The sequence below is a fragment of the Seriola lalandi genome, unplaced genomic scaffold (genome assembly GCF_002814215.2).
Source record: "Seriola lalandi dorsalis isolate HSWRI2012SDOR001 ecotype SW California unplaced genomic scaffold, Sedor1 jcf7180002054487, whole genome shotgun sequence".
Lineage (NCBI taxonomy): Eukaryota > Metazoa > Chordata > Actinopteri > Carangiformes > Carangidae > Seriola > Seriola lalandi.
The window spans coordinates 1,089-73,177 of NW_019525040.1; the positions used below are offsets into that span (position 1 = coordinate 1,089).

The following is a 72,089-nucleotide window of genomic DNA, read 5'->3' on the forward strand; positions in this document are numbered from 1 at the left end:
TCATAGTATAGTATGGCATAAAATGTCAAAAAAACATCATAGTATATTATGGCATAAAAGGTCACAAAAACGTCATAGTATGGCAAGGAATACAACGACATAGTATATTAAGGCATAAAAATGTCAAACAATTTCATAGTTTAGTATGGCACAAAAATGCAAAAAAAACGTCATAGTATAGTGTGGCATAAAACGTCAAAAAAACATCATAGTACATTAAGGCATAAAAGGTCATAAAAATGACATATTATGACATTTTTATGACCTTTTATGCCTTAATGTACTATGATGTTTTTTTTGACGGAATAAAACGACGGAATAAAACGACATAGTATATTAAGGCATAAAAATGTAAAAAAAAAAATGTCATAGTTTAGTATGGCATCAAAATGCAAAAAAAATGTTATAGTATAGTATGGCATAAAACATCAAAAAAACATCATAGTATATTATGGCATAAAAGGTCATAAAAACGTCATAGTATGTCAAGGAATACAACGACATAGTATAGTAAGGCATAGAAAGTCATAGTATAGTAAGGCATAAAAAGTCATAGTATAGTAAGGCATAAAAAGTCATAAAAACGACATAGTATAGTAAGGCATAAAAAGTCATAGTATAGTAAGGTATAAAAAGTCATAGTATAGTAAGGCATAAAAAGGCCTAAAAACATCACACAATATGAAGGAATAAAAACGTCATAGTATAGTAAGGCATAAAAAGTCTTACTATAGTAAGGCATAAAAAGTCGTAATATAGTAAGGCATAAAAAGTCATAAAAATGTCATAGTATAGTAAGGCATAAAAAGTCATACTATAGTAAGGCATAAAAAGTCATCATATAGTAATGCATAAAAAGTCATAAAAACGTCATAGTATAATAAGGCATAAAAAGTCATACTATAGTAAGGTATAAAAAGTCATAGTATTGTAAGGCATAAAAACGTCATAAAAACATCTTAGTTTAGTAAGGCATAAAAAGTCATAAAAAACTCATAGTATAGTAAGGCATAAAAATGCCATAGTATAGTATAGGATAAAAAGTCATAAAAACGACATAGTATAGTAAGGCATAAAAATTCATAAAAAGTCATAGTATAGTAAGGCATAAAAAGTCATAGTATCGTAAGGCATAAAAAGTCATAGTATAGTAAGGCATAAAAAGTCTTACTATACTAAGGTATCAAACGTCATAGTATAGTACGGCATAAAAAGTCAAAAAAGTCATAGTATAATAAGGCATAAAAAGTTATACTATAGTAAGGTATAAAAAGTCATAGTATAGTAAGGCATAAAAAGTCATAAAAAACGACATACTGTAGCAAGGCATAAAAAGTCATAGTATAGTAAGGCATAAAAAGTCATAAAAACGTCATATTGTAGTAAGGCATAAAAAGTCACAGTATAGTAAGGCATAAAAGGTCATAGTATAGTAAGGCATAAAAAGTCAGAAAAAGCCATAGTATAGCAAGGAATAAAAACGACATTGTGTAGAAAGGCTTCAGAAATCTTAAAAACGTCATATTATAGTAAGGCATAAAAAATCCTAAAAACATAGTATAGTAAGGCATAAAAAGGCATAAAAACATCACACAATAGGAAGGAATAAAAACGTCATAGTACAGTCAGGTATAAAAAGTCATAAAAACGACATAAAAACGCCATCCTTTTCCAAAAGTGGTCATTTTTGGTTCAGACTGGTGGAAAGGAGTGTGCAAAATTGAAATCCACAAGGGTAGAATTGAGATCCACAAATAATTTTTTGCTTCACAAATTTTAAATTGATGTATGTGTGTAATTGAATGTATTCACTGATAATTTTTTCATTTGTGGAATCTGTTTGTGTACTTGCAAAGCCTTTTCATTTTTGCAAGAAACTTATTTGAATTTGAAAAATTAATTTTTTGTATTTGTGGAAGGTGTTTTCTATATTTACAGATTACAGATTTATGCACGGATTGTCGATCTGTTCACACAAATAACATTGAAACAAATGTACCTCCACAGTATAGGATGATGAAATGTTGTTTAAATATGGGATTACAGTACACATTGAGTGTTGCACCTGATTGCACATGTTGTTATGATGGAAGTACACTGTTGCCTTATAAAATGTTACGATGTGAAATGCTTAGATACTAAATACTAACAAAACAGGGGCCCACTTTCAAAACATTGCTATGTAGCAATACTAGTGGTTAAAAACTCTACAAGATGTATTTAAATACCTGCAAAGTCCTAGTACTTTATCATATTGACACTAAAATCATATTGAAACCAAATATTTCCATTAAGCCTTCCTGCATGTTGATTTGCAACTCTACTCCCAATGATAGCTATATTAAAGGGATGACAAATTTGTTGCGTCACAGAATATACTGCCCACCCATAATATGACGTATGTAGCAATATTCATTATATATTCTTCTCTCTCCTGCAGTTATGTTCTTCTTGCATTAAAGTAACATTATTTTGAAATCCTTTTGGGTGATAAGTGAAGCAAACTAGGACCTCCTTTAAAAAAAACAAAAGAAAACATGACAACCTGTAACAGCCAAGAAAATTTGTAATTTATTAATATAGTCCGAAAGAAGCTCCATAATTCATGGAAACATTTTTTTCCGGTGCATGTCCTTAACAATCACATTCTATGAGGAGAAAAAAGAACAACATTAAAAGCCACAACTTTGTATTTCAGTTACAGACATTTTTCCTTAATGTTTTTTTTTTTCAAAGTAAAGAGAAAGGCAAAGGCAAAGTACCCCGATTCCCCCACCCTCCCCTTAAAAAACAGACAGCCTTAAAAGTCATGGGCTTTTTTTTTTCAGTACAACCCACAGTGCTTTAGCAGAAGGATAAGCGCTCATTGGTTAAGGATTACACAGCATGATGACGCAATGTAAAGTTTTGCTAAAACATTAGATGATGATGACAATAAGGAGGTGGGGGAGAAAATAGAGTGGAGGAAATTTGAGCAAGAGACAAAACAAGAACAACCCTACATCAAACCCTGAACCCCAGAGTCTGAGTCGACAAACGCCTGCAGTACAGCTGCAGGGTTTGGACTCTTCCCTCCCGCTTGTGCATAGATCATGATCCTTTAAAAACCAGCTTTGTTCCTCCACTTCAACCTGCCTCTGAAAACCATCTGTTACATGAAGACATCTCTCAACTATTGAATACCTGTCACAGGAACAGACATGTTAACAGACAGGAGAGATGATTAAAAATAAAGAAAAAAAAAAATTCTTGCACGATACTCCTGAACTACAGGATGGAAACTTAAACGTACAGTCAAAACATACAAATGTATTTTCTGTCTTTTTGACAATCATACCATTGATCATTGTTTAAATGTAAAGCAATTTCTACTTAGATTTCACATGTAAAGCACTCCACTTTTTTCAAAGTTGATTCTCAGTCTTATTTGGTAAATATGTAACTTGCTACAAACATTTTTTTTTTGTTGTTTTAAAGAAACAATGGTACTCTATATTCTGCTAAACTCATAACCTTCAGTGCTTTCTCGGAGTTTAATTGTTTTCAGTTCCTTTTTTTCACACAAACATTAAATCTATAAATGATGGAGTTGGTATCTGGAACCCTGGCCTTCCTGAGACAAAATCCACATCTTTTATGAGTGTGCAAGATAGTGAGCAAACTGCGTCGTTTACAGAAAACATAAAATCACAACTCAATACATACAGAGATAGTCTGTCCACACTGAAAGAGAAATTAAAACTTGAAGTATGACACAACACTGATCAATCCCAGAGTTCTGAAAGTAGCATAAATCTTCATTTTGCAAGATTTTCATGTCCATATTTGATGGAAATGAATGTTGATGAAATTTCTTTTTTTCTTTTCTTTTTTCTTTACAACATTCCTGTTATAAATTCCTATTTCCTTAAATTTCAGACAAATGAAATGCTTGTAAACGACAAGTGGCTTTTGCAAAACAAGAACAGAAAAGATAGGCACCTCTGAAATGAGTCTTGTAACAAACTCACCTCCCACACTTTATCCCTTTCCATTTCCACATGAAGTTAACATAGGGATTACTAGTCCTTCTACAGCTATCTATGGCCACAGTTCTTTGTTTTTTCTTTTTTTAACTTTGTATATATTTTTTTTTTTTACTTTTTTTAAACTTTTTTTAACTTTTTTTCTTGATTTTTTTGTATAATTGGAACAAAATGGTGCAATACTCAATGATAATCCTTGTATTGGATTATTCCACAATAAAAGCCACTATAAGGTAGATAACTTTTTACAGATAGAATGAAAAAAAATCCATTAAGTCCTTGAGTAAACATGTACACATGAATTGTCACCATCTCCCCTCCGTACTTAGACTCGTTTATCTACGATTAGCTGAGTGAGGGGTAGAAGACACTCAGTGCAACGTTAGAAGATAATAACAATGTCTATCAGAATAGTTTTTGATAGAACAAACAACAACAAATAAAAGATAAAAACACAAAATATAACATACTGAGTGGAACATAACAGCAGGCCATGTGCCCTGTACACACACAGTTTCTTGCGCACACATTCATACAAACATCTGACTTTCAAGCACACGTCTAAGATGACTTTTGCATTTTTTTTTCAGAGATTTTGTATTTGTAACTTAATGCAATAAATTTTTGATATTCTCTAAAAGCCCCTAAGTGTACCTGTCAGATGGAGAGAACAAGAACAAGAATTACTGACTTCACATTACGTTATTGGCGCTCCATGATTCAAGTATTTGTGTTCAATATTTTGTTTTGTTTTGATATGTTTGTGATTTTTTATCAACTGGGTAAAATATGCATTACACCAGATGATTCAGGTTGGGCTTTTAGACAGGCTAATTAACAAACAAATACACATATATACAGTACAAGCACTTCAAAGTACTGTATTATGTCATCAAAACCAGAACGTGCATATCCAAACTCCATAGAAGAAAGACGCAGCTTTCAATCAATCAAGTATCAGTTTATACCCGACCCGAATTCTTTCCTTCGTATCACTTATTTGCGGGGAAAATACATATTGCTCATTTTCAGTTGTATGAAACCAAGACCTATCAAACAAAAAATGAAAAGTTTCAGAGGTTACGATCCAAGAAGTCTGAAGAGGTGATACCACACACCGTACTTGCAGTATATATATATATGTAGTGTATACATACAGTATATACTGTTATCTAGAACAGAGCTGTAGAGAGGAGAGCCTCTCGATGCTGGTGCAGCATGGGAAACCCCCTTCACTGTCAGGGTTCTCCAGTTAGTACAGGATGCTGGGAGGTCCTCGGCTATTGGGTCTGTCTGAGCTTGGATCAAGGCAGTTACAGAAACAGGCAATAGTGATTTTTGCTTGTGTGCTGCAGGACTGCAAGTCCTGAAAGGTAGCCTTTTCCCGTTTTCTTGTTTATTTATTTTTTTTAATTTTTAAACTTTTTTTTTTAATTTTTTTTTTTTCAAATGTTTTTAAGACTTTGTACCTCTTGAAATGCACCCCTCCCCTCTTGCTGATGCAGAGTGAGGGGAGTGAGGCTGATACAGTGGGCCCAAGCCATCTGGGTCTGTGGAAATGTACAGTTCAGTGGGCCTGCTTTGAGCAGGACACAAACATAAAAACGAGATAAATACAGCATCCACAAAAAGGCACCCCGGCCACCAGTCTACTCCTTTAGATGGTGGTAGTAGAGGCTGCTGACCGGAGACGTTTCAGCTAGAAGTGCAGAGCTTTAACATATTATAGATCTTTTTTTTTTCATTTAGATTTTTTAGCATTTTTAAGATTTTTATGTCAAACTTCATAAAAATGACGTTAAAATGCGATTTCATTTTTGGTTTTAAAAAAATATGTACCCGGGATTACCCATCAGCAACTGTGCACTGTAGCAAACTGGAACCCCCAACTGAGTAGATTTTCTCCTTAGCATGGGGCATTCCCCACAAAAGCATTAAAAAAAAAATCTCAGTCATTAAGGGTGTGATGCTGCCGCCCATTTGTTTGATCCCTCCTGTCCCCCGCTGCACCCTCCGCAAAGGTTATCAAAGCTCCTCCAAACAGGGAACAGAAGTGCTGTCTACAAAGACACAGTATGACACAGCAAATTTATATTGGCACATTACGTTGGCATCTTTTACATGCAATAATAGGCCCCCAAGCAGTAACTATAGGCCTTTTAAGAAAAGGATTGAATACAAGCCTTTTCCTTTCCAATTAGGATTAAGTTCGAGGTATGAGGTCTGTACATATTGTTGCGCAGATGGCCTTTTAATTTAAGACTTCACTCTCACAGTAAAAAGGACAGATACGGAGAGCTGCATCTTATACTTGGTATCATCAACTCCCCTACCCTGAGATCAAGCTGGACAGAAGTGTCTTCAGCGCAGAGAGAAAGGCCGACCTTTGATAAAGTGTTCGGACTTTAGTATATGACAGTGTTCTGGTGGCTTAGCCTGACTTTACAGAGACAGTGGCCATTATGAAGTGCTGACAGGAGCGCGCGGGGGAGAAGTGTTAGGGTTTGCCAAGCTCTGGGAGGAGTGCTCATTCCCAAGTCAGGTTTGGCGTGCTGTAAAGGGCCCCAGCCTCTAGTCTTTTGCATAGAAACAGATACGAGGGCCTGTTGGTGCCTGGTCAGGGGAGGGCTACTGGGTCTGGTTGAGGTGGAGGAGGAGAGGAGGTTATAGCGTAGCAGCTAGGCAAAGGGCAAGGGGGGACAGCCTGCAGGCAGGCGGAGCAGCTTGGAGCGACAAACACCCACACCCTATTTTTTTACACATCTCAAGATACTACCTGGAAGTACTACAGAATACTGTCAAACACAAAAGCATGATCAGTTAAAAACAAATAGACAATCAATAACGGTCTGTAGTATTGATCCTCGTTTTGCATTCAATACACAGGATGAACATACAGAGGCACCTCTGACCAAAGTGTTTCTGCATATGAACAGTGAAGGGCTAGTTCAGCAGCCAGTATTTTGTAGACCACTGCATTTAGACAAAAATTAACAATAGAACACACTGGAAAAAAATAAAGTCAAATGATCTTTCAAAAAAAAAAAAAAAAAAAAAAAAGTACACTGGCAAAAAATCCAGAAATATGACTATTACATCTTCCAGCTAAAGTGATCTTTGTGTCAAAGAACTGAGAGATGGGGGAGAGGGCAGGACGACAGTAGGGTCGAGTGGTGGCAGGCCCCCATTGGAGATGCCGTGTGTGGCAGAGAACCGTGATTGGCCAGTCTTGGAGGAGCCGCTTTCTTACCAGACTGAGGGAGGGTCAAGTGAAGCCCAGGAGGAAATGGCGCTTCCGCTTGACACCCAGAGGACCACAACAGAGAGGCACTCAGTGGACACTCACCCTCCCCACCCCACTCTGACTCACTCACTGACTCACTGACTGACTGACTGGCTGGCTGACTGGCTCACTGGCCAGCAGGTGTCAGAGACAGCTGACGTTGCAAGTCGAGTGCCTCCAAACAGAACAAGGCTAAACATTTGGAGTAACAGTGATATTCACTTTGATAAAGTTCAAAGAAGAAAAAAAAAATCATAGACTGCAGTTTTTTCCCCAAAGTCCAATGGTACATTTCAGTTTTGTTTCCCTTCATCCTGCTATCAGAGGAACAACGCCAGACACATTTCCAAGTAATAGATACAGTACATAAAAGAGCAGGATTTTTTTTGTTGTTTTCAATGTTTTTGCTGCTCCTTTTTTGATTTATTGGATTGCAGTTGAAGCGATTTGCTCTTCATAAGTGCTATGATAAAACCCTTTGAATTTATAAAAGTCTTAGTCTCTTCTGTTTGTACAGTACCAAACGCAAGGAACACTCGTAGGTCTACTGCATTAGGAGAAACCCCTCTTATTTGGTATTGTGCCAGATACCCAGAACCATCCGATCCCGCTGTGGATTCAGTCTCTGTTGGGTGTGGCTGTGGCACGCAGAGAGGAAGTGTGCATTGTTGTGTACCCAGTTTCACTCTTAGTACAGTTTGCTGCATGCACAGCTGCTTCTTCCTCTTCGCAGAGTTTTCCCAACAGTTTCAGGGGGACTGGCGGCCTGGAGGGAATCCAAGTTTTGAAAAGGGGGTAAGTTTTTTGAAGTTCCAAAGTCTTTTGCTGCAATCAGCAACAATCAAAAAAGAGAGAAAAGAAAAACAAAAAACAAAAGAGAAACCACCTCCGGTGGACATCGAGTATGGACGGAAGAAAGGTCTATGGTGTATATTGCACAATGAACTGTCTCATCAAGGTGAAATTGTATTCCCCACCCCCACCCCCCCACCCACCCAAAAACTGGCTGACCATAGAGACCACTGGGCTTCATAACAAATTGGACAATATAAAATTCAACAAAGCACCAGTAAGCGACTGGGTTCCAAGTTGAAGGTGACCAGAAGGATCTGGGCTTGCAGACGTCAATGATTAGGTGCCACCGGACATACATAGTCATGTATGGAAACGGAAACACGCAACGAGGTTCACAAATAATCTTCTCTCAGCTTATATGTTGTGATAGATATCAAAAATGCGCTCGGATCTAAACCTACAAAAAAAACAAAAACAAAAAAAAAACAAAACATTTAATAGCTGAGTCAATCCCTTTGAGAAGACAAAATAATTAAGCTGATGATTGGTAGGGCCAGTCACGTGGCCAGGCCTTCTTACTGCCAGTGACAGAGTTGGTCACCAGTCGTGTCCTGTACCACTTGCTGGCTCAGAGGTGAAACTGTGCAAGATTTCAGCTATTTCTTCAGTTACAAAACAAACTAAAAAAGGCGGCTTGGGAAGGACCTGGGCCAGAGAGCACTTAAGGCTAATATTAGTGCTGAGAAACAAATGTTAACATAACTAATAAAGGTCTTTAAACCACATCATTGGCCATGGACATGCTGGGAATGGTCGTTTTAAGTCTTATTTTGGGATGATTTTTTTCTTTTTTTGGAGGGAAAAGGAAAGTCTCAGATGGCAGCTTTGATTGCTTCTCCTAAAAACACTTCACACAGAATGTCATGTATACTTATGGAAAAACTAAAAACACTTAAAAGGTTTCTTTGTGTTGTGTCTCATTTCAGTTTGTTTTATATGATGCATTTCAAAAATACCAAAAGGAAAAAAAAAAAAAAAAACGTGCTTTTTTTTCCCAAAAAAGGTAAACCAAACCAAAATAAAAACTACAAAAGTAAAACAGAAGGACTGGAGTCTGCAGTCTGTGTGGTGGGGACCCCCTCCTTCTGAATCACAATTCACAGTTCAAAAAGGTTCAAATTGATACTGATTATCACCACATGATTTGCTTGGGTTTTGCTCCTGTTCATATTGAAAATTTTTTTTGTATGTTTTGTTATTATTTTGCCCACCCCACCCTCCACTGATGGTGGTGGTGGTGGGTTGGTTGGTTGGTTGGTTAGTGTATCGTGGCATCATCCTACATGGACTCCCCACTCAGCAGATCTCCAGGCAGAAGGGTGTTTATGGGGGTGGGGCTTCCGATCACACGGGCGTCCTCTCCGCCCGGTGGTCCCCACAGGCTAGAGTACTGGGGCACCCCGCCCCACAGCAGGTCGCCTCCGCTTGCCTTGCCTCCACCGCCGCTGTTGCTCCACTGGCCAATTGAGTGGGACTGCGCTGCCCCGCCCATCCGGTTTTGATTGGTTCCGGGGTTGGCCTGCCAGCTAGTGGTGTTTGCCCCTAGCGACTGACCTTGTGCAAAGAAGCGGTTCACCTCCTCCTCGCCGGCAAACTCTGCCAGGATGGTGGTGTTTCCAAGCACACACCTTACATAGGACAAAAGGGGATATCATTGACCTTACAATGAAAAGGAACTTGTAGTTTGTCAAGAGCTTGCTCATTCTGTTATGCTTTTTCATGCACTGCCTTAACAACATTTTGTGCAGCTAGTAATGAAAAGTAGGTCACATGTCTTGTATTTTGTTTCCATGACAACCAGTTGCTACCATGAGCAAAACAAAATTGGGGATAAATCTTAAGACTATTACAGATAAAGCACAGACAGTAAGCCCCCAGACTGGCTCTACTCTGGTATTTTGTCCCATTTCACTTTCATGATTACAATAATGACTGTTAAAATTAGAATATAGCCGACTGCAACATGACTCCCCAACCTACTCTTTCATGTGACTGCCCAAATACAAAATAACTTTGTCTGCACTCATCCAAAAGCTGCATTGTTCTCAGTATGGGAAAACCCCAGTAAGAACCCAGGAACTTTTTTTTCCTATTTTATTTCTCAGTTAAAGTTCCTTAATTTTAATAGGAAAAAGGAAGCCACATTTAAAAGCAAAAAGGTGGAAAAATGAATTTAATTCCAGCTTCCTAAGCTCATGCTGGCTGATGACAGAGATTTTGCTGAGGCTTACATGTGCAGAGACTTCTGGGCCTTGGCGGCCTCGTCCTTGGAGCTGTAGCGCACCACGGCGTTACCCTGGGTCAGGTTGAGGTGGAATGTGATCAGGGGGCCATGCTGCATGCACAGGGTCCGCAGAGTTGAACCATCAATCTGGAGCACAGAAGAAAACCAAAGTGCAAAATAATTGCAGTTACAATTAATATCTGAGTTTATTCATCTATTTTACATGATATTTTCAGTCACAATTTTAAATTCAACTTTCATTTTTGTCCTTTTTTGTTTTCTTTCTTTTTTGGAGTGGTTTGTTTGAGTATTCTTGCACTGACAATTCACTTTCCCACTTTATCTCACTTCAGTCATTTTACTTTCTCACCTTTGCAAACAAATAAACAACATGAATCTTTTCATATCACACAACTGAAAGCACAAGATCATGTTTGTTCTACTTGCATCCTACCCTAAAGCCATCAGATGAATCACTACTATCTTTGAATTCTGCATGTTTAATTGTTGCCTCTACTCATAATACAGTGTGGCTTCAATCCAGCTAAGGGTTAACATCACAGAGTACGCACTTGTGGGGTGAGATTCCTCAGCACCAGCCAGCTGCTGGTCCTGGTGGAGCTTTCAGTACTCCAGGTGGCTCCCTCTGTAAGAGAAATGAAGACACAATTATATATAATGTAAAAAAAAAAAAGTAAGATTTTCTGTGACTCTGTCAATACAGGCTATTGCCTTTATATTACAGTAATTTGGGTTAATGTTAAAATTAAAAAAAAGTTGGTCTAATATGCAAATGTATGATAGAGAGCCTTTCAAAGGCACAGATAGTAAAAAGAGAGTATCTGACAGATTTCAAGTGACAGTGGTCTCATAATGTAATTCCAAAAGGGAAACTGTGTATTCATCATGTAATTTTGTATCATGTAATCATGTAAAGTATGTGTGTCACGCTTTTTCAACATGGTGCAGGAGCGCAGGGGTTGATGACAGAGTTTAAAACAAAGGAAAACGTGACACACTCAACTGATTGTTATCTACTTCCATGCACGACTCTTGTCTGTGCTACTAAGAGTGCTCTTTCCTCTTTGACCTATATGAACGAAGACGTGTCATGTCAAAACAAGGTCACATGTATGATGTTTAAATGTGGCTTTTTGCTGAGCCGGTAAACCTCAAAATGTCAGTTTAGCAAGGTGTTTTCAGCCAGCACTTTGAAAGCGAGTACAGAGTCGCAGCTTTGAACTACACCACACCTATGCACTTATAGTCATGTCTGCGTTTGCTAGGTGTGAAATACATTATAGCAAGATATAGCAATAGTCTTCATTTACCACAGATGTTGTAAATAGCTTCAGCTATTTGAGAAAAATTCTTAGTTGCAACATGATATTTGTTTCTTAAAAAGTTAGTGGATTTATATTGTAAATATAATAAGATATATTAAAAGATATCTCGTCCATATAAAGAGAAACACCTCAAAATAAAACCTGAGACTCACAATTGTTGATAAACTTTGTAATATTTCCCAAGTATAGAATTAATTTGGACATACACAAGTAGATGCAAATTTTTTGTATCAATTTTTTTCCACTTTCTTTCAATATTATGCTTTGAACTGCAGGTTGATTGAATTGTCTGAAGGAATGGTGCATGAGTTTGTGACCAGTGTGTAGTAAGTCCCATTAAGTGCTTCTCATAAAAATGAGTGCTCACCAGAGGAGTAGGAGCCGCTCCAGCCTTGGGCCAGACCCAGTGAGTTACCGCCCCATGTGGAGGAGGGCTTGGTGTTGGTGAGGCCTGGTGGGGGCCGAGAAGGCGCCACAGAGTTGCGAGGTCCCTGGGGGACTTTCCACAGCTCATGGGACAGAGAGCCTTGGCTCTGGGAGATGGGCCCTTGGGACCAGGTGGACTTCATGTCAGACAGTTTACCTTTACAGAGAGAGGATGGGGAGATGGACAGTTGAGAGAATAAAGTTAAAGACAAAGATGTAGAGATAGAAGTAAAATGTAACAACATCTATGTTTAGAATTTGAAAATGTGGCACTCCATTAGGGGTAGCATTAAAAAAGTCTCTGATGCAAACAGCAATGCAAGCCACTAATTCCTTATTTTCCATACTTAATTTTCCCCAAAATTAGTCTGGCTAAAATTTAAAAATATGTTAAAACATACCAAAGTATTCTTCTCAATTTTGAAAATGTTGATGATTTATTTGAACTAAATCAGATAAAACTCATTGCACCCACCAGAAATATTTATGTTTCAATAGTGAAGCAACACAAACACACACACACAAACAAAACACAGGGTGTGTACTGATGTCATGACCGGCTTGGGTGAGGCTGGTATTTTTGTGGGTTGGATCAAAGAGGCACAGATGGCTCACATTTAGGTGAGGTTGCTGTCTCAGTATCAGTAAAGGCGTTGACTAAAGGCACTGAGGGAACAAGTTTAGGTGTGATTTGGAGTAAGAGAGGTCATGAAATAGGTCAAGGTTTAGGTAAGGTTTAGAATAAGTAAGGGGCCTAAGACAGTGTCTTGTGACTGTCTTAAGGCTATTAGGGCTCCCATTTGGGTGAGGAGGGATATAGCAGGTCCACATAGGGAGGCAAGATACTCTGGATGTGTACCTGAGCTGTCCCCATCACAGGATGACAGACTGAAAGAGCTAGAGTAGTCACTGACTGGCCAGTCACTGCTGGTTGGCGGCAGAGAGCCATTCTGAAGTGGTGGAGCTGGGGAAGTGGCTATATGAATGTAGAGTAACCGTGTTGTGGGCAGAAAGAAAAAGAAAACAAAAAACAAGTAACTTCATGTCAGCATCAGTACAAGCACAATACTGGGTCCTGTGGTGGAGTACAGATAGTAACATGGGTCAGCTTGTCTAAGTGAGTATTCATTTGCATCAGAGTCACTTTACACGGCATGTTTTGGTCAAGTGTTAGGGGTTGTCTTTTATTGATATTTATGGTTATGCTTCTGTTCATACCTCCATTTCTGTCCCGCAGCAGGTATCGATTGACATCGTGGATGTTGGTGTTGATGGTGGGACCGCTGGGAACGCTGCCAGGGGTCATGTTGGGGTCATTCTCAGGGTCGATGTTCTGAAGGCCCTTCCATGGCACACCTGGGCAGAACTCTAAGGGCAAAAAATAAAGTGCTGAATAACGTTTTTTTTTTTTTTTTTTAAACACAACAAGATCAAATCTTATAGAACTTTAAGATTGCCATCACATGGCTTCCAAACAGTTTAAACAAAAACAGAAAAAACCTCAAATAAACTTCCTCTTTTTTTTTTGCAGTTGCAAAAATCATTCATTGCTCTTTTACGGTCAACTTTCAGTGTACAATGCTGATTGCAACCCTCTCAGGTTTGACCATTACAAAAATAATTCTCCAAGTAGCAGCAACTATAAACCAGTATGACTCCTAAAAATGTGCAATATTCTTTATTTATATTTTCTCCTCACCTGGGGGCCAGTTAATGTTGGTCCCATTAGAGATCTTTTCACTGGGGCTCTTGCCCTGGCCCCAGCTGTCTGGGGGCACCAAGGGGCTGGTGGGGGACTCAGAGCTGGATATAAGATTGTAAGGGCTGTATGAGTCCTCCAGTTGGGGGGGCTTGCCAGGGGGGCCCAGGGTAGAGGCAGCAGATATGGCACCTACAAGACAAATAAGAGACTAAATTGAAATCACTATTAAATTAATTACATTTTAAATTAGATTAGATTCAATTAGATTGAATACAAAAATACTGTTAAATGCACAGATTATAGGAATTATATTGTATGCCAGACATTTTTTTTTTTTAATTACTTTTGTTCATAATATCAACTTTAATAAGTCATAACACAGGCAAACACTAAAAATACAGATTGAAGGCTTTTTCAGAGTTAAATGTCACTGGTGTGATGTCTACAATAAAATAAGATTACTGATACTCTGAATCTCTTTTAAGGCCATCAACACATGTTTCTATAGTGCATGGAAAGGAAAATTACTGAAAAAAGATAACTGTTAGATCCTAATCAAAGTGAATGTTTGCTGGCAGGATGTGTGGAGGAAAAAAAGGCGCATGTGTGATGATATCTTAAATGTTAAAATGGAAACTGTGGGGGTCAATAAGTTGGTGTCACTAAGCCATTTACTCAACTCACGACACAGTCCAAATGTGCCTTTTTTCTGGAGATTACATTTGAAAATTGTGTATTATAGGTCATATATACGTGGACTTAATATTTCCATGTACATGTTCCCTTTGAATGGTGCTGGCACTGACTATGCTACAAACGAAGCCTGTTACCTAAAGACTCCACCCATTAAGCCACCAAAGACTAGGCTGTCACAGTTTATCATGTATCTCTATGGTATTTGTGACCAAAGAGCTTGAAGAGTGCGAGTATGAGATTGAAAGACCTGTATGCTGCAGTTTGCCTTCTTTACTGTATTTTATTTACTGGTATTTAATTCTAATTCAAAGATGAACACACTTTTTTGGTTATTTTGTTTTGAAAAAAATAAATGTACTTTATTTAACCATGTTCAGAGGTGAAAAATACCATACATTTACTACTGCACAGAATGATCAGGGAGTGTAAAATGGAGGTTTGTGTGAGATCTGGGGTGTGTACCAGTCTACAAAATGTGGTGTCAGGGCATCCATTTGGATGAGGAGAGGTTTAGCAGGTTGTGAAACTGAAAAAGCACGAGCAGCCTCTAGCTGACCTGTCTCTGCTAGTGTAGAGCACTATGATACCTAAGGTGTTATTGGAGCTCAGAATCAGCTTGCAGTTAAGTGTACAGAGAAAAGGTTTCTGAGTGAAAACAAGCTAGTGTCATTTGTTGAAGTTCTCACCTGCAAACAAGCCAGAGAGGCTGAAATTAGTCAGGATGGGTGGGTGACATTATCAATTATGATTTTAAACAGGTTTTACAGTACTTGAGAAAATCACTGTTGTTATCATAAAACCTGTATTAAACTTAAGTAGTCGTTAGCTATGAAATCTCACTTTTGCACAATTTTTTTCTCTCAGTATAGAAAGGAACTATTGCATCAACTAAAAAGAGTGACATTTTTCTCTTATTTCTAAACCCTGATGAATTATAGCTGCTATTGTATAACTTCTTAGCTGCCTAACAGTTAACAATACAGCAAATGGGCTGGTGGACTGTATCAATTCATATGAAAACATCATATGTGAAATGTCCACAGTAAAGCTGGTTTCATTTTTAACCTTTTATCACTGTATGGATTGAATGAATGTGTGCATGCTTGTCTGTGTTTTTCTGAAACATACCATGCTTATTGAGGTTGTTCTCCATGTTTGAGGAGTTGCCAGAGTCCATGGAGTTGGAGTGTGTCCACTGGGACAGGCGGGATTGGGGCTGAGGGGGTTCCTTCAGGGACAGACCCCCAACCTCCATGCAGTTTACATTCATGTTTGGATTCAGTCCAGCTGCAAACACAAAATTAACTTCTAAATAAATGAAATAACGTCTTTTTTATTTTACTCATAATATGCAAGTTGGCAGTGGAAGATTTGTATCCATTAGCAAAAATCTAGTAAAAACAGCTCAAAATAAAGCAGGAAAATATCCACCTTTTAATTACATGAAAGAACTGTTCATTGATCCTTGTTTAGGAGATGAGGTGTTAATATGTTGTCAGAAGATAGAAAAAGTTCAATGTGAATCTGCAGTACTCAGAAAAATGGCTAGTTGAATTTTTCCCTTTTGTTGGAAACATTCATAAGTGCTTCACATAATTTATGACTTATGGGTGGCAACACGATACATTATGAGTACAGATGCATGCATGACAGGGTTGCTACCTAAAGAGCAGCAGAAGAAAATTGTTAGTCTCAACATGCAAGCTACATGTTGTCAAATTCACATTGTTTGAGCAAAAGTCACCATCAACCTGGTACTTTCCCTGTCCTAGACTCACAGAGAGGGTAGGTGCTGTAGGCGTTGGGCGAAGATGGCGGCTCTTTGGTGTGCAGTGCGTCGGCAAGGCCCGGAGCCTGGTGTGGGCCTGTGAAAGGGTCCAGGGTTGATTTGCCGGAGCCAGGGCCTCCGGCGAGGCCACCAGGGGGATGCAAACCAGTGGAGGAGGAAGAGGAGGAGGAATGAGAGGGAAGTTGCTGCTGCTTCATCAGCAGCGCCTGGTACAGCTGACGCTGGTGCTGCTGGATCTGCTGCTGCATGTTGGTGATTGTACGTGCAACCTGGAAGAAAAGAGAGGGGAAAAGAGAGGGACTGTCACAACAATGTATCACAAAAGAAAGTGTTGGACAATGAGGGTGCGGAAAACAGAAGATTAATCACATTATATGACGGCAATAGCAAGCTGGATGGAAAAAATAATGAGAGAGAGAGAGCAAGCGAAAGAAAGAGTGAGGAGGGAGGAAAAACAGCTGAGGTTAGAATGAAAGGGATGAGAAAATAAGAGGATGAAAAGGTATTAAACAAATGAAAATAGGTAGAGAAAAGAAGCAAAAACAGAAAACCAAGGAGAAAGGAGAGATGATATGGAAATAAAGATTATTAGGTTTATTAAAAGTTTTGAAAAATCATGGGAGGAACAAGCACTTTTTCAAAAAGCTCTTTCAACAGGCCTTATCTTAAAGACAGGCCACTAATATCTGTATAACAAAAAGAACAATCAAAAAAGGAGAACAAACTTGTTCTCCTTTCGTGAAAAGGAGAACAACGGACTGACTAATGTTGAATAGGAAGTGCCTGTGCAAATATTACTTTAAGTTTGAGCAACTTTTGTTTAACAATGTTTTCCCCTCTGTCATGTGAAACACCAAATATCTGTTGAGAAACAAGCTGCATCACAGTGTTTTCAGTCAGTGCTCACATGCGGTCACGCACATGAAATAAGTTACTTTTACGATCATAAGTTTTGTGGCTGCAATGATGCATTTGTTGACTCACTTGCTGCTCTTGTTGTCTAATGGGCCCGGAAACATTGCGCTGCGCCTGCATCATCTGCTGCTGGATTTGTAAACGCTGGTACGCCTGAATGAAGGGAACCCAAAGTACAAAACATTAATAAAAAACACATTAATAGAGGGAAAACTAAAACACTATGAGAGAGGGGTCACCTGTTTTGTGTGTTATTTTCACCAATTAAGCTCTACTTTCTCATGTGTTTTCACATGGACACATTTAAGTCTTCATTGGATATTTGTCACTCATTGCAAATGGCAAAATGACAAAAAGTCAGATATGTTTTGTTATTGTGGTTTCATCTCCTTTCCATTCAGATTAGAGCCAGGACCACTTTAAAAAGTTCATGACACACATTTTCTGCCAAAAGCCTCTAAGTAAATGATGGGCTACAAATTAAACAATTGGAAAGCAGGATGTTGACTTACCATTTGCAGTTGCTGAAGTTGGTACAACAGGGTCATTTGTTGAGGGTTTATTGGTGAGGTTAAAAGTGCAGGGTTCAGACCTATGTTTTTTGCTGCAAACTGCAAGAGCTGTGCTTGGACCTGGAGGGAATAGAAGAATGTGGAGGCAAAAATGGGAGATGACAAGTTAGTCACTGCAAATCACAACAACTGCACAAGAGCTGCTTCTGGCGAGGTAAAATTAGTCATTACTACATGTGTGCAAGGAGGTAAAGAGAAGCGAAAGGGACTGGCAGAGGAGGCTTGCACAGTCAAGAGGTTTTAACACTCCCAGTATTGTTACCAGACAATAACTTATAATGAGTTTTTATCTTCACAGTATATTTCTGCTCCTTTACTTCTACAATTATGAATTTTCATCAAAGATGTATGATACGCTGAAAAATCACTGTGATGTCGCACAAATTACAGCCACATTCAGGGGACAGTTTTAATAGAATAAGACAAGGAATGAGAAAAAATGCAGACTATGCACTAGTTGAGAAATCTGTATTTACAATTTTGGGTGTCAAATTGTGTTCCCTGGTCAGAGTCAACCAACTTTAACCTGGTCCAGTGTGTTATGAACCGATATAGCTCCATGTTACACATCCAATATGTCCATTATTATGTGTGTGTCTCTACCTGAGGGGAGAGAAACTGAGGCACTTGAGCACGTAGACTAGGCTGGGAGGAGCTGAGAGGTGGCACAGGTGGCTGAGGAGGCTGCTGCTGCATGGCCCGGGTTTGTGCTGCTCCACTACTGCCAAACATTCCACTGGGTATCTATAAGTAAGAGTCATAAAGGCACCATGAATCCTCTTCAACACATCCATAATTCACATTACTGAAGCTATTCTATGACATTTCTTAATTGAAGAGATGAGCTACCCAACTGGGAAGAAATGTGTGTATATGACCAATCCAGCAAACAGATAAGTAAGGTCAAGAGATAAGTCTTCAACTGTCATGTCTTCATGAGTTTGATGGATTCATTCAATACATGACTGAGTGCACTTGAATTAGATGAAAAAAATGTTTTAAGGTGCACTCAAAAGCCTGTTGGGTCAGTGATATTGCCAGCCCACATAGCAATGCCAAAAAACATTTTTCAAAGCATTTATCCTCAAGGTCTAACTTCACACTACACCTTGTGCACCAAAGAATGTACTGAATACCAAGTGAGAGCAACCAGGTATTTAGACCATGAAACTCTGACTATTTTCATTTTTCAAATAGCCCAAAACAATTAGCCAAGGGGTCTCCAACACATCGCTTGCAAGCTACTAGTGTCTTGCTCCTGTTTTAGAGTAGCTCGCCCAAAGGTTCAGAGAATATAGTATTTACAAACCATGGATTCACAGTACAAACATTAAGCAACACAACCTCACTCAGTAAAACTGCTCAAAATGCTATACAATCAAATACAGACATCCCACCCATATTCAACACTAGGTATTTTTTTGTTAAACAGTCGTCAGTCAAATGAGTTAGGCTGCTCTGAACTTTATTTATGTGCCGTCTTAGCATCTATTTTGGATAATGTTAAATTAAATGTTATAAATCCTCACTTATATGAACAGATGTAAACTAAACTTTTCCAAGCAGCAGGAAGTATGTTTTCATGGAATAAGTGAGTTACACTGTGGGTTGCATCATGAGCCCCCTTTTTTTAGCCTGCATTTGTTTACATTGTGGAAAACAAAGCATGCTGAATTGGCTATTATAAGTTCATGTTTGCTATGTACTATTGGATCATTGGATTTATTGACAACTATAACTGTATTATTCTGATACTAAAGAAACTGTTGAAACGTGATGATTCCCAGGCGTTCTGAAGTTACAAGGAGCTTATTTTTTCTCTTTAATTCTAGGAATATAGAATTGATGTTTATTTGCAATGGACATAATTGCATTCTTGGTAGTGTAGTAAGTCAAACTGAATGTAAAAATATGTGTTTTCATGTCTGCATGTTCAGGTTTGACAAAATTAAGACTGATTTTTGACATAAAAATTGATCCTCAAATTGACACCTGTGATGTCTGATGTGGGTTTAAGATTATTTCAAAACATGAGTTTTGGATATTGATATTTGATGACAAGTTGCATAAAAAAACAGCTTATTCAGCTGGTTTGGTTTGGAGAGCATTCTTTGGGTTTTTATATGAATAAATGTATCTAGTAATATAAAGACATGAGCGGCTCTTAGCCACTCTCAGTTTGTCAAAGTAGCTCTCAGAGGAAAAAAGGTTGGTGACCCCTGAATTAGCCTGTATAAGGTAGTTTTATCCACATTTTGTATTCCATGTTGCTGTTGCTTTCTATTCAGTGAAAACACCACAAAAAAGCCCGCTTACAGTGCCTTTGTTTGGGCTTCAAGGACATACTGGAGTTTTCTGGGCCATGGCTGCCTATGGGGGTGATATTTGATAGAGCTTAACTATCTGATTTCAATGGGCACTTCAGGCAAGGTCATACACACATAAGTGAGCAACAGAAAAGTAGAGATTTAGGAGCGCATGCCGGTAGAGAGATGTGTCTGAAACAAATTCAATTTATGTTATTGCCATCATCGCATGATATACACTTAAATCCTGCACAAAGCCATTCCATTTCAAAATGATGGTTATGAAGTTATGATGTGATAAACAGACTGTTGATAAAATTGGGTTTTGCACTGAATAAGGTTTTGCTCTCAGTATATTTTGTTATTAATAAAGCAGCTGTTCAAATGTACTCAAGTACTTTGTTTTTCACTGTACATTAATATGGAGGGAAAATGACAGCTGCAGGGTTAGCTTCTATATAGCATCAACTCCCACAGTCTGAACATTTTTAACTCAATATTAACAGAGTATTACAAGCTTCACCAAGGTAGGTTTTACTGCAGGTTTGTTATTTAAATTGTGTAACATTGTCAAGGGTTATATTTTTCAACTCAAGGTTCTGTGGCATTGTGTAGTGCAACTGTGTGTGCTCACTGTGTTACCTGTCTGTTGTTCAAGTTTTGCATGGCCAGCCCCGGGTTGCCCTGTCCCAGACCCTGCCCAGGAAGGCTACTGTTGGCCAGGGGGAGCTTCAGGCTGGGGGAAGGCAGAAACGGTGATGGGGGGGTGTCATCTGACAGAACACCATCCTGGACCAGAGAAAAATAAATAGTTAATGAGAGAATGAAGAGATAAGAAAATAAAGACATTCAAATACACATTCCAAACATAAATGATTAAGTATGTGAAGATGGATTTTATCCTAATATTGTACTGGTCTGATCAGATAGTGATATTAATAATAACTTTTTTTTAAACCTTTCTTTGTAACACACGTCAAAATGGTTACTGTAAATCTATTAAAAAACAGCAAATGCCCACAAAATGATCAGTTGCTAATTTTTTTTTTTACCTTGTCAAGAAAGTTGTTGCGGTCAGAGGGATCTTTGGAGAGTGCAGAGGGCCGACACACCAGGGGCTTGTTCATGCCGTTGCTGTAATCAGACATGCCCATGCCCCGCTTGTCCAGGTCCGTCTTCTTCTCCAACAGGGCGCCTGGGAACAGAAAGGAGAATGTTAAAAGTTTTTATGAAATCTAGACATGGAAATACACTGCATGACAAAACCAAATATCACAATCATTTTTTAGGCACTTCATCTAATAAGTGATATGTTTTGAATGCATTTTTTCTTCAAGAAATGGCTATATTACATTAATTAAATACAATGTATTTACTGAAAAATGTATGGTTTGGTATAATTCCCAATCAAAGAGGAGATGTAGCAACAGTGTTAAGTAATGAATTAATTAATTTGAAAAATATGAAAAAAAGGCTTATTTGTGCTGTTACACTGATTAAAACCATTTCATTTTGGCGTTTTGCAATATATATGCAAGACACACAGAAACATGTCGGTAAACTTACTCATGGCCTGGTCAAGGTTCATGTTGTTGCTTTTCAAAGCCTCCTCAGCAGGGTCTCTCTGTAAAACATGGATAACATGCGCTTGTCAGTGACCATGGTTTAATTGTAAGAAGGGTTATATTTATGGCCTGCTTGAGTAAAAACCTAAAAGAAAAGTCTAAAGAAAACTTATGAGTGATATATGTCAGTGTCAGAAAAGCTTTCCAAATATTTTCTAAATATACCGGAAAGCCCATGTCAGTGAGCTGTTTGATGAGACGGTTCATGATCCAGGCCTCATCTGGCTTGTTGCCCATCTTCCCCTGACAACACACAAGTGAAAATATCTTTAATTAATTTTACCAACAATTAAGTTCGTTCAAATGACAACAATTCCCAACATTATCATTTATCACTATGTTTATGACAAAATCAAGTATGTTCTCTGACCTTGCTTGGGATTTTCTTGGGTCCATTTCCCCAGGAGTTGCACGAAGAACTGCTCTCCTGGGAGGTGGGGCTGTTCCACATGTCCCCATCCTCAGTGTCCCATTGGCCAGTAGACATGCCTATCTCCTCTCCTCCATTTCCCCAGCCATCTTGCATAGGTTTGGGGCCTGAGAGAGAGACATTAAACACAGTGAGAATGTGAGATAACAATATTAATACATTCAGTGAACATATGTGTTTGTGTATCCTAAATGCACACTGAGAACACACAAGCCATTTCAGAGGATGAGCAGCAGGTAATTTTCAATCTGACCACTTGGTGCCACTGTTGCCATTTGACATTGTACCCCCCCCCCCAACATCTCCCTCAACCATTTCTAACATTTCAATCCAACAGCACAAATAACCAAGACCCACTGAGGCATGGAATTGCTTTAATCTTACCAACACACTAGCACTATCAAAGACCTTCAGAATTGGCACAAATAGTGCAGGTCTGAAGGAACTTCCTGTTTTTGTTCCCTTAACTGAAGTATGCTAGTGCACACACACTGGGAGTTATCGTCAATCAGTCTATTACAGAGGGTGTGGTACCACTGGACACAATCTGAATCACAGATGCCTATAATAACAATCATGCTGAGAGGCTGAAGCAGAAAAGCTACTTTTACTAGCACCAGCACATATAATAGCACAGTAATCTGTTCTGTATGGCTATTCTATGGTTTTATAGCGGCCAGAAGGGGTGTGTGCCCAGGAGTGTGATCAAAAACCGATGGCACTGAACATATTCCTTCATCTTGCTACAATTTGGCAATGCTGGGCCATGCTGCTTTTCTAATCATGCATCTCTGTGTCAGCAAATATTATTCATCTGTAGGTGTTACCTGGTTTGCAGGGTGCAGAACCTGGGGGTCCGTTGGCCCTGCCATAGGGTCCAGAGGGCTCGTGGCTGCTGTCTCCCCACCCTCCCACTCCCCCTGGTGGCTTGCCCCATGCAGAGGTGCCATTGTCCACAGTTGATGTTGGAGCAGCTGGCTCTCCCCAAGCAGGCTCTGACTTGGGCTGAACACTGGGAAGCTCTCCCCAACCTGGATGAAAGAAAATAAAAAAAATGATTCTTGGTGCAGTAAAATCTTAATCCACTTGCAAGTTTTATCTTCCAGTTACACATCATTCCCCTAAAGTCCTTCCTTGAGTACTAAACAATGGAAGGATGCTCCCAAGTACTGTTTGAATTCAAGAGATGTCTGAAAACTCTTTCGCTTCAGACAGCTACTGCAAAAACCACTGCAGAGCTGAAAACTAATGAAGTTTCATCTCCTTTTTTCTCACATCGTCTTTTCAGGCCATCACAATGAGTTGTAGTGACATATTAATAAGAGAGATTAACATTAAGCTTGTCAGTTGAGACAGTGTCTAGTTAGCTACATATAGAAGCCTTTCATAGCAGCCTCTTCCTGACAGCAGCAGGCCCCTGACCAGCTAGGTCTGGGTTGTCAGGTGTGTGTGTGTGTGTGAGAATGTGTAGGAGCTGGATATAAGCAGCGGCTCAGGACAGCCAGTGCAAGATCTTCCAATCCCCCTCTTCTCTCTTTATTTATACTGGTTTCAGTAGAGATGGCTATTGAAGTATAACTGCTCAGCACAAATGTGTCTTAAATCGGTCATGATGTTATTTGATAGGTGTAGTGCAAATGGCAAACTGCAGAGGGCAACAGTCTCATTCACAATCAAAAGGAGAGAGTTTGGCTATTAAAGCTTTGCTATGCTTATATGCATTGCTTTTGTCTTCACAAAGACTTATTTGAACTGGCTGCAGCCCTAACTTCAGCTTGCAGTACAAATATTATAATTATGCATGCATGACCATTACCAGGCCCTCAATACCTCTGAGACTATCTAGTCTATCTATCTACTTAATAATCACTGTGAGAGAAATCTTTTAATGAATAATCTTTAAAGATACTAACCATCGTTGCCAACAATGCAAAAAAATAAATGTCATTATTAATTCGGTCACTTTTTATTCCCTCTGGCTTACTCTATTAACAAAACATTTTTGAGTTCCAAAAATATTAGGTTTTAAGTGTATTTTTTTTTCTTTTTTTTTTTTTTTTCATTCATACATACTACATTTCTAAATAGACACGACATTTTCAGATTATCAAATATTATTTTAACATAGGAGCACAGCCTTGTATATTACCTGGGTTGGCGAGGGGGGATCTACCCTGGGGACCAGCACCTGGATGTGAGGCGGCATTGTTGGGTGACCCATTGTTGTTTCCATGGTGTTGCAGGTGAGTTGGGGGCTGGCCATGATGGGGATGGTGGTGCATGTGGTGACTGTGATGGTGATTGTTGTTCCCAGGGCCGACAGAGTGATTGTTGTTATTATTGGGCATAATCATTCCACCATTTTTACTAGGAGGTGGGCCGCTGTTGCCTGGGTTATTATTGGGATTGTTGCGATCCCACATGTTGACAGTCTTGTTGTAGGTGTTGGGATCACCCCAGGTGGATGTTCCATCGTCAATCTCCATCTTCCTGCGGATAGAGGGAGGGGAGGGTTCTTCCCAGCCAGTGGGCTCCATGCCCTGGTCCTGTTTGCTGACATTGCCCCAGCCAGAGGGGTTTTGTTTCACAGAACCAGGACCACCCCAAGAACCAATGCCACCACCTCCTCCACTGCCAGTGCTGCTGCTGCTGCTTTCCTGGGGCTTGGAAGAGCCCCAGCCTCCCTGCACTGGGCCATTGCCACGTGAGTTATCCCCCCAGCTGCTATTAGTCACAGCAGGAGCAGGCTTACCCCAGCCTCCTCCTCTATTTCCTCCTCTAGGGCTTTCCTTCCATCCACCATTTCCTGCATTTCCTCCTTCTCCTTCCCACATGCTGCTGGAGGACCCATTGTTCTTGACCTCTGCTTCTCCCCATTCCCCTGTGTTGGATCCATTGGAGCCCCCATTACTGTTACCCCAACCATGGGAGCTTTTGGGGCCTTCTCCCCAGTTATTAGGCTGTTTTTTTGTTAGGCCATCATCCCAACTGGGTGACTTGTCCTCAGAACCCCAAGATGGTGTGCCCCCATTCTTAGGACCATTGGTAGGCAAAGGCTCTCCCCAGCCACTGGTAGTACCATTTGGGGCTTTGCTGAGTGACTGTTGGGGTTCTCCCCATCCTGATCCAGTTTGGATTGGCTGAGGTGGAGGGGGTCCCCAGCCAGAGGGTGATGATCCTTCACTGTCACCCTTTCCTCCAGATGCAGACCTCTGACTGGAGCCAATGCTAGGGTTGATGGTACCTCCATTAGTGGATGAAGGTCCACCATTGGAACTGGAGCCTCCTATGGTGTCTGAGCTGCTGTTGCTCTTCCCATCATCAGAGTTGGCTTCTTCCATCTCCCATACAGTGTGCTGTCGGATGGGGGTCTGTCCCCAACCCGAGTTGCTCAGCACCCTAGGGTCCAGGTCCTGCCGGGGTAGCAGAGGGGCGAATTCCATGCTGGAAGACCTGTCTCTGTGGGATCGACCTTCACTGCTGTCCCCACTACCATCACTTGCTGGGGCTGTTCCAGGCTGCTGGCCCCATGAACTAAGTTGCTGCTCTTGGCCTGAACCTGAACTACCAGCATCTACTGAGTCCCAGCCTTTAGATCCATCTCCACCCCCAGAAGATTTTCCCCAGTCACCCCAACCACCACTTCCACTACTCCCTCCACCACTGCCTTGTCGGCCCCAGGCAGAAAGGCCTCCAGAAGGAGTTGAGTCCCAGCCTGAGTCCTTGGGGGAGTCAGCTGCCTTTGTTTCTCCACCACCCCATACAGAGCTGCCTGTTGTATCCCCATTGAGCTGGGATGATTCAGTGGGTGATTGGCCTCCCCAGCCAGTTAACCCATGGATAGGGCTCATAGGCTCCTGAGCTTGTTGCTGTTGCTTAGTGTGGTTTGGTCCATCAGTGTTAAGGTTAGCAGGTTCCATATTGAAGGACAAGCTTGTGTTGGTTGAAGGGTGTTGTTGATCATTTTCGTTAGCACTTATCATGCCAACCCAACCTCCCGCACCATTATCCGCACCTCCTAGGCTCCCATTTCCCATGTTCCCATTGCCATTAATACCTGGTGGGAGAGATGAGGAGTTGGACATCCCATTGGGACCAATACCACCACCTCCACCACCTTCATGGCCCAGAACAGGCCAGGCTGATGGGTTGGCATTGGGATTGAGGTTCAAGTTAAAATTGGGAGAGCCCCAGTTATTGGGCGCTCCAACTCGGCCACCATTGATACCATCTTGTTTCCCATCCAAGCCCCAACCTCTATTACCAGCTAGTGTGTTGGCTGACCCAGGTCCTGTCATCATGTTATTGTTAGCTTTAAGAGAGGGGTAGTGGGCCTGCTGGCCTGCGGCACCTGTGGCCATACTCAGAAAACTACAACTACTGGTGGTAGTGATAGCACTGGTGTCCTGGTTAAAGCTAGCTGAGCCCAAGGGGCATTCTGGTGCTGCAGGGTGGCTGTTGTCACTACTGCGGCTGATAGAGGGCCAAACTTCTGTGTCACTTCCGTCAATAATCACTTTGTCCCAACTGTTGGCACTGGAGAAGCTGTCAACTGGCAAAGAGGCTCCCCAATGAGAGGTCTCATACTGGGCACCAGGGCCACTCTGGAGGGATATGTCTAAAGAGAAAAAGGGAGGGGAACAGAGGAATACAACACAAAAGGTAGGTGGAGATGATGAGTAAGAAAGAAACAAAAGAGGATTTGAGTGACAGAAGATGCAGAAATAAAGAAAAGATTATCAGGAGTAGAGACAAAGGGTATAAAAAAGAAAAAAACAGGGTGGAATGGGGGTGGGGAGGGGGGAGGGGGAAGAAAAAAACACTTTAGGTTAGAATAGACTACATCATGTAATACAGCCCCTGTTAGTCCCATAGACCAATTTTATCTTCTTGGTTGGTTAATGCTAGCTATCAGACTTGGCAGGATGAGATGGTCACACTTGCACGTTCCACAATTCAACACATAATCAGAATGCACAGCCAAGCGTGCTACATGTCATATCAGCTATGGCATATCCATATATCCTTGCCCTGGTGCAGTCAGCCAAACAGAAACAGGGAGAGGGAACCCTTGCGTTCTTTCCTTTACCCATCCTTCTTTCCTTCTCTCTTTCGCCTTGACTTTTCATTTCCTTTTCCATTTCTCTTTCCAACTTGTTTCCTCTTCCCTCGCCAACTTGTTTTGCCCCTTACTTCCTTGTCACTCTAGCTACCCTCTACTATCATAACTACCTCCCGCCTCATCCCTCTCTCTCTGTTCACATCTCCTCTCTCTCTTTCTACCCCCACTTCTTTCCTCACCCTTTAATTTCTCCCTCTCCCCTCTGCTCTCCTCTAACACCCAGCAGTGAGAGGCCCATCCGTCTCCATCGTGGCTTCACTGGCTGGGGCTGTGAAGGGAAGCCCAAGTGGAACGCCGCTCATTTATTGGAATGAAACCAGGACGGCTTCCCATCCATCACTCCCTACGCTCCGCCGGGCCTACTCCTCCTTCAACTGCACTGCACTAAGAAACCACAAAACATTTCCTTCAAGCTTGTGTGAATATGTGTGTGTCTACTGGCTTCTCTCTGTCTGTGTGTGCAATAATTCCAGATGAGCTTTTAACACATTTTGAGATGCATGTAAATCTTGTTCTACTACTTACAGACTTTAAGCATGAGCTACAAATTTAGTACCAAGCTAGCAAAAATGGGGCTTTTCCAACAATTTTCTAATCAACATTGTATCACACAAAAGCAATTTCATTAGGCACAAGAGCATCCCATCAGAAGGGGATCTAATAATAGACTGAGTCAATACTGTAAAGGAGTAATCAATCAGTGGGAGGCAGCTAATCAATGATCTTATTAATTCTAGTGGGCAGGCAGGGAGGCTATCGATCCAGCATGCAAACATTCTAACCACTAGGCCAGCCTCATGTAATGGGCTATAAAACCAAGAGAACTACTGCCACGAATATCACCAGCATACAAGCCAACCAAACATGTGAAGGAAAAAAATCATCCAGTTACTTCTTGAGAAGAAAGGAAAATTAATGATTATTATGAAGTAGCCAAAATGTGTATATGAAAACTAGATATTTTCTGAGTTCGGTTGTTTTCCCAATTTACGGCAAAAGTGGAAGTGTCAGTGGTAAAACAGTAGATATGTCACTGCATGTACAGTACTATATATTCTAATACAACTTAATATTTTTATAAAAATATAAACACCCAATAAGTTTTCAAGGTGGCTACAACACATTAAATATAATCAAAGTGCAATTCCAGACCATCTACAGTACATCACAGACAGCCATTTTCAACGAGCATTAGAAGCCTAATAAACAACAGTAAATTCGTGGCTGGCTACCCTACTGAGCAGCTGCAGTAAGCGTGGCTCACTAACCTTTAATTATAAAGGCCCAGGCTGTGTTCGTAAAATATTTGCCTTGTTTGGTAATTAAGCTGCCGTAACTTCTATTACTCTGCCATTAGCTTCCATCAGAGTGTTTCAGTGATTTCAATAATAGCGAGAAGATATCCATCATGAGATAAAGACCCAGTGGTCAAAACAATCCAGTCAGATGAGGGAAAAGTCCATTTATTTGAGGTGTGTGGACACACACACAAATACTGACAGATATGTGGCTTTAAGACACTGTGCAACACGCCACAAAGTGGCTGTGAATACAATTTTCACCTCAACACACTTATCTACGCTCCCCAGGCAGCCTTATCGCACAGGGTTGTCAGACTGATGGCACACACACATAAACACCAACACTAGTCTGCAGTCAGTTTGCAATCAGTTGCACACATTAAAAAACTACTGCAACATCATATCAAAAAGGATCAGGGTCACGAATGTACCAGTACCAATTCTTTTTGATGAAAGTAAGGAGTTGTGTAAACTAAAAAACAAGCCAGATGTGAACCTTCAATTAGAAAGTCTTTAATTGGACATTTAGGAATAATTTTGGAGGACATTTAAAGGTCATGAAAGCCAACTCCAGTATATCTCTGTTTCCTGACCTACTGAACGGTGATATACATTGATGTTATATTTATATATCAGAAAGTAGATAATGCCAGAGAAGTCACCATAACCACTTGACTGTATTCATTGAACAGATGGGTAAGAGGTTCCAGTTTGATTACTTTCTCTTGTGTTTTGAAATGGGGGGTACGTGGGGGGGATGGTGTGGTGGTGGTGGTGGTGATGGTGGTGTTGGTGTGAAAGGAGAATGACCTGTCTACATTTGTCTTAGTTATAAAAACATTTTTTACATGCATATAAATTGAGGTGTTAATGTATCAAATATCCCTGATTGCAACATGAAGTTTAAGATCCACCACAGTTGAATGTGTAAAGTGTGTGTGTTTCATGAAAGGCGGATTTGGCAACTTTTCAGATCTACTGATTTGGCATATGACTGCTTGCCACCCAGTCAACACAACAATGACACAAAACACAAACAGCTTATCTTTTCAGTAACTAGTGCAAGCTTCCAGTGACTTGTAGGTGCTTTTTAAACACAGAGAGAAAAACATGACAGAATCATTAAAAGCCACTGATGTTTCTCCCTTTCTGCTTTGTTCCAATTCTGTCAGTGCTAGCAAAGAGGAGCGCCATTTTATCTGAGCTGAAACATAGCCAAGAAGCTCAGAGGCTGCAGCCCCAGGAAAAAATTTTTTGGTGACCCCTCACCCACCCGGCATATCTTCTTCCCTTTGTCTCAGTCTCAATTGCATATTTTGTTTCCTAAAAAGCATTAAAATAGGTTACATAATAAGTTAATCAAAGTCTGGAAAGCAACCATCTATTTTATATCTCTCAATTATGAACAAACTGAATTTCAAACAAAAAAGCCTACATAAAAAAAAAAACTGGAAAGAAAACAAAGTGTGTGTTGCCTGTGATAGAAAAGGGGTCAGTCAAAGAGAGAGAGAGAGTGAAAGAGAGAGAGAGACAGAGAGAGTGGAAAAATACCTGAGGAGAGGTGCACCCGCACCACTCTCAAGAGTGCTTACACAGATCCATGCAAGGATGAGAGACAGCACACATCCTCTTCGTATGTGTGTAGCAAGCTACCCAGTCAAACCACAAAATCTTCAATAAAGGCTAATACACTGCTGCTGCTGGGCAAGTGAGCTGTGTCTCAGACCCAGACTATATGTAGTGTGTGCAGCCATTTGTGTAATTGTGTGCAATGTAAATATCAAATGTTGGTATCTGCCTCAACAAAAATTAAACATCGCAAGCTCCACAAAAGGAGCATTCATCGCAGGACTATCGTATTGGATTTGATTATACTGTATAGGTGTTAATCCTATTGTGTCTTCCCTGGTAAATAAGTATGTGTGCAAGGACTAATGCAGAACAGACTCTCTTCCTTTTCGCATCAACATGCCTCGATTGTCCCCCTTTTCAACTCCCTCTACAGACATTCCAACAGAAAGGTCTTGCTGATTCTTGGCAAAGCACTGATTTTGTGTGTGTGTGTGTGTGTGTGTGTGTGTGTGTGTGTGTGTGTGTGTGTGTGTGTGTGCGTGCGTGTGTGTGGTGGGGGGGGCTGAACATGAAAAACAAAGAAAAGGGGACAATTATTTCCATCCACCGTTTGCAGTCATGTGTCAGTAATGCGTTGCTTCTTTCATTCGGGTTGCAATTAGGAGGGCAGTCTCTGATTATGCTTTGTGAATGAAAAGGGTCAAAAAGAAAAACAAAGGGGCCCCCGATGGCTCCTCACGCTTCCAACAGCGAGCAGAGCAGCCTTTTTGCGTGCATGCATGTGCAAACAGATTTCTACACAGAACCTGGACGACAACTAAATTATACCAAAAATTATTCTAACGATGAGTAAATCAGCAGTGCTTGTTCTGAAAAAGTTAAATTAAACAACAGCAACAACACATTGAAGCTGTGTGAAGCCAGCTTGAGTTGAAGCAGAAATAACCAAGAGATGAGCTGATAATGAAGCGAGCTGCCATCATAGAAATGGGCAGGTAGCCAAGAATTAAATACCTCCCCTCTCCTTTGAATGAAATGAAAGGCAGGGTGACAGAAAAAGAGGAGGAGAGGGTGGTAGGGAGAGATGGAGGAAAGTCTGGGGGGAGGGGCTGGCACTTGCAGTGACAAGGGGAAAGAAAGGGAGATGGTGAGAAAGAAACATGAACAGACCAAGAGCGATGGTGTGGCAATAAATTCTTTAGTTTGACTGCAAGACACAGACTAATCTTAGTTTTCTCAGAGCAAACTGTGGGGTGACATAATAACAGAACCAGAGCAGGAGGGGAAGTTTAGCAGTCTTTTGTCCCCAAACAGACCCTCTCCATCAGTCTTTAAGGGGAGCTTTACACCCACTTGCATCAAAGATGGCATGTACTTGTTTTTCCCGGAAGCAGGGAGAAAAAGAAAGAGGGAATGGTCACAGGAGGGTTTACAAAGCTCATCACTCATGTCTGTTTACCTCTGCTGAGGGAAGAGAGAAAATAGAAGAGCAAGACCATGGTGACTTCTCTGGTTTCCCTGACAGAACCTGGATTAATGAAGCCACTACGGGGTTCTCTCACTTGTGTGCGTATGTGTGTGTCACTGCCTGAGCACATGGGGTAATCTACACCGCCTTGGCTTCATTATAGCCAAGTAGTCTTGTGATTATATTATGATATGAAAACATACAAATTTAAGATCTAAGTGGTAGTTGTTTTTATATCTTAACGATACTATGTTTGTTAAACAGCATAGGTTCTGCCTCACTCAGCACTCAATTTCTTACTGAAAGCCTCCACACTTCGTATTTAACTTCAGATATGCTAAAATACCCAACCACTTTACCTGCACATCAAAAGAGCTCAAATGAAAGGGCCAAGTGTTTTAACAGCACCCAGCAGAGTGCCTTCTGGCGACATGCTCTGTCTGGGTGACCAGCAAACAGCTGTTGGGCTGCAGTTCCCACAGTCTTAAGAGCCCCCCACTCCAGCACCTGCTACTGGGGAGCCTGTCTGGACGGCTGCTGGCTGCTCTGGACTACTTAATGGTCCCCAGTCAGCTGGAGAGACGGGGATGGTGGGTGCAACAGAGGGAGGGAAAGGAGACAGGGGGTCTCTGTCTGGTGTTTGGGACAATGAAATGGGGTTGGTAGAGCAGAGGTTATGTGGGACTGGTGTGAATGTCCTTGAATCTACAGGGGCATGCCTTTCAGACCTTGGGGATGGGGTGGTGTGTGTGGATAGCCTGTTGGAATGCTACACATTAAATACACTTTGCACAAATTTAATATGGCCTCTAAATGAAGTCAAAGATTTCTGAGCCAAATGTATACAAAGTCAAAAGAAATGTATTTAACCACCTTAGGACATCCACCCAATAATACTGCAGTATTGCTGGCTTATAAACTAACCTGTATGTGTCTTTTGTGGGGGGAGGTGTTTTATGTGTGTGTGTGTGTGTGTGTGTGTGTGTGTGTGTGTGTGTGTGTGTGCGTGTGTGTGTGCATGTGTGCATACATTTCCCTATGAGCCAGCTGGCCGGCAAGTCAGATGCAGATCTGAGAGGACACATCTAGGTCAGTGTTATTACTGCTGCACAGGCACTATATCCATGTACATGTGCTTGTGTTTGCATGTGTACAAGCGCAAAAGTGTTTCAGTATCTGAATGAAGGAACCATCACATCATCACATCCCTTTGGGCCACAGTAAACACTCCAGTGAGGTCAGAAATGTGTCCTCAAAACAGAGTTCATCTCTTACAGTTACACTCAGAAGGACACTTTGTCTCTGTACTTGCAGGTAGTGAACGTAACATAATACAAGAACATAACATCTCACTGTGATTTAGATTTTTTAAAAATTGACAAATTTGTATTTAGAAAAAGCCATAAATGATTCTCCTACCCATGGAATTAAGCCATGTACTTTGTTTAGAGCTTACTTTCAGGTAAGGTCAGCTCAAAACACAAAGTTTTGAAAGTGTAGTCTGGCAAAAATAGTCAAAAAAGTCATGCATAAATAGGTTTGCTCTGTTGCTACTTCATTTCCATTTTAGATCCTCTATTGCGACAAACACAACTACTGCTGCTGGAACACAGATTTACAAGATACAATTGATGTATATTTGAGTTATTTCTCAAGGTCTTCTACTACAGAAGTTATAATATGAATAATAAATAAAGCAAGAGGGCTTAGGCCCTCAACTGCAGAGCAGTGACTTTAAGTATAAGGTCCACTCTCTAAAATTATGTATGCCAGAACCATTGCAACAACAGGGCCACTAGCTTGAGGCTATTAGCTGAGCAGACAGGAAAGAACAGGCTGTAGATGGGAGGCCCTTGGGACAAAATGAGAGAGGAAGGAGGTGGAAACTCAGCCAATGGTTACTCTGCCACAGGCTGTGTTGTACTGAGAGGCCCCTGGGAAAACCAGGGGCAAGGTAAAGGCCAAACAGGACAACAACTGCCCGACTAGGATAATAATAAGGACATTATAGGTTAATACACTCAACCAGGGACTCTTAACTTGTCTGGAGCCCATAGGAGAAACATATTCTTATAGATCTAAAGGCTTAGATATATTGCTTCTCTTGAGTGAGTAGAGCCCGGAGCCAAATTTGGATCTTGGCCCACAAATGAGGAAACTCTGCAGTGCACGTCATAGCAGAGAGTAGAAATATCATAATAGAAATTGGAAGTTTCAGTTTCTGAGCTAATATTTTTTTTTAAATGTGAGATAAAAGAAATGGCCTCAATTATCAATGTTTAAATACAGTTTGTGAAATAATGAAAGAAAGTAACTCGTAACATTTTTCACTGAATAATTAACTCCACGGACACATATTTTAAAAAGCCCCATAAAACTGTGTTAGTATATGGATTAATAAATGAGACACAACTTGCAAAAGACAGGCATCCACTGACAGGCTACACAGGCTTTTAGCTTTTGTTTGATGCTGCAACTGGCGGCACAGACCCTAGTATAAGAGCAGCAGCAACTAGACAGAGCATGCAAGGACCAGTTGCGTCTGTGATGCAGAAAGATGTAGTTTGCTGACTAGCTAGCCATGCACCACAGCTGCTGCAGATTTGTTTACTGAGTGCCTGGTGTTCTCCCAGCAAATGTTGAGTCAGTATTGAAAGGCAGCACAGAGCAGCAAAGGAGCATTGATAAAAAGAAAGAAAGAAAAAAGTGAGAGAAAAGATAAAAATGCGAGCAGATACTCGTGCTAACTCCTGCTCAAAGCCCTAAACATGAAAGTGGTACAGAGATATATACAGAGATATCCTCGTACCTAAGTCTTCAAAGTTAATGTGTCATGTCAGGAAGTGAGGTGGTGCAATCTTTGTGTCTATGTACAGCATAAGCAGATGGTTATGACTGCTTTACAGACAGAATAATAAATATAAAAACCATTAAGAAGAATCCAAGGATGTGTTTAGGAAATAATAATGAAAATCAAAAACTCTTGAGTGTGCATGTGAAAAAAAAACATCCAAAACTGATACAAATACAGCTATAGTAATGATATAAATATAACATGGCCATCAATATATTACTTGCATACAAATACACACAAGCCAATGCACAAAGAGCACCTTAAGGCAGGTTCAGTATTAGTGACCTTAGGGGCCACTGGTGAGTTCATTAAAATTCTACCACTGGCTACAGAGGTCTGAGTGAATGTGTGTGTGTGGCCTGTGAATCAAGGAAAAGCATGCAGAGGCTGAAACAACTGAACCATGTTTTTCTCACTTAGATTAGCACATCTAACAGGGTTTTCCTAGGCTTTGAAAGAATTTGGCGTTATTACTGCCAGTGTAATAAGCACCGGCATCCGAACTTGCATAATAGCAACAATAATAGCACAGACCTACTTTGGAAACAAGCATACATCTATCAGAATCCTTTCAGAAGGGGAGAGCAGAGGTAGCAGCAATTGAAAACAATTAAGAATTAAGCCTTCAGTTTTAATTCGGTCAGTCTATCCAGATAATTTAGGATCTGTATCTTGTCATTATTCTATGCTGATAAGAAGTTTAGGGGTGCTGTTATACTACAATGATGATAATCAACATAATTTATTGTGCATACAATGCAGTAAATTTATGTATCTATCCATCCATCATGTTACATTCATTTCACAAAATTTTGGAAAATCAAAGTGAGAATAACAGATAATGTTGAAGCAGAATGTTAGATATAAAGGATGATTTACAAAAGCTCAGAGTGAAATTTCACTAGAATTGCAGCCAAAATACAGCCAACATGCACTCAAGTGAAACATGAGAAGTGAAAAAAAAATCAAACTGAATGAAGTTTTAAGACAAAATAATTTGCACACAGCCACCATTCAAAAGGTCTAATGTAAAAAATGATCAGAAATCTATTTCAGGGAAATTTTTTTTTACTAAACTGACACAAACCTGGGTGGCGTTTGCCCGCAGCGGACGTGGCAGAGTTTGGGGTAGTGCTGCTGGTACTCGTAGAAGAAGAAGAGTAAGATGAGGAGGAGGAAGAGGAGGAGGAGAGGGTGAGAGCGCTGAGGGCTCCTGCAGGCAATGGCTGGCCTCTCTTCAGTAGCTGCTTGTGCTCCTGCTGGCGGAAGCGCGGGGGCACCTCTCTGGGCGGGTAGCGAGCACTGGCAGAGGACAACTGGCACTGCTGCTGAGGGGGAGTCTGAGTCGGGAGCTGGCTACTGGAGGAGGCGCGCTTGCCATTGCCAGAAGAAGAGGAGGAGGAGGAGGAGAGGGGCAGCGTGGGGCTGGCGGGGTGGAGGTGGTGGGGTGGGCCGGGACTGGGCTTAGTGGGAGCAGGCTCTGGCACTGGATGGATACAATACACAGGCACACAAGCATACACACACACACACACAAACACACACACACAAAAAGACACATGCAGGTTGCAAGGTATTAATGTCTGGGTTAACTCACTATTAGTAAATTACAATTGGCACTGCTGACATTGGACAACTGGTGACCAAAAATAGGAGTTGAAATTATTTTCTTGAGGCAGGTCCTGATGTTGAAATGTCTGTCAACCTCTATACAATGATGTTTTCCTAAACTTTAATCATGTTTCATCAGTTCCTTGGTAACCCAAATTATGTTTTTTCATATTACAACGTTACCATGAGAATTGATAGCAGAGTGTAGAGAATAGCCAGCCAATCAAGTCACATTCGAGCAGTCTGTGATGGAACAGGAGTACAATTAATGATATTACATAGCTATTGTTTTGTGTACTGTATTTTCTGTATAGTACTCATTTAATTGAATCTGTACTGTACTGTACTTTGGTGTGGACTATCCCTTTAAGTAAACTGCCTCATGCAGCCTGTTGTTGAACATATGTTACTGGCCTAGACGCACTCTATGAAAAGGTCATATTTTTTCTGCTGACTGAACACAGACACACAAAAACACACAAAGACACCTCCTTTCCTCTTCATTACGCTCCTTTCTCTCGCTCTTTCTTCACTGACTCTCACACTCAAACACACACACCTTTCTCTGCTGGTTTGGCCTCAGTCTGACCCTTCCCCTGTGGTTGCAGTGACCAGCCAGCCGTCTAATTGAGTGTTAGCCTGAAAGGTGTTATTATTAGCAGGACCTGGACAGCTAGCAACCAAACAGATTGGCCTGGGTAAAGTTTCCTCTCCAGGGTGCTGAAAGACTGAAGGGAAAGTGTCTGACCTATACATGGAATAATTCCTATTGAGAAATCTGAGGGGAGGGGGTGCGAGTCTGTGGCTGTCTGCACTGATGACTGCAAGTATCGGTAGAGAGGGAAACTCAAATAAGTCTGGTACAGCATTACTCTACTTGAGAGTTCCCTCAAATATAAATAATAGCTGCTTTCATACTGGCTGCCAACAGTAACCTAAAGAGCTGCTTCGAATTACAGTTCCTTGGTCCATTGGTAAATACATGATGAATAGTTGATGATGTTGTTTTCTATAATCCCTTGATAAATTCGATATGATTCTAAACAACAGCTGAGACCACGTTCACTCGAGGGAGGGTAAAGAGAGAGAGACAGAAAGCTTTTTAAAAGAGGAAAATAAATGGGATAGAAATAATTTGTTAATTAACGCCTCAGTCTGTCCAGTATGAGAGTCAGAACTACATCTATGGCAGTCCTATACTGCAGTGCTGGCAATCAACCACAAAGTGACACGCACACACAGGCCAACACTGCCACACAGGAGGTTAAAGTAAATTCAGAGTGCAGAGGTATTCACTTTGCCTGCCAAGAGCCTGTCTAAAAGCACAGCTAAAAACAGAGGCCCTCTCAGTGAGCACAACACTAATCCAGATGGCTGCCTACCTGCTGACACACAGAGAGAGAAGTGATATGTAGGAAACCTGAACAGCATTAACACAGATAAATTCAAAAGCTATACACCTAGAACGCTACGTTTGCATAGTATTTGGAAGCAAAACAAGTCTTTTTCTTTTTTTCTTTCTTCTATTAGCGGTCTTCACAGACAAATATGCCTTTTGCATTTTCGAGAAAACATACAAATGCATTGCACACACACATTCAGGCAAAAAGACACTTTCACAGTGGTTTTCACCCCCTTCCACCACTGAGATTTTAGTCGAAACACACATGCAGAGAGAAAGCAGGGAGAGAGGGAACAAGCCTGCCCTCCTCCAGCAGTGTCTGACTGGCTGTTGGCTTGGAACTGCAGCTGGTGACGCACATCTCTGATTAAATTCAGCTCAGCCCGCCTGACGCCGCCTCGGCCAATCAGTTAGCAGGAAGGTCAATACACGCCGCCCTACCCCCTTTCCTCTGTGTCCTCCCCAGTCCATTTCTACCACCCCCTCCTCCCTCCTCTGTCTTTCCATCAGTAGGTTGCTCCAAAAACCCCACAGCTCTGTCTGTCCTTCCTTTCTTTTTCCTGTCTACCTGTCTTTCAGCCTGGTGTTCTCTGCTTGCCATGTTATTCTCCCTCTGGGCCTTTATCCATGTTGATCCCTCATCTCTTGTGTTTCTGTCTCTTTTCTTCCCCATCTTGTTCTTACCTTTCCATCTCCTCCACTCCAAATTTTTACCTTTCACCCAACCTCTCTCTCTTCTTTATTTCATCTCCTTCAACTCCAAACACTTTTTCTACAGAGAGCACATTTTTTGGCCTTCGCTACATCTTTCTGTCTCTCCCCCCTGCTGCTAGGTGTTAACACAGTCTATTAACCATTTAAAGAGCACAGAAATTTTAAACTTGGTTCTAGTTTTTTTTTATTGGACCCCAGTGCCTGCCATCAAAAAGGGGCTCGACTCAAGGTTGTATCTTCCAATAGCCAAAGAAACTACCAGGATGCAGTTTGCAGTATTGGATGCTCAATGCTCAAGCAGAAGCCCGGCGACTGGGAAAATGTGTGTTTAATATTCAGTCACTTTACAAGCACATACCTGTTGCTAGGAAGGAAATTTGTTTAAAAAAACAAAAACAACAAAAGAAATCAGCCAAGTCCCAAGTAGTTGACAAGTGTGAAACAAAAATTAAAACTAACTGTATTTACTAACCATTACTGTACATACGAACCACATAAAAAACATTTAGCAGGTGTTTTAGCTTTCTGCTTCTTTCAATCTCCTTCTCCAACTTGGCAAATAATCTTTCTGACAAAATCAGTCGCACAACAGTTTGTTGTCTCAAACAAAGCCATTCCTTTTTCCTCTCACACACAAAAATGTAAATTCTTGAGATCCTGAAATCTGTCTTAGTTCCTGGGATAGTTCAGTCAGTCGGCTCAATGTTTACTGCAGCTGCCATACAGGTACAGGAAGCAGATGAGCCCAGAAGACCGATACAGACAGACACAAAACTCCTGTAACTCAAGCATTTCTCATACACACCCTCCTTCATACAACCTGTGTTTGTGTTGTTGTTGTAGTAACAAGGGCGTATCCATGGTGTAAATCCCTTATGTCACAGTTATTCATATCTAATTTCCAGTAGACAAGCTATGGGTTTAAACCATATTGTCACAAACAACAGTTAAATTACATTATTCTATGTATTGAGAAAAAAAAAAAGGCTAAAATCATCTCTAATTTTTTCAAAACAAAAAGTGCTGCTACAACACTATCCAGCTGGGTAATGTGTAGCCATCTTTGGTGTAATCCGTATTTAAAAAGTGTATCAGCGAGAATGAATGTTCTCTTGTGGGTGGGGGCATGTGCATAAGTACACGCCTAGAAATGAGACAGCAAAAATCTGACTGCATATAGGCGGGGAAAAAAAGTATATGGTGGAGAAACAGTTCTTCTCTGCTGTGAACAAATATAAATACATGAACTGAGACACACCTTTCGCTTTGAGGAGGAGAGATCTTTCCTCTTAATCCATGATGGATGGATAAGTGCTTTTGAAGAGATGTGGGTGGGGTTACCGAAAATGACTACCAAAGAATAAATTGTAGAAAAGTGGGGAAATCCCGCAGATGAGAGTGTGTCTGTAAAACATTAAATGAGGAAAGTGAAGTTTATGCTGGTTACACTAATTGCCAGTGAAAGGTAATGAAATCCACATAGTCAATTAGTGAAGTAGCAATTTATTGCATTTGTACTCAAACGACTAACAGCTTTTCAGAAACAGGGTTTCTCTGCTCATCAAGCCCGTAGAGCAGGTTTAGTTTATTTTTATGACAACCAAATTGAAACCTTCTGATAACATTTTCAAAAAAATCTGAAAATCTAGAAACTGATAGTTTAAGTGTTTCTTAATGATGTTACACAAAAGCGCCTTATAAAATGGAAATTTTGCCAGAAATCAGGAGGTCACCAAATTGAAATCCAACAATAATAGACATTAATAACGTTTATATATATTATCTTGATAACAATCCAGTACCTGATGCAAGAGACAGAGATATGGAAAAGGAAAACAATGCTGAAAATGAGCCTTTTACCGTCTTTGTAGCGGTAAATATAACAATGTTTAAGTTACAGCAGTCCAAGTGTTGTGTTGTGAAAACCAAATATAGACTTCTACGTGTTAGTGACCTTACTATCTCTAATTGAAGTTGAAAAGGCGAGCCAATTAAATAGGCATTCGTATCAAGTGCACTGTAAATTCTATTAAACCCTCCAGCTGAGGCACTCTCTGCAACCTTGCACCAAACTTTTAATTACGGCTGTTCCTCACACTAAATGGTTAATTACACACAATAAGAGAGACCGGGAGAAAGAACAACCGCTAAAGAATAGAGAGCAAGTAAGCATAGATGAAGGAAAAAAGCATACAAGGCAGAGGGAATTACATAAAGGAATCAGATATAAAGTATAAGAGACATCACTGGAAAGAGGGTAGGGTATCTGTTATTGTGAAGAACAATTGTGATTGGTTCCCTGAGCCGAGTGCCAGGCAGCGCAGGTTCCCACATCTCTTCTGTCTATTGTCTGCAGAGCCACTTTATTATGCAGCCGTGTTTACAGAAGGGGGAGGGATGGACACAACACACAGGCCTATATATATATATGCCCTACACAATGGTGCATTTCTTAATCCAGCAAGAGCTAAGAGGTAGGAAAGGTAAATACAGCATGTTTAAGTGGGTTTACATCTGTCTACAACAATTTCCTTTATATTTATAAAGGTATACAATTGTGTGCATCAATGTTTTCATTTCTTTTCAACAGGCAAAAGAAAGGAAGCATGTCATATAGATGGGTTCATGACTTTCTATATCACACTTCTCTTTACTTTCTGCAAATTCTCTATTGAAGCAGATTTACTCATTTCAAGGTCAATGTGACTGCTTCATCTTTCATAGAATTACACTTTATACTACTCAATGCTTTTGGTCTACAATCCTCACAACTTGTGACTGACCTGGAAAGGTCAGCAAGTCTTAGTTAATAAAAATTCTAAATAAATCACTAATCATTTTAATGGAAGGCAGTGACAATAGTACATTTTGTACTGAAATATCATAACATTATGTAGTGTGTTACTGCAAAACATTTCTAGTAAACACTGATGAACAAGTTAAATAAAGAGTGCAGCCTATAGCAACTGTAATAAACATTTAAAGTGACCGATGTTGAACTGCAGGAGCTCAGAAATAAGAATCGGTTGTTTTGGCATGGTAACTGAGGGCCCACATACATGCAAATGTACGTGCATGTGTTTAAGCAAAAAAGGGAGGGTCAAGTGGGTGTGTCTCGATGAGGTCCCATCTGTCATAGAGAAAAACAGAAACTCCCTCACTCACGCACAAAATAAAGAGCTAAATTTCTCACCCCTCACCCTTCCTATAACAGCACGTTGCTATAGAGACTGAGAGTTGCTTAAAGCACCTCCAGTTGCCTCTTGTGACCTCTTCCCATACCACGCCTCTTTCACCCTCTCTCTCTAATTAGTGCCCTTACTCCCAAGTCTCAGTTGTTCATCTCAGCCTTGCCACACCTGTCATGTTTGGATTATGACAGAGTTACTCCAAGAAATCCATTTAGCTTTTTAGGCCTAATAGTAGCTAACCTACTCTCTGGGTTAGGTGCTTCAAGAGGATCATACTATACCTCCATCCGAGGTCAGAGCCTGAGGGCAACAACTGCCTGAGGATACATGCCTTTTGAAATTGATAAGATAAGTAGCATGATGCAAGGTATTGCAAACTTCTGAAGGCTGACAACGAAATGAGAAACACCCACAGGTAGAGCCCCAGGGTCAATAGAGCATAGAGAACCCAGTTAGCAATTGGGAGTTCCCCTCATTTGTGCCGACATAGGTCTTATATAATACGACTAATAAGTTATTATCACCTTCCACTATATAAAATTCTAGAAACAATTTCATTATGTCAAACTTGCTGGTAGAATAATGTGGTGTCCGAAGTATTTATTTTCTTCACTCTGTGGTGTAACTGCCATTTGACAATGGCCGGAGGCAAGAGCGAGGAGTCCATTATGCAGTCATATAGGCAGCCTTTGAACCTTATAGACACACATATATGCAACCACCTTGCCCTCAAATCACAGACTGAACTGTCATTCATATCAGTCGAGCTACATCCTATTAATTTGCCTGATATTTGACATGAAGCAGCTCACTGTTGGGGGAGGAGGGGATGGTGGGGGAGGGGCAAGAGGCACTGAACACGCTCTCTTGTCAGCAGCTTGTGAGTGATCATACAACAGAGAGGAAAGCATTGTTTAAGTTTGTGCGCCCCTCTCGTTTCCTTCTCTCTCTCTGCCGTGGTCTCTCCCTCCATCCCTCACGCTCCTTTAGCACTTGACATGCATGCGGGGTGAGCACACAGGGGGTAGAGGAAAAACAATTATGCTCGGCAGTCATAAATCCACAGGACGTAACTCACAAGCTATTCACTATTAATTCATTGAGTGTTTGTAAATGTGTTTAACAGAAGAGAAAAGCAGCTCGAATGCTAAAGTAAATTAGCCTCTAATTAGATTGCGATTCATGAAATTCCCTTTCAAAAGTGTTGACGCAATTAATAACATGTGAAATTGCAAATTAATCCAATACAAAATTATATGACACTCTCGCGTTTGTGTGCGTCTCTCGCCACTTTGAAAAATATAATGCTGTTATCACCGTGGTGACACCGTGTAAATATATTTCTCCTCAGATGAGGTCGCTGGGGCCGAGCATATTGAGGGTGAAATGAAACAGGCGGAAGAAACAGCGTGGGTAAGGAGGGAAGTGAGTGACAAGGCAGTGACAGGCATTACATTTGTTCTCTAACCTTTCAGCAGTGAAAACTGCATGAGCAGCAAAAATGGAGATTGCACAGTTTCTGATTATCAGGGCTGTGGGACTGATGCATTGTGGTATTATTGTGGCTTTCTGTGCTTGCGTGTAGCAACCTGTTTGATGAAATGCATTTGTGCAGCTTCCTGTTATAGCCATGTTTTCTCATAACTTCAGTAATATTTGTGTGTGTGTGTGTGTGTGTGTGTGTGTGTGTGTGTGTGTGTGAGAGAGAATTTATACTTGCATGCTAGAGATGCCGTTGCTAGTATATTATTGCTGTTGTTTTGCAGCTCCACAGTGTAGCATTTGATTCAATCACTGAGAACAGATTGAAAGTCACTGTAAGCAGGAGTGTGTGTATCTTTTAATATAACTGTAGGCATTTAGGAACACATACTCTGCAGCTTTACCAATATGTTCATGCACTCCTCTTTTTGTGTGTGTCTTGGCATGGGCATGTTTTTGCCAAGGCTGGTGGGTTATGTGCAGCAGCCAAAATGACTGATTATGATTGCGGTGGTGGCAGAGATTGTGATGAAGCTGCATGTGTGGTGGGGTTGAATAATCAGCATCCCTCTGAGGTAATGGGGACCAGGAGGGAGGGCCCTGTATCAGAGGTCCAGCCTGTGTGTGGGGGAGGTGGGTTGGGGCAGTGGGACACTGCCTCCTGAAACCCTGCGTTCGGTGAAGCTCCATGCCTAATGGGGGGCAGAGAAGTTAATTCCACTGCACCGAAGCTTTATCTCATTTTCATACATATGAACGCGCCAGGCCGAGATCGATTACTGCAAACAAATTGAAATGCCTGGGACCAAGGAGGCCCGCAGAGAGGAAAGCAGAAAAAGACGGCAATGATGGGGGGAGGTGGTGTGCATGTGTATGTGTCTATGAATTTCTGAGAGTGTATGAGGAAGGCAGAATTCACTGATATGGATGGAAAGACACAAATCACTATCGCTTAGAGATTTTCTCCCTTCCTGCATATACAGACACCTCTATTATTTAGTGTCACGCATGAAAACCCAACTCATTCCAGTTCATGCCACCTTCCTTTTAAAAGATATTGCAGATGGGAGGTTATGAGCAAACACACAGAAGTCCTGATGGCTCGCAGAACGATTAGTCTTCAAACAGGCCCTCTTTTCCCCTACTTTCTTTATCTCTCTGTCTGCATGAGCACCCACTACGTACACACAATCAGTTTCTCATTCTATGTCCCTTTCTCTCTCTATCTCTCATTAAACATACCATAAAATAAATGTCCACGTCATTAGTCCTCTTCTATATTAGCACTGTCATTGACTCTCGATGGTCATTTTTGGCACTCATCTAAAGTGTTCACTGCTTCATTACTTTCTTTCCTCCTTTCCTTCCTTCATTTTTGCTTTTATCTGGCCCCAGCTTGTTACACATCCTCTTTCTTCCTCTCCTTTCCCTCCTCCTCCTCTCTGCTTCTCTTTTTTAGCTGTGCCCCTGTCCATGGGCCTCTCTTTCATGCAGAGTTTTCAATATTCCCTCACTGACTCTTAGCATTTCCTTTGCTGCTTCTGCCAGTAACACTTGGTGCAGCCCACATACAGACACATCATACAGCTTTAAATTTGTCTTTTCATTTCACTTCAACGTGCTGCAGTGCCAGAACAACAAAAAAGTGTCACAGTCCTTGTTCTTCAGCTGTGCTGTACAGGTTACAGGTGATTGCTTAAATATAAGACGAGGTCGAGATACACAGACAGAGACACAGAACTGCCAGGCCCCATCTCAGAGTGTGTGATATTTATTGTTGCCCACATAAGCCTTTGGATGGCCACCACTTGACATGAGCCACAAACCTCTCTTAGCTCCTGGTCCGGTCCTTCATGCCCATCTTCTATATGTAACAAAAAACTCAGCAGCAAATTTCTTATCCAACTTGGTGCACACTATAAAATCTGCTTGTTCTCCCCTTAGCTTTTGCTCAAGTACCCTTTGTTTATACATACGATAGTACTCTACATATAGATATCCTAAAATTTGGATTTCATACCAATAAAGAATGGAGGAGTCTGAAATGTTTCCTCTGAGAAAAGTAAGATTAAAAGTTGCATTAAATGTTTATTCAAATCAGAAGCAGCTACCTTTGGAACTTGGTTAGTAGGCCAATCTCAGGGACAGGGCAGTGAAACACAGGGAGGGTAATTAAATAGGCTGTCCAGAGTTCAAGGCAAGCTGTGGTAACCTTTGTTAAAGCCCAACAGTTATGCCCAGATGGCCAATCTGCTGTTCAAAGTGGGGGAGGATGGACACGTGCGCTGACAAACGAACCAAGAAGATTTGAAGCCAGCCACACTGCTCAAATTCTGTACCATCTCCAACTGTAAATGCAGGAATCAATTCAGATCGGGTGCTAAGTGAAAAGACAACAAACTCAGATGCTATGCATGATAAATAGCACAGACCAACAAAATTCAGGTCTAAAAGTAGACTTAACACAGGACAAAGAGGAAAGGACTAGCCTTGCAGGACTGTCAATTACATATTTAATTATATTTATTTATCATTATTAATTATACATTTAAAAAAATAAGTTTAGGAAGGTCTTTGTTGATATACAACCTTTTCCTTATTTTGAAGCAGGAAAAAACCCTTCAGCATACAGAAACAAACTAATGAGTATTTGAACAAAACAGTTGCATTACTGTAGATATGAACATATATTCCTTACAACACAAATGTTAATCCCTTAAATCCAGCAACTAAATGCCAATGTCAAACCTAACTCAAGGGCCTAGGGTCTTTTCATAAACAAAAGGTATCCAAATCCAATGACTGAACAGATGTTTATATCTCTCTTGCCTCTATAATTCTCATATCGAATAAACCTTAAGTACAGGTCACTGGGAGAGCTGAGACCTGTAGAAGTTTTTTTTTCCTATTAAAATAAAAACCAGTTTCTAGAAATACACACAGAAAATCTATTTTAGCTTCTTAAGCGAGCACCAAGGGCACGTGAGGAGACTTTTTCAGCCCCACTCTGTGCCTTTTAGCTCAACTCCATGCCCTCCTTTTATCCCACACCTCCTCTCCCCTGCTCCTCCCCCCATCATCCCATCCCCCGAACAACACCACACTAAGTTTGCTGTCTGGGTGCCCTCACGCTTCACTGCCTGGTGCTGCGGGCGTACTGGGTGTCACTCCGCATCACTCTGCATTAGACTCCACTTTATTTTCTCTGCTGTGTGTGTGCATGCGTGTGTGTCTGCAAAACAGAGAGTCAAATGGCACAATTGTGCATGCATGTGCAAACTGTGTGTGTCCATCTGTGTGCAAGAACGCTAAATGCTATATGTGTATAATGCATGAATAATATGTGTGTGCATGCCTTTATGGGTCAGTGTGTGTTAATCAGAGCTGATTAATGTATATCAGTGGCTGGAATGTAGTTTTAGAAAATGAGGCAGATGAGAAGGTGCTTGATCATGACACTCACCTTTGGGTTTCTGATCAGCAGCCTACAGAAGGGGAAGGAGAGAAATACACTTAGAAAATTCATACAGCAAGTACGATGTTAAACACCCATTCAAAACTGTAAATAAAGATTTTTGACAAAACCTAGAGCTTTTTTCAGGAGTAGGAAACAGAAGGAAACAGGAGTGTTTCCAAGTACAGTGTTCTTATCTTTTCAAGCCACTTGTGATTTTTCTGTTGAATGGCAGCCAGCAATGAACAGAAGAAGTTAGTGGGTGTTTGTTTACTGGAAACTTGCAGGCTAAATTTGAACAAATCAGCCAAAAGCTATTGATTCTATTAAAAAACTATGATTATAGAAGACTGAAGGTTTCAAAAATACTAACTATGTAACCAACGTACATACAGTTCCAACTTAAATGCCTGCTAGTTGACTCAAAAATCATACGCAGCTTTATTAATATGCATGGTTTGTGAAAAAGTGCATGGTCTTAACCTTTACCTTTTTCTGAGCAACGTCCTTCTTGGTCTTTTCTTCTTGTTTTTTCTTTTTCTTTTCTTCCATCAAATGGTTCTCTTTCTTCTGTTGCTAGCTTCTCTCAGCTGTCCAACAAAAACAGGAAAGAGTAATGAGTGAGACATGACACACTCAAATGTTTAGGGTCCTTCAGTTTAACTTCATTATTAAAACCGTGCTGACCCATGTGCATCACACACTTTGCACATTTATGGCATTCACATATGCATGAATTCCACACAAAAATGCACAATTATGTGTATGTGTTTTTACGAACGCACGTACGCGTGCGCACACACACACACACACACACACACACACACAATCACACAGAGCATATAAACTTTCAACCCCTTCCTTTTGATCCATGAGTGATTCAGAGCCAAAGTGCACTCAGTGTCTGGAAAAACTTTTCCATCCACAATCATCACTTCATACGAAAATCATGGCAGGCACTTCTGAGGAACACTTTCCCTCATGGTCAAAAACTGAAAAGGAGAAGATGGAAAGTGGGGGGACCAGAGGGATACAAAAAAGGAAAAAAAAAAAATGAAAAGAAGAAAAGGCACATATGTGAGTTAGAGAGAGATGAAGACAGAGAGAAACAGTGAGTGAAGACCAGTATAAAAAGGGGCTGGTTTAAAGACAGCAGGAAATGGCAAGAAAATAAAAAGGCAAGGGATTAAAAGGACTGAAAGGAAGACAACGCAAAGGCCAAGCGACTAACAGAATAAGACACAAGACCTTCTTACAAAGATCTGTTTTCAGTGGGTGTGAGTCAAACTAGCTAGATATCTAGCCCAAGGGCCAGAGAAACCAAGTGCTTCATTTCAGCCTGTATTTCCTTTGGCTGAGCCTCAGTGACAGCTCCTGGAAAGAATTAGAAGCATGAGCTGGGCCATAGGGACTGAATGTGTGTGTGTTTAGTCTTCACTAAGTGCAATGGACCCTAATCTATAATACAGCACTATGTCATATCGAATCAATGATACCACTCTCTAAAATCTGCAAATAAAATCAATTATCTCCGAGTCAGTCTAAAATAATGGTCTGTTTCTATTTGCTGGCCATACTGCAAAGAGTGTATTTATACAAACACACACACACACACACACACACACACACACACACACACACACACACACACACACACACACGCCTGCCTTGTACAATAAGCCATTGTGCTTCATCCTTGTGAACTGGGAAGACATGACTTTCTCTCAAAGACTGCCCCCACTGCTCAAGTGATATGTTAAATTTGCTGCCAACTCGAAAATATGTAGTTTAATAAAAATAATCAACATCATTATACTGAAGAAAAGTACTTTTGGTCAAGTTCCTATTGAAGCCACACAAGAATGGAAGTTTAAGTCAGCAAATATTAAAGAACTCAAAACCCTCCATATATTATGGACAAATTCTTTGCACTGTATTGTAGCTTCTACTATGTACTTGATACTCCTTATCACTGGATATGACTTAGACAGCCCTTTTTAACAGTTGTTAGCAGATTAGCATGTCAAATAATGTTCAACTGCGATAGCTGAATGATGATATCAGAATGTGGTCTAGGTAACCAATATGTTTCTTTGTAGGTTTTCTATGCTTTCTATAGTAAGTATTTCTATCTTGTAGGAAGTTTTTTGATTTTATTTGTAATTTCTTTGTTCTGGTCAATTCACAGAAATGTAATCATTGGAAAAAATGCAATTGATTAATTGACATTAAGAGTAATTTATCAACAAAAAGATCAAACATTTTCTGGTTCTAGCATCTCAAAACTAAGAATTTGTGTTTTTTTCTGTTTTACATTATTCTAACTTAAATATCTTTGGATTGTAGACTGTTGATTGCACAAAGTTTGCAAATTTTGGACATCACCTTGGGCTCTGAGAAATGTAATGGATGTTTTTCACTATTTTCTGACATTTCAAAGAGCAGAGTTTTATTTGATTAACTGAAAGAAAGAATTTGAAAGATAAATCAATAAAATTAATCATTAGCTGAAGCCCTGGTGTTAATCATGTATACTAAACATGAAATACAAAATGTGTCAACAAAGGGCCTGGATATGAATCAGAATCTCAATGTATGAATGAATCATAACACTCATAACAGAAGACTAATGAAAGGCCTGCCTCCCACTGTGCTGCCCACTGGCAGGGGGAGGGAGCTGTCAATCAAACAGACGGGGGGTGGGGTGGGGGCTGTCTGATGGTGAGGGAACGTCTCTATAGGAGTAAGGGAGAGGAAGAAAGACAGTCAGTAGACAAGGTTTAAACAGACATACAGATGGACAGAGAGAGAGGGAGATGGCGGAAAAGAGTGCTGCAGGGATGACATATTTTTGCAGGCCAACCTGGAAGTTAGCATTACACTGATTCCCTCAACAACAAGCCAATGGGATAATCTTTACAGATGAACACATTATTTTAAATTTTGAAGCCTAAATACAATCACCAGTAGTAAAAATCTAATGGTAAGTTGGAAACTAACTATACCATGGTTGCATGACGACACCACCACTAAGCTTCCAGCTTGTAATGTATTATTTTATTGATTTAGAATGCTTACCTCTTCTACAAAAGCCTCTCCTTAGTTAGTAGTAATTTACTTAGTAATAGTTTGCAAGGGTGCAAATATAAACACAAGGCTGTAACAGTGGGCAGATGAGAAAATAGATTTTTGTGTCTCTTCTCATTTAGCCAATAGTTAGCAACCTCCTTTATGTAAAAGCTTAAAAAAATATATCGGGATATTTACTGATGTATTTTATGCCATAGAATAAAACATGTCTTGAGCTTGTGTTAACCACAGGCCTTATTTCAGCCATCGAACCATAAACCCATTCAAAAAAACCATCAACTTTGCAACAAGGGAAGTACAAGTGCAAAAAAATGCTAACTTATTTCTGGGCTTTAGGACTCATTCCTGCAGCACTCCATTGAACTCTGGGGAAGACTGCCAGACTAGTGGCCATGGCAGCAGGTTAAAATGGAAGGCGATATCCCTAAATTACCCTTTTTCTCCTCCATCTGGATTTTCTCTCCCTCTTTCCCTTCTCCTCCTTCCATTGCTCACCCATGCTCTCTCTTTCTCTTACATGCACACATATACACTCACAGTCCTATTTTTCATACTGAGGAGTCTCTGTGTGTGTCATTGCGCATCTCAGCAGATAGTCGAAGGCCGCCCCCAGGTAATAAAAAGGAGCTCAAATTATGTGTGGATGTGGGTGCGTGCATTCAGATAATTGTATGCTGTGTATGTAGTATGTGCGGTTGTTTACTTCTGACCTTTTTCCTTCAACTGCCATGAACACCCACTTCCAATCAAACACCTCCCTTTAATAAATTCCTGGCATACCATCAAAACACCAATAACTTACACAGATGATGAAAAGCAGCGGCAATGGGTTAACAGTGACACATGCCCACAGAGAAAAGGACATGGGATGTGAAGGGGTAAAAACTCTGTCTGCTAGATTTTTCTTTCCCCATCAGTTGCTAGTGATAAAGCTTCTTCATCACAGCTGACTGTGTTATCCTGGTAGTCCACCATTTACCCCTGGATGACAGTGGATCTGCCCTATCTGGTTACTACTGCTGCTGTCAATCAACGACAGGAAATGAGGGTTGGGGAAATCAGGTCACGGGGGTACAATTACAACAAACTTCACACCTGCACAGCAATATGGATTTATCATCAAAATTCCTATGTGTCAATACACTCTGGATCGCTTACTATTAAATGTTTTTTTATCATCTTGTACTGCAATGTTGGCCTGGTAGAAAAACAGCTGCTATGTGAAATGTGAGCAAGCAAACAGTTGTCGTTTGAGCTGACGTAGTAAATGCTAAAGTTAGCTTTCCTCCTGTCCTCTATTACCCCCACATATATCCTTACCTACCTCTGCCCGTTTCCCTCCCTCTCTCTCAGTATTGCTGACACAAGCAACTCCACAGCAGTGACCCTGGGGTGTCTCTGTGCCATCGTCTAGCATCAGGTTTACCCTCACTGGCAGTATGACTCTGCAATTAGGCAAAATATGTTACGTTTTGAGGTTAGTGACCTACAAGGCCACAGTGTGTCATTCAATCTTCTCTTACATTAAAGGGCCTTGGATCATAACATAGCCAGTAAATACCAGCAAGCAGTACCACTAACCAGTAGGTGCTATAATTGCTTAACTCTTGCCTATGGCTACTTTTAATACAGGACATGGCCCTTACTGTTAAACAATAATAAGTAATTCAAATTAAAACAAAAACAACAATACACGATAAAAAATATCAAAACTACACTACTGAAAAACACATTTGGAAATTTGCCATTTTACCAAAAGTTAAATGAGAGGATAAATATCATTGCAAAGACAGCCCCTTGGTACATTTTCACAAGCTTAGCACAGGGACTGAAACCAAGAGCCAAGGTAGACCGAGTGGAAAGTAAGTGAATAAAAAAAAAAAAAAAAAAAAAAAAGCTTGCAAGCTAGCAAGCTGTTCACCAACACATCCAAGAGTCAGCTGGATTTGTTTCAGAGTTACGAATGTCTGTGAAGCTGGCAGACGTTTCCAGTCCAGTTAGTCCAGAATTATCTCAGATGTGGTTGTTAACCCGCAATGTCTTTTTTATTTTTCTACATTATTTAAATACACATAGCTTTGGACGTGTTGGAAATCGCCACTATCACAACTAAATTAGCCATTTCCCGCTATTTCCAATCCTGCTGCTAATCTATGCTAAGCACATGACAGAGCTACCTTTATATTGAATGAATAGAAATAAAAAAAAAAAATCTTTTCATATTCTTGACCAACTCTCAATTTTACAACATACTAGTGGAACTAGTGCTAGAATAGGGCAACAGACAAACCAGATGTTTTCAATGCAACTCTACAGAAAATATTACATATAAGGGCTTGACTTTTTATTTCTTCTTCTGCCTTAAACCCTGACCCAACCAGTGATCTTGTATTGACTGAGTGGCTATTCTTGACAATACAGAGTCAAATAGAAAAAAAAATCTCAAATCTCAGCAAACTGGGGCCGCTGGGGAATTGTGAATAAATTGCATGGTGAGGCAGGATCTTCTCTTCCTGTGCTGCAAAAGATGGTCCCATGTCCTGGGACTATAGGGCTTAGCTATAGAGAAGGAGGCATGACAACAGGAACACACTGTACAGGAATGGAGAGGTTAGAAACTCACAACACACACAAACCCAGTCACATAAAAACACAGACACACACAGGGAAGTTTGACGTTCACAGACGGGAAGCAGTCTGTCTGAAGCCTGCCTTTTTCTGCCAGGGATGCAGAGGAGAGGGAGGGGGAGGAGGAGAAGGAGATGAGGATGGGGGGGGGGGTAGAAAGCAGACGCAGAGCAACACCAATTAAGAACGACAGCCGCCGGAGAACCAGACAGGGCCCAGAGAGGAAGAAGAGAGACTATGCTGGAAAGACAGAAAGAATCGTCACTGGAGAAATGGAGCTGAGGAAAAAAAACGGAACGAGGCACTATTGAGGCTGGCAGACAAGGATGGGGGGTGGACTGAAATATCCATGCACCTTGATCGCTTGTATCTGGAGACGCAGGGAGGAAAAAGGGGGGAGAGGGGGAAAACCATACAAGGGTGATAGAGGAGAATAAAAAAAGGGGGGATGCTGCTTCACTTGTGTGAAGACTCAGCAAGACAAAGGGAGAGAGACACCGAAAGACAACTTGAAAAGGGAAAGAGCTGCAAGGAAAACATGTAGCTTCATGTGTTCTGAATGGCTGTCAGACCAACCGCAGAGACAACACCAATCACAAAGGAGGAGGAAGAAAAATAGGAGAGCCTTTCCTCTCTCAGCAAAAGCAGTAATATGGTCAGGTCGTGGCCACCGAGTGTGGCAAATCCACTCCCCACAACTATTACCATTCAGCCAGCCAACCATTCCTGTGGCATTAGAGAAGCCACAGGACTCTCCTGAGCCTTATTACATGGAACATTATCATGGACAGCCCTGGGGAATAATTCCTCAATACCTGCCACTGCTGCTACAGACCTCAACTACTCTCCACAAACATGTGTGGGTGTGCACTTGTGTGTACTCAACCTGAATGGCTTGGAGAAAACAAGCCTGTAAATTCCACAGTTGAGAAGCAGTAATAACAATGTTGTTGTTGTTGCTCTGTGTTTCCATCCCTCGGTCACATAGGCTGCTTGGTTTGTAAGCTTTCTGTGCATTGCTTTCAGCAGGTGAAGAGAGTGGTTTCTGGAAATATACAAGGCACTTTATTGTTACTAGACTGGACTTGCTCAATGAACTATGGCAGAAATATTCTTGGTGGAATCTGTAGACTAGGTACTGGCTAAGGGCGAACTGGTGGGTGGAGAGCGGCGATGAAGGGGGATGCAAGATGGAGAAAGAAAGTCAAAGAATCAGATAGTGAGAAAGTCAGGGCTGTGCTATAAATAACAGCTTTGAGGTTTGCCTCCAGAAAATTAGCTCTCAGTGTCTTGGCTGCTTCCTCTGCCAAGTCGATATGAAACTTTAACACGGTGGCAGCTCATTAAATAGGAAAACAGCACAATGCACGAGACCAAGTAGGCCTGCTCCCTGCCAGCACCACAGCTAAAGCTTGTTGAATTCAACAAGAAGCTGTCAAGCAGAGTGTGCTGGTGTATGTGTTTATCTTTGCTTATGACTGCTTTGTATCAACGACAATATGTGGTTGTGCATGTTCTGCATATGCCTGTATATTTTGCATATTTTCTTTTTTTTTTATCTGTATGCTTGAATGCCATCTTAGAGGCTTTGAGGTGAAGGTCTGTCTAAAGGTCTGGATAATTATGAAGTTCTATTAGCATCAATGCAATGGCTGACCTCTCATGATGAACCTTAATGGGAGATCCTCAAACTTTTCACTAAACACCAAAGCCAAGTATCTCACAGTGTACACTGCTATCCATTGGCTGGCTGCCAGCAGCTCAACCTCATTTGGGCCACGTCACATAGCTCTGGTCAACACACTGATCACCCATTCAATAGAGCAATGCTAAGCCTGTAGTAGCACCAGACTGCAAGTAAATATCGCAAGGTTAAAAAAAATCACACACCATTTACCCAAAAAAATCTGTCCTTCTCTTCTGTTTTCTTTGGTAAGTAGCCATGGTATAAGTACAACAATACAGTCCGAGTTGTTCTGTGGTAGAAAATAGCCAAATTGACACTCGAATTCTTTGTCTATGTCTCACTGTGCAATAATACTCGAACACTATTTTTACTTAGCTTACATGCTAATCACCTGACAAGTCTCTTTTGTTTGAAAACACAATCTTAGAAATCTATTTAATATTTTCTAAATCTATATTCAATTCATTTTGGTTGTCTTCTAAGTAAGTTTTATGGGGTTTATACCTATTAGTGCCAACCAGAATAAAAGGGTTCACATGCAGTGACTTAATAAGATTAATCAGTCTTTTAAAATTTTTTTTAAATGTGTTACTCGCCAATCAAGATGTTAATTCAGCAGTGTGTTGAGGGGAAAAGAGTTCAGGAAACAAGTAAACAGGGTTCACAGCAGAGTGCAACTGCTGTCTTTTGTGCATCCCTTCTGTGATGTTCAGGAGTAAGATATAAGCAGGGTCTGAGAATGGTCTTTAACTTCTGTTTCAAAGGCTACACAGCCTGCCTTTAGTGGCACCATCAAACTGTCAAAATCAGCAGAGCCAGACTAAATCAAAGCACACACCTACACACACAATGAAACAAATGAGCTAATTGGCTGGGCTATACTACCCTCAAGGTTACTTTGACACAGCCTCCCCCGCACACGCACACACACACACGCACACAGTTAGTCAACAATTCACTGGCTGTCAACAGTGTAAGCAATAATACAGACCCTGAAAGAGAGACAGAAAATGAGTGCTGTGCTTAGTTGTGTGAACAAAGCCTGCTCTGATGTAAGGAGGAACAGAGAGAAAGTGAAAGACAAGAAAAGCAGAGTGAGCAATGTGAGTGGCAGCCCCCTCCACAAAGCTGCAGGATGATGGCGAGGACGTAGGAACTCTGCACATCTTTAAGACTGAAGGGGAAGCAGAAAGGTAAACATGTTTCTGGAATAAAAATTATCTAGTTTTATTGTCTTATCAGACTATTGACGACTGAGAATAAGCATTTGTCATCATCAGTTCTACACTCATGACATAGTTCTTAAAATACTGAGAATACTACAAATTACTACAGCTATTTCAGTATCAAAACATTAATAAAGAACGCACAACATTATGTATTGGGCTACTAGCTTAGCTGCCCCAATTATTAAATTACTAAAACTTTATCTGCACACAAGAAATTCTATTTCGTAATCCCAAATTCAAACATCACAAAAAATTGTTGATCATTACCAGTAGTTCTGTTTAATTAAACACAGTTCAGCTCCAACAATCAAAATACACAGTAAAAGTAAATACTTGAACTTCATTGAGTGTCAAGTTGACATTAAAGCAATAAAACTGTCCAGACAGCAAACAAATGACCTGAGCTTACTAGTCTAAGCCATGGCCCCAGTTAGGGGCAGACAGTGCATGCTAGTGCTATTTACACAGCCTTAACTGAGGGCTTTGGAAATGCTGTAGGGCCTAAGTCCTGTTACATAATGAGTAAGGCTGTCTAATATTGGTTTGGAGCAGGAAAAAGGGAACATTGTAGGTTGGATGTCCTGCAAATTCTCTGTCAGCTTCCATGTGATGTCCCTCTCCCTCTCTCCACGTCTCTCCAATTAGCCGACATGGAGCACAGGGAGGGAAGGAGGCCCCCACCAAACCTCGGCACATTGAACATTCCCCTGGACCCCTGCCAAGACTCACAGGCAGCAGCTCGCCGGGTTCAGCTTCGCTTCCCCCATCCCCCCGCTTCCATCATTGCCTGGCTTACCCTTGGTGGGGCCCCTAAGCCTCTGCCCACTTCCATTGGCACACAAGTTGGACAACGAGGATGGGTGGGGGTGGGGGGTGGGGGTTCCACAGACCCCCAAGCCTCCCCGACACCTATAGGACTCTTTGGTTACAACTTTCCTATACCTCTTCCACATGAAATCCCTGTGTGGCACAGAATAATGAACTCAAGTTTAACCCATGTTTACCTTTGTACACAAGACTACTGGTCAGAAGCAAATATCTGGTACCTACCCTTCACACAGGACTGAAACAACACTTTAAACCCTCCTCTAATGTAATACCATGTATTATTTCACCATTTAAAGGCGAATGCACCCTCTTACACACTTGCAATCAGGAAGTGTCGAATTGAGGGCTGAGAGTGTACTATGAGATAAGATTATCAGTATTATAACAAGGGATCACTGTCTCATACCGAAGCAGATCAGTGTCAGACCTGTGGCGAACTCTCTAGACCATACAGACCCAGGCTGGATAAACTGCACAGCAAGTTACATCAATGGCAACACAGGTTTTTCCTGAGACATTATTTCACAAGAAAGAAAATCCCAGACTCAACCAATCTAGTACACAACAAACTCTGACATACCGTAAAAACGATAAAAACACAGAAAACCTTTAAGTGTCAAAGTCATGCTGGGGACTAGGAAATGTTAATGACATACTGATACTGTTTGTTTACAAACTAAGGATACTTAAACTATTTCTGGCTTCCTGGCTATCTATTGTTACTATTGCCAACACCACAGTCAACATACACCCCACCTCTTGTTGGTTTGCACACACATACACAAACACTCTTCATTTAGTACAATGGCCACACCAAACACAACTGCCTGGCAAGTCTTTATCCTACCCCCCTCGACTTCAAAATAGCCATCCAGAGAGCAGAGGAAGAGGGTAATGGCTTTTGGCAGCCTCCCATTGAATCCAGCTGATTCTACTGTCAGCGTCCCCCCCCTACTGGAGCAGCACCCTGCGGTGGTGTTAAGTGTGTTATCTATCAGGGCTGTGCCAGTTGTTTGAAAAGCCTCATAATCACAGACTCAGTAACTACCGTGGTCAGACCTGGTCTAAGGTCAATGATGGGGGGAAAAGGGATGGGCAACACAGGCCACTTTTCCAAAGCACGACTAAGTGGGAATTACCAAGGTTAACACGAAATGTCTGACAAAGGATAGAAAGAACTTTTTGTTTATTTGAAACTACTGTAGAGAAACAAAAATTCTAAACGGAAGGACCAAAAGAGTGTGGGGGTAAAAGTGTCAGGCCCATTCCAGTTACATTTGGCCCTGTAGTGGAAACCAGGCTAATGATGGCAACCTGAGGACTGGGCTAGTGTTGTTATTCTGTTTTTATAGGGTCAGACAAGAGGAAGCAAGCTTTGTGTTTCCTTTTAAACAAATGATCCTGCCTCTTCAGTGATAAGGGGCTGCAGATGGAGTCACTGCCAGGGTTTGTCCTCATGGCTTTGTTACAATACGCTCTAATCAAAACAATGTCTAGATGCCAACAGCCTACAGCCTATTTGGATCCAGAGCCAACATGGGTTATGGGTTTCCTGCTAGTGCGCTGCCAAAATGGCAAAAGTAGTAATATATTTCATTGAGTCTAGGCCCCAGTGAGAGAGTGAATTTCTCATTTTGGGTCTTTTTGCACTGGGACAGAACCAATTATACACCTCAAGATAGAGAGAGAATTCTGTGTTCTGCATTTTATGTGGCTGGATTTGCAGATGTTCTCATAGATTGGTAGACATTGCTATCCATACCCTGGTGTCATTTATGGAATCCCTTAGAAACAAAAATAACAAAGTCTAGCTTTTATACACCTCTATAGACTCTGAAGATTTTTAAAAGGGTTAAAAAAAAAAAAAGATGCACAGTTGACATCTTTCTTGCAACGTAATGCATCTTGTCTCGGGACAACCCCAGCGCTGGTGACCTAATGCTCAGAGAAACTCCAAATTTGCCCTAGTGCCCCCCAGATGAGCCATCTGCTGTGGCTGTAATGGTAGCCATGGTGCTAAAGCAGTTGTGTCTGGGAAGGGTTAAGCCTAACTATACAGTATTTCAGAAAACTAGCAGACTCCCTCCTCCTCTTACCAGGCTTTAGGTCTTTCTTCTCTCCCTATTCACTTGTTTTACATACACACCAGAGGGCCCCTGCAACATCTTTTCACAGCCACCCTCTTACTGCGTGCTTGTCAGCCTTTTGGAAAGATGAGCGTCTGTATAGAAGGGGGGACTCTTGATCCTGGGTAAGAACAGGGCTCTGTGTGTGTGTCTGTGAGTCAGCTGGGTGTCTAGGGCATGCAGGAGGCAGCTCACAACCTGATTAACAACTGCAAGGCATTAACCAACTGCCAGGGCTTTTGAGCTCGACATAAATGGTCACACACTCCCATGGCAAAAACGACAGGCATTCCACGTGTGTCGTCACTGGCTGATTCAGACACAAACACACAACACTTTCAAAAGCCCACTTAGATTCCCACACATGGCACAGACATAGATGCAAATGTGTGCAGACCATACACACAAATAAATGTATGTATGTGTGCCACTGCTGCTCACGCGCATTTTTCATTTTATCACCTCACTGGTGTGTGACGATAGAGATAAGACAGTGGTGACAGAGATGTCGGGGAGGGGGGGGGGGTTTGAAATTGAACGGGAAATTATGTACTTCAATTAAGACACGCGGAGGAGATATTAAAAGCTATACTCCAGTGCCTGGGGACAGGATGCAGGAAGGGGGATGCAATGGAAGGCGACAGTTCAATCAGAATCCCCGGCTCTCTCACCGAGCCGCGGGATGGAAGAGAGGAGGGAAGAGAGACAGGACAGCTATGTTTAATAATGTACTTCGACTGAGTGTAGTGGAATGTACAATAGTGTGCAAGATACATGATGTGATAAAGCTACAGAATGAACCAAAGAGGAATGACAGTCAGGAGAAAATCTGAATACGCAAAACAAAAACATTTAACAAAAGTATACCTTTCTGCTGTCATAATACAGTTTTACTCTGCCAGCAATCAGCCTATAAAAAGCACTGTGCGATCAAAAAAGCCTATAACCACACCATTACTTTCTAATAACTACGCAGACATTGAAAAAGGCAAGGTACTGCTTGCAGTCAGTTCAAGAAATCATCACATTACACGCTCACATGTACAGAGTGTGCTCCAGTCCACTCAGCCAATCATGAAAGAGCTATGATATAACACAAAAGTTCCCAACATTTTCACATCAAGACCTCTCAAATGAACACATACTCAAGTTAAGTCAACCTCATAATGGACAAATCAAATTTGCCAAAGCAAAACAAGGGTAAATACATCTGATCAGTAGGGTTTTCTCATCGACCTAACATCACATAAAACCCTTCTCAATTTTTCAGGGGACACCCTCAAAAACCCTTTAGTGGTTTGGGTGCACACTTAAAAGGCTGATGTTTCTCACATTAATATAATAACCCAGTCTTATTTCTGGAAATATACAACATGAATTTGAAGAAATCATGGCACCAAAGATAAGCATAGATAATTGTTAATGAACGCTTCAATGATGTGGCATTTGCTTGTTGGAGTATTAATGCTGTAGTTAAGTAACAGGGTTTAATTGAGTTGCATCACAGAGGCAGAGTTAATGTTTTGAAAATAATGAAGCTACATTTATTTGACATTGCAACTATAATCTGTCCACTTATCTGTTGCCGCTGCTATTTTGATATCCAAACGCTGATCAGAAATAACATTCATCCATTTACCACATGATGAGAGTAGGTATTCACTTGAAACTCACCTTACGTTAACCACAGCTTTGGCAGCTTTCAATGAAGAGTCGGTGCATGGCAGAAAAAAGATGCAGAAAAGCATTCTCCGACGTCTTTTCTAAAGTTACCCGTAAAGAGATGGAGCAGAGACTCAGTCGCAATTTAAGTCAGACTTTGCAGATAAGCCGACTGCTGCTGGAGCAGCTTGGTGACAAGATACCGAGGTAAACAACGGCTACTCAGCCAGATATAACGTTACACACAGCAAGTACGGTAATGTATGCTTCGAGCTAAAAGAAAAATAATAAAAATGCTGTGATATTACACTCGCAAAAAACAGTTTGTTTAAACGTCACGATATAAAGGGGGCGGGGAGGGGAACGGAGCACCACTAACAACAAAAACAAAAAACGAACACGGATAAAATGACTTTTAAAAGCAGCTAAATTGTGTAACCTAACGTTAGCTGGTTGGCGTTGTAAGTCGTCAACCGTTGCAAGGTTTTGCAAACCAGAGAAATCAGGCAGCTTTCGTTAAAAATCGCCGATGAGTTCTCGCGTATTACAGCAAGCCGACGGCCGTCAGCCAGCCAGCCAGCCAACTTGTTTTAAAGTGCAAAAGAAATGTTTTTGTTTAGGTCGCCAGCTGGACGACTAACGACGGGCTGGCTACCGCGAATGCAAAGTGAGAAACGACTCCAGGGAAATACATTCTGTGTGGATCCCGACAGCGGAGCGGACAGTCATGGTAGGCGTTCAGTGAGCTCTCGTTGACAGTGGTCTCGCAGCCATTTTGTTCAAACTAACAACACCGCAGTCTCCCTCTCCTCCTCACAGTGAGCAGACAGACCAGGAAGTGGCTCCAGATACGTCACTCCCGACCAACCAAAACACCAGACACTAACTCCACCCGCAGCCCTCCGGTCCGCCCTCCCGCGCTCTCCAAATCTCCCCACGGCCACAGAGGGTGGACAGACCGGCAGCTCATATTTCCAAGGTAATTGCTGAAGCACGCAGCAAAGACTGTGCGCTTAAAAAAGAAACAAATGTGACTCTGTTGTAGATTTTGGGAGGATGATACTACACAGCAGAATATGAACCACGTAGAAAATTCAATTGTAATGCTGTAGAAGTCATGTTTGAAGATGACAGGAATTTTGTATAATTAAATACCAAGTAAAATGTGGTTGCTATTCATGTTCTATTAAGTGTTACATACGCTATGTATTAAATATTCACTTTTGCTGCTAGCAGTGGTGGGAGAATCTAGATGCTTTATTCAAAGCTGCTAATCAATATTTGAGCTTGTAAGTATTTCTAAACTCAATGTTTTGGGTTTAGTGCTCATAACTTTATTGTTTTAGTTTATTCTTGCCACTCTCATCAGCAGCCCATTGTATGCTACCTGCCCAGCACCAAATGGCAAACAGGCAATGTTACTAGTGACTAGTTGGAAAGCATCAGAGAATTTACCAGAGCCAGATATTTCCCTCTTGGTAACCAAAACGGAGCAATAGGAGAGTAAATTGTATGACTAACATTCATCGAGTGGACACAAACAGAGCCCCATAATGAATGCTGCGGTTGTTCTCTGTCTGATTGTTGTGTATATAAGCCACTATTTTCTAACACATTCACCTTATCAATGTTATATGGGGACAATATGCCAGTGTTGTGGTTACAGCTTCCTGCCCTGCCTGTAAGTGCCCAAAAAAGTATTAATGCAGCTTTAAGAAAAAGTAGCAACATGTCAATGTAAAAATACAAAAAAATACAAGTGAAAGGTCTGTATTGACAATTCTGATGTTCCATATATGGATGCAGATATAAGCAGCATTTTAATGTTGTACCTGGTTTACGTGAAGCAAACTTTTTTAGGGTATGTTAATCTGTTGCAATGCACCATACATCATACTGTGTGTAAAATTTTGATCTTTAAATTAACTATTAACTACAGCTGTTAAATAAACATAAAAAACAAGTGAAATGTAATGGAGTATAAGTATAAAATAAAAGTACTTCAAATTGTACTCAAATAAATCTATGTAGTTAATTTTCACTACTTGGTCCTATGTGATATGGTTACATAATATATCATAGAAATATAATACCATATTTCATGTGACTCATGACCAAAATAACGCAAAAGAGTACAGAAATAGAGAAGACTCATAAAAGTCTACAAGCAATTTGGAACTTGCATCATGAACTTTACATAGCAGACTCAAATGTCTCTGAAAGGGCTCACCCCAAGTTTCTCTACCCAAGATGACCTTTGTCAAGAATCTCTTGATCACATGATGTCCAGAAACATGGGGCGATAATTCCAGGCCATTCACAAAATGATGGATGAGGTCGCCCTTGTGCCCTGAACCGCGTCTGCAGCCGTCTCAGAGAAAGAAAATGTGGCTCCTGTCCATTCTCTGCACTCCTTTCTCATGGAAATGACTGCTCCATGCACAGACAAACACACACAGTCACACTCACACACTGTGCGGTGGGAACAGGTCAAGGCTGCGGTCCACAAAGGGGAAGACTGACCAGTGAGAACTCTCTCAGGAAAGCTCTGGGCTCCTATACATTACTGGGAGAGACTGTTAATGAGAAAGCCAGGGGCCCCGGCCAAAAGTTTTTTTTTCTCCTTTTCAAGGCAAGATGCCCTGAGCTATTAAAACAGCAAGCTCCAACTGAATGGAGAAAGCAGATGTTCCATACTCGGGGTTAAGAGAGGTGAGAGCAGAGGGGAATGCCTTGAGAAACGCCTTAAGGGATATGTAGTTCATTGTGGATCACAGACTATTAAACTATATGAAGGAATTTTCTGCTCATTCATGTCACCTAAATAAACGATGTTCCTAGTAAACATTTTTTTCTCAGAGTTAATCGAATGTGCTGACTTGAAGCATTAATGCAGTTATTTATTATATCATGGAAAGTAAAGTACCTACACTACTTGTAGTTTAATTCTCCTTCATGTAGACTCGCATGAATTATCAGAGATGGAGATGGAAATCTGTGCACCACAAAGGACAACTGAGACTTGAAATAGCAATAGTGGTTTGACATGATATTAGCCATCAAAGGTGAGAACTACTTAGCTGAGTGTGTATTAATGTGTGCGCCAAGACAAAAGACAGGGAGAGTGTGTGTGTCTGCATGCACACATGAACATGTATTTATGTGTACGCGAGTGAGCGCACATCCTTCCTTGTTCACATCCATTCTCCAACTCATCACAGCTATTCTTTTAGGTGTCTCTGAGATGTTTCTTTGACTCCGCCAATTTCCCTAATTGCTTTCACATTTAAGAAGGCTGCTAACAGAAGCAAGCCAATGGGAAAGGTTCGCATGACATTCTGATAAGAAACAGCCCAGACACAAGCAGCAGGACTGCAGCAGAGGCAATCGCTCACTCCTTCCCCTCTCAGACAATACACTTCTCCTCCAGCTGCTCTAGCCATTTTCTTTCCTTCTCTCCTCTTCTCTCTTCTGCTCTCCTCTCCTCTCAATTTTTTCAGCATGCTCTTCTGCCTTTTGTTTTAATTCCAGTCCAATCATGAGCTGCGTTCCGCATAAGGTTTTAATTTCAAGCCTGCCACCAGAGTCTGCCAGACTCACACACACACATATGCACAAATTCACACAACACATGCATGTTCATACACCAAACCACAGATACTTATGCGCACCATACACACACTCACTTTACTCTCAGGTCACAGATACACATACACACACACTTATGTGTTATGTGGCTACATGCATATTTAATGCATGTGCTCTGTGGCTACATTTTATCATTTAAACATGTTTCCCATGAGAGAAAGTATTTCCATCCAGAAACATTAATAATCACACACATTCATAAAAGGCATACAGATCACCAGACAAATTGCATAAAAAGAATCCCATCAGGCTATATTTTTTGCTTTAGAAGTCAAAATATATTTAATATCTTATGACAGACCAGCTGAATTTCTAGAATCACCAAACAATTTTTTAGTACTCAAAATCTATTTTTTTCTTTACTCTAAGATTCAAAGACCTCTCCAAATGCATCATCTTAACATTTAATCTTGTGAAATTAACCAAACAAACGTGATCTGACGATTATCCACATATTTCATGACAGCACTGAGTCCAAAAGCAGATCTTGGATTTAAATCGTCATTCCCTAGACACTGTATTCTGGAGGAGGACATTTATAGTTTGCTGTGCGATGCAGAATGACTGATGAGTTGGGGGCGTCGGTATTATGGTATTGATTATGAATGCACAATTTTCCTCCACAGTCTGGACTTTATGCATGTGAGTAATCAAAATGCAGACAGCGAGCTACTGCTGCTGCCTCAAAGTGACATTTCCAAAGGCATGACTTGACATATGCAAAAGGACCGTCATGATGATAATTCTGACAGAGGAAGGAGCCAAATGAAACCTTCTCCCTAACTGCACATCAAGAAGAATGTTGCGCAGCAAGTCTCCCAATCCTGCTACTTAAAGGCAAAATGTGCAAAGAGTAGTGGTGCAATTGAGCTGAAACATTCATTGTGAGTTTTTCTCACTCTGATTAGCAATGTGACTGAAGTGTCTATCCATTAAATAACAGTGGAGATTGGTAAAGCCCCGCTGAGTTGCTCATTGCTCATCTCCAAGGTCTGCAGCATTGCAATGAAAGATAAGACAAGACTGAAAGTAGCTGAAGGCATGGTAGGCATAGTAGTCCATAAGAGCACTAGCATTAACTTTTCATTAACTTTCATTAAGACTAAAGAGTGAATTACACTGCGCAGAAGAGGTCCGACACATAAAAGCCATTACATAGGGATACACACACTCCCGTGCACTAAAACACACATGTACATACAAACATGGGTGCAGTTGTTGTTATATACGTTGTTCATAAAAGCATACAGACGAACCATTAGTTCACTTCCTGCACACAAATGAAGTAAAGACCTTGGCAACAATATGCCTCTAAAGCTCCATGTACTGCTGTATGTCTGAATAGTACATAATATATTATAGGGGAAGCACAATAGCCAGAAGAAACAGTGTATGCAGCAGCTGGTAAAGGGGCAATGCTATGGGTGGGGAAGGGGTTACACAGACACTGTGTGAATGTGCTGGTGTTCTTGTGTGCACGGGTGTGCACGCATGCTTGTGTGTGTGTGCGTGTGTGTGTGTGTGTGAGAATGCATGTCTACAGTACGTGTGTGTGTATTTGTGTGTGTCCATATGTGTGTACTGTATGGGTGGAGGGAGGCAGAGCAAAGCGGAACATTGCAGTGCAGTAGGACAGCGTTTCTGAGCTGTGGTAATTTCCCCTGAGACAAGCGAGCAGGTAAAGGCCAGCGAGAGAGGGAGGGTGGTAGAAGAAGGCTGGGATAGAGGGAAGGAGGGAGGGAGGGAGAGAGGCAGCAAGCGAGTGTGTCAGAGAATAATGAGAAATGATACAGCGGTGGCAGAAAAAGAGGCCGGCAGATTCGCCCAATCAAATGCACACACACTGCATTAACAGCATCTCAAGGATGAATATAGTAGCTCTCTCCGTCAACACATTAACATGAACGTTTCTATTTTCATTTCAAATGCCTTATCTTGTTAATGAGTGTTTCTGAACTGAGTCATTGTTTTTGTAATGAATTCATCTATTAATTACAAGTGCGCCTTTTGTGATGACCTTGCTTTATTTTGTTACAAGCTGCAGACCTTAATATTAGCATACATTAAGCCCTGCTTATCTTTCATCCCCAATAGCTAATACGTCAAATTATCACCTGAAAAAAACACATCAACCACAATAGTGGTTTGTATACTGGGATTTGTGTGTGTGTGTGTGTGTGTGTGTGTGTGTGGGTGTGTGTTTGTGGGTGAGCACCCTCACTTATTAGCCCCTTCCCCCTCCCTACTTGCAAACTCATTACCAGGGTATAAGACCTGCATGGATTTTATGGTGTTTTTGGAACTGACTGGTTAATCAGATTTATTGCACACTTAAGCTTAATTGATTGCCTTTATGGATTCAAATGAATAATTAAGTGCTAACAAGCCTAGTTTCTGTTTCATCATTCTGAAATGATGATAATGACCCACAGACAGGGAAGGTTGTAGAAGTGTCAATCAAAAAATGCTTAAATCACAGGATCAGTTTTTGGCCTTTTTCAAAATTGATTATAATAATGTCATGTATAAATTGTCACTTAAAACGCAGATGCAAACACCTTATCTTTAAACAAACAAACAAACAAAAAAAACCCAAAAACAAACAAAAAATGATGATGCTGCTTCGCTCTTTATAAACCATCTACCATTTGGTGTTTCTATTAGAAACTAAGTAGTATAAGCTATTACAGTATGTACCAGCACTGAAAGGACAGAGTAGGACAGTGTATTAAGATCAAGGTGGTCCAAACACAGACAACATATCCTGACCTTCACATGATCTTCATCAGATCAATACTATCATCAGTGCGGACGAGCAGTCACAGATGAACCCAACCTACTATAACCATCCCCAACCCCCAACCCAAACACTCTCACTCTCTCTCTTACACACACACACACTAAAAGAGACACCTTATTCAGTAAGGAGCCTGGGTATATTGATTGGTTTGTATTGACTGACACACAGAACCACCACATGTGCTCACTTGCTTGTTGACTTTATTTTCACTGGCTGGCTGGTAGCATAGAGAGAAGGTAAGAGGGTTAAAACAGTAAATTTGGGTCAGGGAGGTCTATTGTAGCTGTAACTATCCCGACTGCAGACAGAGGGGAGGTGCATGGCGCATGAACACTTGGCATGATTTTGAAAAGTTTTTAAAAAAGAGACTGATTTGCTTCTGTACTGTGCAGTGGTGTACAAATAATGATTGCTTCTATATTTACATGTACACTTGCCATTAGAGAAAAGGGCATAATAAAGGCCACATGAATGGGCCAATATCTGAGGTCTAGCACTGCATGTCATTTTTCACATACCTCTGCACATAGATTACATACATCAAACAAAGATCTCTGTATGACAGCCATTTCCACAAAATATGCACCAACACAGAGAGCAAAACAAGCAAATCAATATCTACACGTCTGCCAGTGGCCAGAAGGCAACTAACTCAATCCCACATTCAATGTAAATGTCGGTGGCATATCCACAGGCAATGGCTGATATTTAGAAGTCCATTAACACAGGGTGGAGATGGGTTAATTCACTGTTTGTAGCTGGAGATCCAGAGAGGGTTTAGGGCACACAAAGCGGAGGAAGGAGAGAGATGGATGATGGGAAAGAGAAGAGGGTGGGTGATATGCAAAAAGCAAGAGAAAAAGAAAGAAAATAAAATAAGGCAGAGAAAGAATGCTAATAAATGTGGAAGGAGGTAGATGTGTATGTGAGGAGGGTTGGAGGTGGTGTTGATGGATGGGTGAGTGTGTGTGTGTGTGTGTGTGTGTGTCGTGGTGGTGGTGGTGGAGGGTTGTTGTTGTGGGCATTGCTGCCTGCTATCATCCGCCTCAGCCTGGGCGTCAGTTTGATTAATGCTGCTTTCCTCCAACTGACCTCCAAGGTCACTGGAATAGTGGGTACTCAGCTCCTCCCATTCGCTGCTGCACCGGAGGGGGGTAACGGCCGTATAATACGCTCCCCCAGAGGTTCTTTCTCTCTGCTTTTCCTGTTTCCCCCTTTCTCTCTGTCTGTCTCTCGTTTAAACTCTCTCTCTCTCCTCCTCCTCCCAGGCTGTCTGTCTGTCTGACTGGTCGTTGCTCCCCTTGATCTGCCCTTCCTCTCTTCCTACATTCTCTATATCTCTCATCCTCATCCATCTCTTTCTCTCTGCCACCATTTCTCTTCCTCTCTATCCTCGTCTATCTGACTCCTTTGCTCCCTCGAACTAGTGCTCTCTAATCTGAAATGCAATCAAAAGTGGCAATAATGCAATGTGTTTGAAGATGCTGTAGAGAGGAAGAGGGAACAGGCTTGTGAGGGGCTATTAGAGCATCCAGTGAGGTTTACATAAACACATACCCATTACACACTATACACACAGACACACACGCACACACGCACGCACGCACGCACGCACGCACGCACGCACGCACGCACGCACGCACGCACGCACGCACACACACACACACACACACACACACACACACACCACTCTTCCTCCCCTCCCTCACAGACAGCCTGCCAAGGTGAAGGCACATGAATAGAGTTGTCCTACACCAATAGACACTTGGCAATGACACACTTCCTCTGGCTGAGAGGCTGTAGCAAATGGCACTTATTGTGCCAGCCTGGCAAGAAGGGCATTACATACAGAGAGAAAGAGAGAGAACATGAGGACAGGGGAAAAGTGATAGTTGTGAGTGCGCCAACCTCCTTAACTCTATCACTTGTTATAGTTGTGTGGTTTTTTTTTGTGCTGTATTGTCATAGTGACTGTTCCTCCTGGTCATTTGTGGCCACTTCCTGCACATCACCCACAATTAAATGCTTGCATCAGTCTGCAACAAGCTTCACCACACATATTTTATTTGCAAACAGTAAATGATGGCACAAGAAGCTATTTACTTTAAGAAACGGAGCAGGTGTATTTGTATGTGTATCTCCATCTGTTAAACTCAATCCAGACGACCATTACTGCATTAAAAAACACAGCCTCCTCATTTATGTCAGTGAGTTGTCACAGTAGGGGTGCTGACGTACAGGGCTCTGGTAGGTGTACTCTCCTGGTGGTTACTTGTTGTTTCAGAGTATAATAAACTGCTGTGTAGTGTTCTCATGGATGTGTCACTCAAACTGAACTTCTGGATTGCATTTCATCTCATCAGAACCAGTAGCAATACACCCACACCAATGCGATTTTTATCACAGTGCTATTTTTGGTCTGAACAGCTGCATAGTTCTATGAAAAGTAACTTAAGGTTGGATTTACACAGGTCAACTTATTTGTATTTGTACATTGGCAGCTGCATATTGTTGTATATAATATATTAGAGGTCTTCATGGGGCCAGTTGGTCCTGAGGAACCACAACTACCCCAGGCCCAAGTTGGCCTGGGCCAGAATTATACTCAGTTTAATTGTGTTGTGTCGGGTCTAATGGCACAGAGGATAATAATAAATGTGAGGATACATCAGTATAGGCTCAGGGCAGCACATGGTTCATCATAATCACCATGAGAGAACTATTTAAGAAAAGTAGAATATGTAAAAGATTTACACTATTAAATGACAAAGTTTTGATTCACAGATATTAATAGAAAATGATTATCTTCTGTAAGTGTAAATCTTTAATGCGTATATGTACAGATTGTTTTTGAAATTATTTTCTATTACCATTAATTCTTAAGATATTATTATTATATTTCTGCTTTTTTTCTTTCTTTTTTTTTACTGCGGCTGCCCTGTTAATTGATAGTGCATCATTCTGCTACTGGTGCTGGAGTTCCCTCTCTATTAGGTTCTGTTCAGGTCGACTGCCCTCTGAACTGAACCTATTATTCTCTGGATTTGGTCTGACTGTGCTTGGGTCCTCTTTGGATCGTGTCTCTCTCCTTTGAAAATGAATTTATGCACCTCAGCTTTGGCTAGGTTTTGGGTCCATTCTGGATCATGAGGACATCTGCCATATACAGGATCTCCAAAATATCAACTTACTAACATAACTGAAAGAATCAAAATCCACAAATTTGTAGATACATGTTTTTCCCTGGACACCGCTGTTATGCACATTTCTGTTCCAAACTTTTGTCATTGATCATTTCTGTGAGGCAGGCCTTAGCAAGATGGCGTCTAAAAGTGTGTGCAAAGAAGCCAGTGGTATAATCGCAACCTGGAGTGTAAGCCCTGCTGTGCACCGTCAATTTGTCTCACACTCTGTACCCTCCATCCCCCCACCCTCTTTCCTTTTTTCTCTGTCTCTCCCTGTTCCCTTTTTCCAGTCAGTGCCTGAACGCGAGCGACCCACATATATATATACACACACACACACACACACACACACACACACACACACACACACACACACACACACACACACACACACTCCCAAGCATCATGAATCTTTCATGCGAGCGGGCTGTATAATCCCTGAGGCGTGCTCTCAGAGACCCACACACACCCGCCTCCATCACCTTGCACCAGGAGAGAGGGAAAGAGAGAGAGAGGGAGGGAGGGAGCGAGAGAGAGAGAGAGAAGGCGAGTGACAGAGAGAGACAGAAAGATAGATGGAAAGAAGGAGACATGCAAAGGGGGGGGGGGCAGTGGAGAAAGGAGAAGACAGGAGGAGGGAGGGAGAGCATGGTTGGGTGCAGCAAAAGACAAATTGAAGGTGTGAAGTGGGACCCGGCTGGAATTACCTTCCTTTTTTTGACCATTGAGGGAGGGATGAAAGAGGAGGAGGAAGAGATAACAATAGAGAGGTTTGTTCTTTTTCTTCTTGACTGCTGAGGGCTGCAGTGGAAAGTCAATTGGCTTCTCATTACTAGCCCTTGTCTGATGGAAGCACACGTTGTCCACTACCCCCCAGCCCCCACTCCCACCCGTACCCTCCATTAAAGATGGGGAAAAATGGAAAGCAGATCTACACCATGTCCTTTAGACACGTGTACACACGATATATACAAACATTCATAGTTAAACTATACATATACATACATTACAACAATATACATATATAGAACATATACTGTATGTTCAGGTTTTCAAACTTTTGAGATGGTTTATGGTTTCTCTGATTAATCCACATGGAAAATAGAAAACTCCAGTGACTTTGGATATTACAATGTGATATGTTTCCAGCCACCTGTTTTTATTGCTCTATTATTAAACCTGCAATAACAGTTTTTTTGGCCACTTAGGGGTAGTGAAAAGAAGCTGACAACACATTGACATATCATAACCTTTTAAGGTAATATAGTGAACATTTATTTACCCATTCAGCACTTACGGAGCAGTTGAGTTTGGGGCCACCTGGCAAGTGTAAGTTCAGTATTTACTCTCTTTTGGCTCTGTTTTTGGTCTCCACTAACTCCTGAGGGTAACATTAGGTTATATAGCAGCTAAATGCTCCACTGTCGCCGGGTAGTTGCAAACTGTGCGTGCGTGTGTGTGTGTGTGTGTGTGTGTGTGTGTGTGTGTGTGTGTGTGTGTGTGTGTGTGTGTGTGTGTGTCTGCCATTTGGTGCTGAGAAGGTAATACAGAGTGGGTAAGACTCAACCATTTGGTAAATGTGCCAGACACTGAAGCAATGTGCTAAAAGAGGCTAAAAATAATTGGGTGACAATTGTGAATTCATTACATTGAGTGAACTCTTTCACTTTAAAGGATATATTGATTCAACAGTAATATAAAAATACTTAATTAATACAGCTTTAATATTATTTGCTCCCGTCATGATATGCTTAACAAGTAACAGTGTTCATATAATGTATAATTTGTTCACTTCAGTAAACACAGTAATATGATGAACAATTCCGTTATTGGGTTCTTTGCATTGTCTCTTATGATCTACTCGTATGAAGGTGATTCATGAGGAGATTTCTGGTTGTATACCATCCCTTTTCATCCTTCTCCCTTGGACATGTTCAGATAAATACCACATATTAGTTCCTCCAATAGACTCCCCGCACAGTTGATTAGTGTCATACTGGCTTTCTTTGGTGTGTGTCAACCTGAATGCAGGTTCTCCAGGTTAGTTGCTAATGGAGTGACAATGGAGGACTCGCAGGGGACTGGACAGCACAGTTGTGGCTGCTGCTTTAATTACCTGAAACCAGTCAACACAGGAGCAGAGAAAACCTTCTCAGCGGCCAGATGAGCTTATTATGCTCCCCACCCTCACACCCCAGGCCTCTGATTTACTATGACACTGATTAACAAGGCTGTCCAGGAGGAGAAAGTGTGTGTTTGTGTGTGTGTGTGTGTGTGTGTATGTGCATGCTTGTGTATAGACACGTTTAAAAGTATGACCGTGTCTGTGTGATGTCTGAAATTCTTTTGGCAGATTAAATGCATATAAGCAGCAAAAATGTTATTTGCATTTTTATTGTGCGCATAGAGTTCCATATAGTCCTGACTGGGACATCTCAAGGTCCTCGCATACACAAACAGCCCAGGAAAAGGTTGAATAAAGGAGAAGAGGTGCAATAACTCCTTCATGCACATCTGCATTCATGAACAACTAATAATGTGTGTACATGTACGTAAAATGGACAAGTGCTCTATATATGTGTATTGGAGGTAGAGTGTTGTTATGTGTGTGTCCAACTTAAATGCATAATGTGTGTTTTCAGGGGCCAATAGGTCGATCGTTTCCCTCCTTCCAGTACCTTGCCCTCACTCCCATTACTGCTCTCTCATGGTCTCAGCTACATTTCACCATGCACTCTACGTCTGAGCACCACCTACCAAATACAATTAAGGTGAGTTATGACCACTCCACAGGAGGGGCAGGGAGGGTGGTGTGAAGTGTGCTTGTGCGTGTGGGTGTGT

General features: G+C 41.2%; 1 protein-coding gene across 2 annotated transcripts; it reads right to left on the reverse strand.

Moving 5' to 3' along the window:
- Window positions 1–8,305: 8,305 nt before the first annotated feature.
- LOC111659769 (trinucleotide repeat-containing gene 6C protein-like) lies at window positions 8,306–60,414 on the reverse strand. 2 transcript variants are annotated; one of them, XM_023412803.2, is made up of 22 exons: window positions 59,628–60,414; window positions 46,855–46,955; window positions 46,375–46,396; window positions 35,599–35,997; window positions 24,344–26,812; window positions 23,022–23,225; window positions 22,135–22,301; window positions 21,930–22,007; window positions 21,706–21,763; window positions 21,192–21,334; window positions 20,782–20,928; window positions 18,437–18,577; window positions 17,774–17,893; window positions 17,331–17,414; window positions 16,336–16,615; window positions 15,686–15,844; window positions 13,859–14,050; window positions 13,378–13,527; window positions 12,101–12,316; window positions 10,960–11,033; window positions 10,395–10,534; window positions 8,306–9,791 (listed from the first exon to the last, which is right to left on the reverse strand). In XM_023412803.2, exons 2-22 carry the CDS (start codon window positions 46,915–46,917, stop codon window positions 9,443–9,445), a joined length of 5,655 nt encoding a protein of 1,884 aa, XP_023268571.1. In that variant the 5' UTR covers window positions 46,918–46,955; window positions 59,628–60,414; the 3' UTR covers window positions 8,306–9,442. The 2 variants fall into 2 exon arrangements, with proteins under 2 accessions (XP_023268571.1, XP_023268572.1); XM_023412804.2 differs by lacking the exon at window positions 35,599–35,997.
- Window positions 60,415–72,089: the final 11,675 nt, after the last annotated feature.

Coding starts and splice junctions, on each gene's coding strand:
- LOC111659769 (XM_023412803.2), bottom strand. CDS start 46,917: ATGGAAGAAAAGAAAAAGAAAAAACAAGAAGAAAAGACCAAGAAGGAC. Junction 35,998..46,374: donor TGCTGATCAGAAACCCAAAG/GTGAGTGTCATG, acceptor GTATCCATCCAG/TGCCAGAGCCTGCTCCCACT. Junction 9,792..10,394: donor GCCCAGAAGTCTCTGCACAT/GTAAGCCTCAGC, acceptor GTCCTATGTAAG/GTGTGTGCTTGGAAACACCA.